Source organism: Gymnodraco acuticeps, unplaced genomic scaffold (assembly GCF_902827175.1).
Source record: "Gymnodraco acuticeps unplaced genomic scaffold, fGymAcu1.1, whole genome shotgun sequence".
Taxonomy (NCBI): Eukaryota; Metazoa; Chordata; class Actinopteri; order Perciformes; family Bathydraconidae; genus Gymnodraco; species Gymnodraco acuticeps.
The window spans coordinates 1,837,815-1,909,253 of NW_022990014.1; the positions used below are offsets into that span (position 1 = coordinate 1,837,815).

Below are 71,439 nucleotides of genomic sequence, written 5' to 3' on the forward strand. Positions count from 1 at the left end.
TGCATATCCTGAAATTAAAAGAAACTATTCTCCATGAACCCCCTGGAAATAGTCCTGAACAGCTAGCAGAAGACAGGAGAAAGAATGCTGATTGCTATGCTGAGCTAATAAGACTGAAAGATGATAAAAGCCTATCACTGATAAGACACGATGCCGCTGATGATGGCAGGAAGGCTCAAAGAATATTGAAAGAACATTATTCTGGAAAAAGTAAACCACGGATAATAAACCTCTACACGTCGTTGACCAAGCTACACATGACAAACAGCGAAAGTGTTACCGACTACCTTATACGGGCGGAGAACATTATCACGGTTTTGAGGGAAACAGGTGAGACCATGAGCGACGGACTCATAATCGCCATGATAATAGGAGGACTACCAGACACCTTTAAGCCACTGGCTGTTCATGTAACGCAGAATGAAGATAACGTTACATTCATAGACTTTAAAAGGAGACTGCATTAATACGAAGAGGCAGAACAATGTAAGATAAAAGAAACCACAGATAACGTGATGAAAACTAATGTTAGACAAGGCAGAGGCCCCGGCAGGATGTCTGCTAACAATAGAAAATAAGAAGATGCTAACGTTATATGCTACAAATGTGGAATATGAGGGCATAAGGCAAGAACATGTTACAGAAAAGTGTGGTGTGGTTACTGCAAAAATAACACACACGAAGAATCCCTGTGCAAGAAAAAAGGGGGACAAGATGGTGTCAGAAAAGTGAAAGAGGAGGAAAACAGCAAACAAGACCAATTCTTCAAGGCAAAGCACACAAAGAGTGGGAGACCTCCAGACAACGTAGAGATGAGAGGCATCATAATGCCTCACAATGCATGACCTGGCAACATATCATGACCAGAAATTGCAAGTCGATGTGGCAATCCTTGATTTCTCAAAGGCTTTTGACACGGTTCCACATAAGCGCCTGTTGCTAAAGCTGGCCCACATGGGTATAACCAGCCCAATACTTGATTGGACCACAACCTTTCTTATGCAAAGGAGCCAACAAGTAGTCGTAGAAGGGGTGAAATCAAGTACAGTTCACGTTGACTCTGGTGTCCCACAAGGCACTGTGCTGGGTCCATTGCTTTTCTTATGCTACATGAATGACCTGCCGTCACATGTAGCATCTACAGTGCGGTTATTCGCGGATGACTGCCTGCTCTACAGGCCTATTAAAAATGGAAGTGACCAAGAAGACCTACAGGGTGACCTGACTAGACTTCAGGAATGGGCTAACACTTGGGGAATGTGCTTTAATACTAGTAAGTGCTACATCCTACGAACAAGCAGATCAACAAACCCGCACATTAAAAACTATACTCTATGTGGCCAGGTGTTAAAAGAGGTGACCCACCAGCCTTATCTTGGGGGTAGAAATCCATAACAACCTGAAATTTGGCCAACACATTGGGCCAAATTGTAACACAGGCAAACCGTTCGCTCGCTTCCTACGCTGGAACCTGCGACGCTGTCCCCAGAAACTGAAGGAGACAGCTTTTGTGGCCCTAGTACGTTCTAAACTAGAGTACGCCAGCTCGGTCTGGGACCCCTACACTGATAAAGACAGTGATGCCCTGAAATCAGTACAAAGAAGAGGTGCAAGATTCATTTTTGGAGATTATGAATTAGACAGCAGTGTCACAGAAATGCTCAATTGGAATTGAGTGAAAGGCGGCGATTGGCTCGTTTGGTTCTCTTCTTCAAGATTGTCCATAACATCTCAGCCATTGATGCATCAATGTACCTAGAGCCAGTTAGAAGAAGTGCAACCCGCAAAGCCAACTCTTTGAACTTCGAGCGAATTTTCGCAACTAGTGACACTCTTAAATACTCCTTCTTTCCGAGAACAATCAGAGAGTGGAACTTGCTACCAGAAGAAGCTGTCATCGCAGAAACCGTGGAGTGCTTCCGGCAAATTTTAAGAGACATTTAGCGGGGATCATCCATCCCCCACTGAGCGTGATACCTCTGGGTTCTGCTCAGTATTAATCCAGATCCAGATCATGGTGTACGCTGGAGCAACATCCCACATCGTGAACGATATTGAAAAGTTTGACAGCTTTGACGACTCATTCCTTTCAGGGACACATTCAGTGGAGTTAGCTGACGGGACCAAATGCAGCGGAATAGCACAACGCAGAGGAACAGCGATCGTGCATCTGCTAGACGACACTGGACGACAGCACAGAGCACAGCTACGGGATGCACTGTACATACCTTTATACCCACATGACATATTCTCTGTGGCAAGAGCTACAAATGGAGGAGCGACAATCACCTTCAAGAAAGGAGAAAGCCACATGGTTACCAAGGACAGTAGCAGGTTTGACATCCACGAGAGTGGACATTTGTATTACTTGCCAACTGTTAAAGAAAATGTCGAAAAATGTAAAGGGTGTCATGATATGCAAACTTGGCATGACATTTTGGGTCATTGCAACTATGAAAATGTACAGAAATTACAAAGTGTAGTGACAGGGATGGAGATAAAAGGAACAGCAGTTAAGCCTGCAGTTATGCGAAGTGTGCACACAGGGAAAATTCACACAGACTAGAAATAGGGAGCCAGACAGAAAGGCTGAGAAACCCTTAGAGCTAGTACATACTGATTTAACTGGTCCCATGTCAACACTGAGCAGATATGCACAGTCGTTTACATATGACTATTCAGGCACCGTGATGGTATATTTTCTGAAGACAAAAAAGTGATACAGTGCAAGCCACAGAAAGGTTCTTGGCAGACATAGCACCTTATGGAGAAGTCAAGTGTATTCATTCAGACAACGGCACTGAGTTTACAAGCCAAGACTTTCAGGCACTCTTAACTAAAAATAGGATTAGACATGAAACGTCTGCACCCTATTCACCACACCAAAATGGTACAGCAGAGAGAAGCTGGCGAACTCTCTATGATATGAGCAGATGCCTACTGATAGAGAGTGGGTTACCAGACAAGCTATGGAACTACGCTATGCAGACTGCAGCTTTTGTAAGAAACAGGTGCTACAGCAGGCGCACAAAGAAAACGCCATACGAGTTGTTCACAGGCAAAGAACCAAATGTATCCAAACTGCAACAATTTGGTACAACGTGTTTTGCTTACAAACAAGAAAAAGGGAAGCTAGACTCTAGATGTGAGCAAGGGGTTTTCATTGGCTATGATAAAAACAGCCCAGCTTATCTGGTGTATTACCCAGAAACAGAGAAGGTGCAAAAGCACAGTTTGGTGAAATTCACAACCAAAAGAGCAAAAGAAAAGGAAACACAAACATCTGAATCACACATAGTCATGAGGATGCACACTCCAGGGCCGTAGGCAATGATATAAATGTGGAAAATGTATCAAGTCATGGTATTCAGATTTGTATGCCTGAGACTTTACTTGAAGAGACTGAATGTACACAGCCGAGTAAAGCCACAGAGACTGTAACCAAAAGGTATCCACAGAGAAACAAAAGGAGACCAACTCATCTACAGGATTTTGAGACTGAGGATGCAGAGGACAAAGCACACACATGCATGAACTTTTGCTACAGAGCAGTCTGTGATTTCCCTCAAACCTACAATGATGCCATAGTGTCAGAAAAGTCAAGGCAGTGGAAGAATGCCATGGACGAGGAGATGCGATCTCTGGAGGAGAACGAGACCTTCCACCTCACCCAGTTGCCACCAGGTAAAAAGGCAGTGGGGGGAAGATGGGTCTATGCACTCAAAAGTGACATTGATGGATCAGATAAATACAAGGCAAGATTTGTAGCAAAAGGCTACAGTCAAAACCAGGAACAGACTACAAAGAGACATTTTCCTCCCACAGCTGATATGACAAGTGTAAGAGTACTCATGCAGAAAGCAGCACAAGAGGGACTCATTTACACCAGATGGACATTAAGACAGCCTATTTGCATGCACCCATTGATTTGAAATCTATATGGAGCAACCGGAAGGCTATGAAGAAAAGTCAATAACCGGGGAAAACCTAGTTTGTAAGTTGCAAAAGTCTCTCTATGGCCTTAAGCAATCAGGTAGAAACTTGAATGCTATGTTACAACACATGTCTGAGTGAGAACGGTTTCATACAGAATACAGCTGATCATTGTGTGTATACAAGAGAGAAACATGATGAAAAGGCAATCATGATTGTATGGGTTGACGATCTGATCATAGCAGCAAGCAACACAAATGTACTGGAAGGTGTAAAGATTATGCTTTCTGACAGGTTTAAAAATGAAGGACCTGGAAAGTTGAAACATTTTCCTGGGAATTGATTTTTACCAAACAGAAGGTGAAGTTAAAAATGTCTCAAAAGAAATATATAGGCAAAATCCTAGAGAGGTTTGAAATGCAGGATTGCAAGGCCAGGGGGACCCCATGTGAGCAAAACTATAGGTTACTTACGTAACCCCAGTTCTCAGAGTAACATGAAGTGAGATGTCTCACTATGGGATGCGCCTCATCGCGGAGCAAACAGAAGCATCAATCTCATTACGCCAATCCTGATTGGCTGGAGATCTTGACGTCAGCGTCAGGGAAATCACCCCCTATAAGTAGCTTGCGCCACAACGCATGCGCCATTCAAAATAAGCACCTCTTCTCGCTTCACCATAGCAAGGAGGGCCGTCTGGTGAGACATCTCACTTCATGTTACTCTGAGAACTGGGGTTACGTAAGTAACCTATAGTTCTCATTCATAACACTCCGTTCGATGTCTCACTATGGGAAATTGTAGCTCCCGTATTGCCAGACGAGCTTATCTCGAAAATCACCAAACCAACCAGAACTTAACAGGTAGAGCTCTGACTCAACCAGGTGCCCAGCACTGCTTGAGTCACACTGGGAGCAGAACGTCCAACCTGTTAGGAGGCAGACAAAAGTGAGCGGCGAGGACCAGCTCGCCGCTGCACCAATGTCTTTGATGGGAGACATCCTGGACAGAGTCCAGAATGCAGCCAGACTCTGAGTCGAAAGAGCTCGCGGACCCGAGGGTGCCTGCGAACTCTGACTCGTATGAGCCCCAAAGCAATTGCTTCCACAGACCAGTGGGAGAGCCGTTGCTTAGTAACAGGCTTGCCCTTATAAGGGTTAGCCCAGGACACAAGGGGTTGGTCATTATGACAAAGCACCCTTGATCTGTCCCTGTACGTGCGTAAAGCACGGGCTGGACACGGCAAATCCGGCCGCTGTTCCCCGGAGGAATACAGTGGCGGGGAGGATGCCTTAATGTCAAATGTGATACCCGAACCCGACCGCCTTAAGATAAAGGCAGGGTCAGGCTTCAAACCACACTCTGTTTGCCCTGGGGCAAACTGAGTGCATGAAAAACTGTACAGATAGTGCATGAGTGCCGCTGGCTCGCTTGGCAGCTGCCAGGGTCAGCGTCATGTCACACTGTATTTGTACCACTCACGGGCCAGGCCCATAGAGCCAAGCGCTCTGGGTGTGGGTGAAAGATCGCCCCCCCCGCTTGGGACAGTATGTCCCCTGCGTAGTGGGAGCTGCCATGGCTGCCCGCACAGCAGCTGATATATCTCCGCTAGCCAGTACATAGCTGGCCAGTGCGGAGCTATCAGGATAAGTGTGTGGCGTTGCTCTCTCACTCTGGCCAGAGTTGGGGGGTATCAGAGCCAGGGGTGGGAACGCGTACAGAAGGCCCGGGGGCCAATTGTGCGCGAGTGCATCCACGGCCTAACGGTGCATTTAGATCGCCCATCGAAAAGAACAGCTGACACTGAGCGTTGTCTTTCGATGCGAACAGATCCACCGCGGCTCTGCCGTAACGCACCCCACGGCTGGCTCACAATCCTTGGATTAGAGTCCAGTCTGCATAAAGTGGTATAAACCTCTGGACAGTAGATCTGCCCCGAGGTTCCTCACTCCCGGTACGTGCGTTGCTCTCAGAGAGAGGAGACGCCTACCGCTCCATAGGATAAGTTTGCGCGCCAGTGTGTGTAACTGGAAGAGAACGCAAACCCCCTTGGCGGTTATATACGATATTGTGGTCGTATTGTCTGTCCTCACCGAGACGTGATGTCCCCTGAGGAAAGGCAGAAAGCGTTTTTAGGGTGAGAAAACACCGCTAAAAGCTCCAGGTATTTATGGTGCGCCCGCTGGAGGTCTCTGCTCCAGAGACCCCCTCACCGGGCGACCTTCATAAATACCTCCCCAACCTGTCAGACATGCGTCCGTGGTGACCACTTCGTGAAAGGACAGCACCCATAGGCACACCTCGTACTAGAAAAGTCGGGTGCAGCCAGTGGCGGCAGTGCCATTACGCATTTCACAGTAACCATCACTCTTTAGTTTTAGTTTAGGGCGGCCACCCAGCGCTGAAACTCCCTCATGTGTAAGCGTCCCAGTCGTACGACCAGGATGGCTGACGCCATGAGCCCCAGCAATCGCAGGCATGATCTGAAGAGAACATGTTTGCGCAGCCGGAAAAGAGCGAGACAAGCTCTGAAAGCTTTCACTCTATCCGCTGACAAGCCGAGCTGAAAAGGGCACCGAGTTCAGGTGTAAACCCAGGAAGAGTATAGTCTGCGCGGGGCACAACATGCTCTTCTCTGTGTTTATTATGAAACCCAGGTTGAGCAGGTGCTTTACGAGGACATTTGTCTGCGTAACAGCCTCCTGCTCCGACTGTGCGAGAAGCAGCCAGTCGTCCAGGTAGAACCAGGCGAATACCCTGTTGTCTTAACGGGGCTGTCGCGGCTTCCGTACATCGTACAAACACCCTTGACTGAGAGACAGACCGAAGGGGGAGTACTCTGTATTCATAACAGATCCCCTGAAATGCGAATCTCAGATATTTCCTGTGTGGGTAATATACTGGGATGTGAAAATACGCATCTTTCAGGTCGACTGATGTGGAACCAGTCGTCTTGGTCGCACGAGCCGCAGCAGAGATGTGTGAGTGAGCATTCTGCACTTATATCTTCTTAGATATTTGTTCAGAGCCCTCAATCAAGTATTGGCCGAATTCCGTTCCCTCCCCGTTGGGAACGAGGAAGTACTTGGAATAGAAGCTGCCCCTGACTCTGCTCGGCGGGTACAATAGATATAGCCCCTCTTTCTAGGAGAGAGAGAATCTCTTTCTCCAGAATATGGGCTGACTCTCCTCGGGCCTACGAATGCAGAATGCCCGAGAAGCGAGGGGGGGTGGACAGCGAATTGGAGTCTGTAGCCCTGTGTTACTGTCTTGAAAACCCAAGCAGATGATGTGAGCATCTTCCACTGCATGCTCCTTAGAGCCAGTGGAGATGTCACATCTCTTCCCTTCTGAGTCCTCTATTTGTTGTGTTATGGGGCCCTCTAGTGTCTGAACACAGTGGTGCCCCCTTTCGACAATCCCCACCGACACTGCGCATGCGCATGACGGTGGTGCCTTCACAACCCCCAGCCGGCACTGCGCATGCGCGTGGCGGTGGTGCTTTAAAACCCCAGCCGGCACTGCGCATGCACGTGACGGTGGTGCCTTCACAGACCCGCCTGTAATCCGCCTTTTGAGAGATGCCGAAGCTGCTCTCAGAAGGGGAACAGGTTGACGGGCTGTTATTGGTTTTATTGTTTTTCTTATCATTTTTTTGAGCTGCGCCCTCGGCCTGAAGCCTGGATGCGTCAGCGGCAAATGTTTAATGACAAGAAGGAACAAACAGATTTGTGACATGTGTTTTTGCGGACTTGAGGATGGTGTTGAGGCATCTCTCGAGGCGGCGGGAACACATTTAGAGCTGGGGAACCGTGGACTTCCAGCTCTGTCACGGAGGGGAGAAGGAGGGGCTGTCACGCCGCTCGCTTCTTCTTCCTCGCCTGCTGGCCGAAATTCTGGGTTGGCTGCGCCTGAGCTGCAGCCGGAACCGGAGATTTCCGGGGCCAGCTCGCCCTCGTCTCCAGCCTGGGCTGGGGACTCGGGGCGGGCTGCGACCTCTGCGTTCTCGGTGTTTTTAAACCGAGCAGGGTTCAAGGCAGCTTGGGCGAAGGACCTCTGCTGCGAAGGCAGCGGCTGGACCCTTCGAGGGAGGCAGAGGTGGAGTGCCTCGTCCTCCCTCTTTTTCGACTCACACCTCTTTTGCATGGAAGCAAGAGCGGAGCCGAAAATTCCCTCGGGAACGATGGGCATATCCAGCACATCCTCCTTTTCCGGTCTGGGAGGTTGGCGAGGTTGAGCCAACTCGCTCTTTCCTGCACCACCATGATCCCCATTGCCTTACCTGTGGCCTGGACGGCGCAGCGTTGGACACGGAGACAGATGTCTGTGACCGCTGCCATCTCGTCCAGAGTGGCTGCCCCCGGGTTACCCGACAGGTCCTCGCAAGAGCTCCGCTTGGTAAGCGGTTAGCAGCGAGGCCACATTCAGGGCCCTGGCGGACAACGCTGCGGCTTTGTAGGACCGTTCAGTCATGTGTCGACTGAAATCGGTCCGACTTTGCCGGCAGCGTGGGGTTCCTGCTTGGTGACGGGCCCATCCTCGGTAGGAGGTGGGCTGCTACCAGCGGTTCCATGGGCGGTATGCGGAGCAGGCCGAGCTTCTCCATTCCGTCACAGTCTAGGGAGGAGGCACCCTGGATTGGACCTTGTTGCTGAAGGGCCGGTCTCTCCACGAGACCGACACCTCATCCAACACTCTCCGGGAAGACCGGAAGGAGTTGCCTCTTTGTCCGCGCTGCTTGGGGAAAATGTTTCCCTCGTAGCGGGACCTGGAGGTCTCCTTGGCCATTTCAGGCCATGGGATGTCGAGTCTGGCCGCAGCGCGTTTGCACACGGCCTGCAGGTCCATACTCAGACAGGGCGAAGCTGGTGTGCTATCGTCTGGGAGAGCAGCCCTCGCTCCAGGCTTTGCAGCCTGAGCCGATGACATGAAGATGTCCTCTTTATGTTTATCCGACTCGGACAGGAGGAACACCGAGGCGTCCTCTTCGTCCTCGTCGTAGTGAAGCTCGAGGACATCCTCCGCGGGTGAGACCATGGTGAGGTCTAACCGGGAGCCCCAGCTCGGTAAAGCGTGGGGTCCCGTTCCCGCGTGTCTTGCCGCCACCGGGTCCCGGCCTGCCAGGGCGCGGGAATCCGGTTCTGCGGCCATCTCAGATACTGAGTCCCAGACCGACATGGAGAGGGGTTCACTCTCTGTGGCAGATGTCCCCGCGTCTTGACTGCCGGCCGGCAGGTCAGAGGACATAGGGGGTTCCTGCTCCGACAGGCTAGCTTGGCGTGCTAGCCGTCGGCGGAGGCTCTTTACGGGTGAAGCGGACACAATGTCCGCACGAGCCGGGGTTGTCGATAGCGCCTCGGGCGTGTTCCAGCCCGAGGCAGGACGAGCAGACCTGGTGTGTGTCTGTGCCCGAGATCTTCAACCCGCAGCCGCAGAGTCGAGCCAACCGAGTCCCTGAACTCCTCTGGTGTGAGGGAGAGGGGCGTCCATCTTGTTCGCCTCGTGGCGTGGAGAGGACCCGCTCTCAACAGGTAGGTTTGGGAGAAAAAGAGGTAACCACCCTGTCCTTAATCCGGAGAAAGGACGGTGTGGGTCTTTTATTCCCGGAGAATACTGACTGGTGTGGCAGTATGCTCCTTTTAATCCTTTCCTCCTCCGTGGGGAAGAGAAAAGAAAAGACTTCCTCGCTACCGTGGTGTCGGTAGTGAGGGAGCAAGCTAACGCTAGCTTGAAAAAAGTCAGACCTAGCTTACTTTCCGGGGAAAGAGAGCGGCGAGGTCGATTTCAACAATAACTAGTGTTAGTAATTACCGTCTTCCTGCGAAGCAGAAGGAGTAGCCGGCAAGCGCCCGTCGACCGAAATGGATATTTGGGTTCAGTCTGTGGACCGTGAAGCTTGTCCGGCTACCATAGAGATGTGCTCTGAAGCGAGACGAGGTGTTTGAATGGCGCATGCGTTGTGGCGCAAGCTACTTATAGGGGGTGATTTCCCTGACGCTGACGTCAAGATCTCCAGCCAATCAGGATTGGCGTAATGAGATTGATGCTTCTGTTTGCTCCGCGATGAGGCTCATCCCATAGTGAGACATCGAACGGAGTGTTATGAATGAGAACTTGAACAAACAGATGATTCTGAGAAATTGACAGACCCAACTAAATACAGAGAGGCAGTGGGAAGTTTAATTTACTTGTCCACATGTACTAGACCCGATATAGGTTTTGTGGTCAGTAAACTATCTCAGCACTTGGCTGAACCAACAGAGGAACAATTGGGAACACTAAGTAACATATGTGTTCAGTTATCTAAAAGGCACAACAGAACAGGAGTTATGCTTTAAGAGAAATGACAGAGAGGCACTAGGTCTAAAAGTGTACTGTGATGCTGACTGGGCATCAAATGCAACAGACAGGCGTAGCACATCAGGATATTGTGTCAGTCTAAGTCAGGGGTCTGCAACCTTTTTGACCAAAAGAGCCATTTTGCTCCTTTTTCCAAAACATTTTTTTGTCTGGAGCCGCAAAACATATTTCATAGTTTTTTTATTGTTATATCAGACAAAAACTACAGTTTTTTTGCATTTATTAGGCTATTTATTACATGATATAAAACTGTTAACCTCTAATAAGAAACAAAGAACTCTTATAAGGAGAATTAAAAAATAATACACAGGCCTACTTTAAAATAAATTAAACACAGCACTTGGGGAGTCCTCTGCACATTTGAAGGAAAAAAAAATATTATTAAAATGGGCCCACTTTGAAATAAATAAAACATATAGCTGCACCCTAAACAGAGTTAAAGGTAGGGTAGGTAAGAATGGAGAAACCAGCTCGAGTGCGCTAGAATTTGAAAATACACAACCGGAAAAAATATGCCTCTTCCTTCAGACTTTCTGACACATGACCAATGAGGGCACGAGATAAGTTTGTGCACAGATGGAAGGCTGACAGGCAGGTAGGCCATCAAGTTATTTTAGCCGGGCCGGCTCAGATGATTGGTCGTGCTTTTTACAGCGCTACGGCTTCCAGAGATACATTTTTGTATGTATTTATTGTCAAAGCATTTAATATATTCATTGCTATCGGGACGTTAAGAGCATTCCATGGAATATAACAAAAAGTGTTTTCTGAAATAAATGACATACCTCATTAAATTATGACTGAAGATCGTCAGCTGTCTTCCTCTCCCTTGTTGTTCCTCGATAGTAAAGGCTGCACCACCGTTGACAACTTCTCTCTACATATCAAACATACCGGTAAACCGGCATCGTTTGCTGTGAAAGCATATAACTCTGTCCACACAGAATTAAATCCTGTGTTACTCCGGTTCTTTTCTTTGATTTATCCATAGTTCGCTCATGGAGCCGGGGGTCAGGTTATTCGCCTCCAAGAAAAGGCGATCGCGCGGGACCGTAGCAGGATGTGACGCATATTTTAGTTTACCTAATTAAAACCGTTTTGTTTTTATTTATATGTCACAGTATCACCTCAAAATACAAGATACGAAACATTTTCAACCATGCAACAAAATATAAATAGTCCTACAAATACTTTTATTTTATTTCCTTCTTATTTTTGTCTAAGGTCAAGGGAGCCAGAGCAAGGGCTTAAAGGGCCGCGGGTTGCCGACCCCTGGTCTAAGTAAAGGAAGCTCTCTGATCTCATGGAAAACAAAGAAACAACCAACAGTGGCATTATCCACCTGTGAGGCAGAATACATGTCTTTAGCATCAGCTATGCAAGAATGTATCTATTTAGATCAGCTACTCAAAGGTATAGACACATACCAGTATGCACAAACAAAGGTGTACGAGGACAACCAAAGTACTATAGCCCTTGCCAAAAACCCAGTAAACAGGCAAAGGAGCAAACACATTGATATTAAGTACCATTTCATTAGGGAAACTGTAAATAACGGAAAGTTAACTTTGGAGTACTGCCCTACTGAGTTAATGATTGCTGATGTCATGACCAAGCCAGCTACAAAGCTACAACTAAAGAGGTTTGCTCAAGACATGTTTGGCACTTAAAAGTGCACGAGTGTATTCACATTGTTAAGGCAAAAGAGAAGCCTTATTATATTGTTGTTTTGTTTTCATGTAACCAATAGAGTTAAGGTTGAGTGGGAGTGTTAAGTATTACTTTGTAATAGCCCCCTTACTCCATGTTTAATGGTACGTCCCATTGTGCACCCTTACTCCATGTTTAATGGTACGTCCCATGTGACGTCATAAGCAAGCGCGGAGCGCTATATGTCTCATTGTTGTTTACGCAGCACTGCTGCTGGTTCATGTCCCTGAATAAATGGATGAGAGAAGAACAATGACTGTGCATACTTTATTAGTTTAACACAATGTATTTCTATTGGTAGTATGTTTCGCCTGTAGCACGTCTTTTTGTCCGTTCGGGTCTTGGAAGACCGGAAGCTGTGTGGTTCATAAAAACATGTTCTTACTCAATATCAAGCCACGATTATTGTTTTTATTTTAAATCGTATAATGTTGGACTTTTTTTGTCGTCTGTGAGGAAAAGAAATGGGGCTCAGAGCCTCAGAATACTGAAATCTGTATTTTTTAAATATTTTTTTCCTTATAATTTGTTATTCTTTTCTAAATAACACTGTTATTTACTCACCAATAACACACAATTATCCTTGTTTTTATTTGTTTAATTCCATAATCTCGGGCTTTTTTGGCGTCCGTCAGGAACTGAATTTCAAAATAAAAATAACCGGAAACAGACGTAGCATCATTGGATACACAGCATGGCCACTGAACTGATTACCCAAGATCCTCAGCTATGGTTTAAGCTCGCTGATTGGATGTTTTAGCCGCAATGCATGTAGGGATATGTTGTTAATGCGATATGAACATTTTAAAGAAAATAATACTTTATTCCGAGTGTTCTTACTTTTCTCTTTGAAAGTCATCACATAACGGCATTGTAATACACGGTTCGGCTGCATTACATATTACAGAACCCCACAGCTTCCGGTCTTCCAAGACCCGAACGGACACAAATACGTGCTGCAGGCACGAAACATACTACCAATAGAAATACATTGCTTTTAAAATCGTTCTGTGTGACACGAAAAAAAGGGGAAAATCGTGTTGGTGAACACGAATCAATAGATTAAATGTCGTGACTATAACACGAAATGCCGTGAGACTGGGTTGCAATGGCAGCTACTAGAAAAAGTAGCATATTGCTAACCGAGCCAACACATATTAGCTCTACAGGTAGCCTATGGACACAAACCATGCATGAGCAGCACAGGTTAAAGCAGAGAAGCCCCACTCAAACAAGTTACATTATCATAACGAGGTAATGTTACCATAAAGGAGTATCCTGCTGTTTACTACTATCAAAATATAGGCTACCAGCCATTAGATAGCAAAAGCATATATGCCTATAGGTTTTAAATTGAAGCTGGAGTTCGTAAAGTATATGCAAAGCTTTACGAACGTCATCACAAATATATACACAGTAAGTAAAATATGTAATGTATCAGCTACAATTGCATTCACTCTTAACTTACAGAGAGGTTTCTTACTTGAGATATTAAACATATTCTTCCTATATAAATGTAACAATTCATGCTGTGTGTGACATCAAAATAACTCAAAATGATCATGTTGTAGTTTGGGCAGAAGCACATTTGAAGTTCATTATATTAATGTGAATCAAGGACATAAAAAGATCGAAGTTAAAGAAAAAGGAATATAGTATAACATACAGTTAAATACATGTGTAATAGGCCAAATTATTTAACAGTAAAGTAAGATGTAAAGGGTGTTAATAGGCGTAATGCATGTACATTATTTGTGTAAAACAGGGACAGTAAAAGAGAAACAATAACAGTAAAAAGGGGTAAGGCAGAGAGAATCATAAATCAAAGATATCAGGCAGGCAGGACAGATACTGGAACGCTAGGACAGGTGCAAACTAGACAAACTGGCAGGGAATGATTGGATATGGTCCTGTGTATACGCTGAAGGGCTAATTATAAGGATGGGAAACAGGTGAGTACTTGGCGGGGGTAAGAATCGAGATGGTAATACCAGGAAAGGGTTTACTGCAAGGCAGGAGGGAGATGCTAGTTTGAAAATAACAGAGCAGACAACAAAATAAAAACCATGAGCTATAGTAGCTAGTAGTGTAGTTGTCACAATGTATCTTAAAATATAGAAAGAAAACCCTATCAAGTAGTTTATTTTCAGAAAGACAGATAAAAGAAATGCTCAACGGGGATTTCATTAAGTCACAGGAGCTTGTGGAACAGTGGCTAGCCTGGAGGTGAGTCAGGACTTTGGCTCAATATTAAACAGCAGGAATGAAGTTAGTCTGTACCAGGCTACTTTATAAATAAATTATATTTTACAATTGGTCTTTGACCCTGAGCTGCACAATTTCGGGCCACACAAGTGGTTGCTGGAAGTCGCACAGTAGTTCTCAAAATGCATTATTCATACATCCACAATGGAGCACTCCTAAAAAAACAAATATCCCTTGACTTTGAAAACTGCATTACATTTGTCTGGTAGTAATGTCAAAGGAGCTGATCAAGAAACGGTTGTGGTTTTACCAATTGTTGCGGGACGCTTAGATAAACAATGCATGGAGCACTGTGTGAGTAATGCTACAAAGTACAATGTTTCATTTATGAGCTGCAAAACACAATAGTAAAGAGAGCCACATTTCATTAAATTTTAATTAAGACAAATGATCTGAGAGGGCACAACATCTCTTAGGTGGTGCTCACACATCACGTGACAACCACATGGACACAACCACTGAAATGGAAGAGGAAACACTGAGAGGAGGCAGTGCTGGAGACCTGCTAATAACAATACATTTGTGAGAGCACATATATACATCTCAACTAAAACAGCAAAACATGGGTGGGTGGTAATAGTTTAGTGCTAGGAAACATCCCTCTGACAGGCCGTGTGATTATGATGGGATGACTGTTTTGAGAAAAGGTTAGCAACATGTCATTATACTGTACTATGAAACCTGATGTACTTATATGATTCTGTTTTCTTCAAGTTTGTATCTTCTTGGTCGAATGCACTTATTGTAAGTCACTTTGGATAAAGCGTCAGCTAAATTAAATGTAATGTAATTAATGAGATTTTACAGTGCCACAATAAAAGGCATCCCAAGTAGATGTTCCCAGTTTTGCAGTGATACTGTAGTCTTTATATTAATCATTGAGACATGAATAACATGAATGTGCTGTAACTGGGACAAGCCTGTGATGCAATGCATGTTTATGCAGGTGCAATTTCTGCTCAGGGACATTTTACCCACTTTTTGAGCCGGCAAAATCCAGCTGAAACCAAAACCTGATCTGAATCTTTTTAAATCAGTGTTGTCAATGTCACAGCTTAAAGACAGGTCTTAACTAAGTGTGCAGAAGCCAGGAGTAGATATACTTTAAACTCCCAGGTAAGTGAACCACTGCTTTCTGACTTCTTATACAACATTGGGGAAAACCTGCATCAGCAAAAATCTAAATGCAAAAAACACGAGTTTCATTACGGTCTCTAACTTAAGAGTCTGGTCTCCCACCTAGGGCGTACAATTCCAACACTATAGCAGAGGGCGTCAGCATATTGATACTATCCAAAGCTTATTTTAACACAAACCATCATTTTTTCTAATCCTCACCATGTTGTTGCCTAAACCTAACCGAGTGGTTTGGTTCCCTTTATTTAACCACAGCATTACATCATGTGTTGCAACGTTACCAACGGACAAACCAGGTGCTACTATCCAAAGTATAAAGTAGGACAAAAAAGGATGAGATAAAGCTGCAACAGCAGATGGCTAGCAACCAGCTGCCGAATGTGAGACCAAAAACAGAGGAAACCAAAAACAGAGATAAAGTAGTGGTAAATATTAGACCTTTACTTATCATGTGACCAGAGACGCAACCTCACATGAATGATAAAGTTGCCTTGGTTGGGATAGATGTGTAAAATAAGCAACTTGCTAACTACTTGATTTTATTAAAAGACAAAACTGATAGGTATAAGGTCTAGTGGATTGATAAGCACTAGTTTTTTCACCTGTGAACTACTACCAGACCACAACATACACCGATGCATTGGTTGTCCAAAAGAAAAGCATACATAGACTTAACCAAATAACTTCAGGGATGAGGGTTATCAACCAGTGTTGCTCCTTGATATCTGATTCTGAATACATGGAGCGCAAGACACTTATGCTCAATGAGACAACATATTATGTGGGGTTGCTCTATGCACAGATTCACATTGAAGAAACAACTCCGTACATGAGACACATTTATAGAAAATTCCATTCTTCCAATCCTCGAAGTCTAATGTCAGCACTTCCCAAGTAGAAAATCGTGTCATTTATTTTCCTGTCAGTCAGACCTGACTAAGGTGCTGTCAGTCACCATAAGCAAAAGAGCCATGAACACACTGCTCTGCTACCTATACCATTAGGATCGGAAACACTCACATTTTCAAGAGTTACTGCCCCCGGTTTGTCAGCAACACATTTTTCATGAGCAAGCTTTTTGGATATATTCCAGGTCCCAACTTTCTGTTTAGGACAAGAAGTCGGAGGATGTAGCTCCATGTGGGATCCTTATAATTTGTACAAGACATGAAAGATGTAAGAGCTTGAAGAATGTACAGCTATAAGTAAAGCAACTTTGTACTGAATCACTTTAGAATTGTTTTAGTTTAACATAATTTCTATCTGTTTTTTTCAAAGAAACAGCAAATGTAATATCAGCAATATACTTGGAGGAGATATTTATGTTATGTATGCAGTCATTAGAGGCACTGTAGACCAGAAAGAGATTTATGGACTTGTGTGCAGTCCTGTGCTCCCTGGTCATACTAAGGCGAGCTCCTTACAGTGCTTTTCCCCTGGGCTAGCGAGACTATTGGTCGAAGTTCAGATATAACTTCATTTTCTATGTGGATGAAATGCACCTTAAGGGCAGAGGCAGCGGGTGGAGGAGGGGACGGGCCTGTGCAGAAACTGTGTTTCCAGCTCCACACAGATGCTCGGTGAGAGTCAGAGGCTAGGGCATAAAAGAAATCCATTGTGGCTGTGGAGCCTGACTGCTGACAGAAATTAAATTGTGTCCACGGACTTTTCATATAACAACCCAAGGTCTATGTCAATAGTGCCAGAGCCTCAGTACCATTACTGAACAAGCAAAAAAAGGCTTTTTATTTGTACTAAATGTCAACCTTTCAGTTTCCTTTTATCTCTATCTCTCATGGGCAATTTCTAATAAAGCTAAAAACGTCACTATTTCTACTTTGAAACATTATTTCCGGACAATATACATAACAACCTAAGAATATCATGTAGTGCATGTGTTTTGGTTTTTCTTTGTACACACATGGAGGGAACACATAAGGAATCTTCACACCAATGCTTTATGATCAAACCCTTTCTTTTAAATAATATAATGAAATACGATTGAATGAAAATCGAGTATCGATTCCTGGGGGAAATGTGCTTCAGCGTTTTAATTAAATGATTCCACATCACTGTTAACATTGTGTCCCACTGTAGCTGTTTAGGAAGATATACATCTCCACACACTGCACAGGGAAATCTTGATTAACAAGACAAGACAACAGATTCCCAGCTCAGACTTAGTCTCTATTGAATCTTTGGAGACTGATACAGTGCTCAAAAGAATATCAGATTGACAGATTGATACATGAGGATGCCGTACGTGTTGATAGTAGCAATCTGTATGAAACACAGGCCAGAGCAGCGAGGAGAAATAACTTTTTTTTGATGCATGGATCCCACTGTTGAGCCTAGTTCACGGAGAGTTCAGTTGAGCAACAGGCTGTGTCTTTCCTTTTGAATGGATTCACTCTTCACTATCTCTCTGGCAGGCCAAGGGTAATGGATGAGGTGCAAGGTTCCAACAAAAAGCACATCTGCATCCACACGATAGTCTCACAAAGGAGAGCCTGGTTTCTTTGAACGAGGTCCCTCTTGGAGTTTCCCCACACATGGTCCTCATAAACAGTTAAGTCCACCAGTAACCCAAATGTTACTCTTTGGAGATAGACTGTTCAAAACGTATGCAACTACAGCTTAAACAAACAGTACCAATTATCATTATATTGCAACCACCCACATGCATTATATGACATAATGCAGCCTGGTCTCCTAAAGGTTAAATTCCCATGAAAATAATGCATTGTGAATTTTGTTTTGAATAATTTTGTTCTATCATTTTAATAACATAACATACATATGCTAAGCAAAACAACGATGTCTAAACCTTACCAAGTCTTTTTGTTGGACTTTTGCTTTGTTTGTTAACCATGTTTGTTATCTGTTTGGAAGAGAAGTAGGGCCTCGTGTGGATTTTTTATTGGATATGAGATCTCAGAATTCTGAGAAAAAAAGGATTTTCTGACCTTTTCAGAATTCTGACATTAATCTCAGACTATGGATTTTAATCTCAGAACTCAGAAATAAATTCGCTTTTGATCTCAAAGAAACGTTCACATGTGGCCATAATCCTCTTCCATAAAACTGCAACCGTATTGCTTGAGAAAATATAATTTCCCTTGAAAAATAATTGAGTGTGCCTATTAGTTGGAACGTAATTTTGTAGGAGCCAGGGTTGCACTACGATAATATCTGACCAAGAATATTCTAGTAATAGTGTGGCCATTGGTGTAAAATGGTACAAACGATGTGTTTTCTTTTTGCCTTTGGTCCATTATTGAGCACATGCCATTGCTCAGGGTAGACAGTATTGTGTAATTGACTGGCTGGCCCTAAGGCAACTGGAGATGTTAGGCATCTCTCTGGTCACACCTCAGTGCCTCACAGTTGGCAAGGCTGGACTTGCAACAAATCACACTCCACTGACAGCCACGCTCGTCTTTTGCTGCTCGCATCCTGTGGAACTGCAGCAACAGCAACAAAAGGGCCTGAAAGCCAAGGGCAGCACATTTAAATATTACTCAGCAGCAAAGATTTAACCCAACTCTATCTGCAACTAAGGACTAACTAGTTTCCAATCAGAGAACTGTGAGCACATGGTGGGATCGTTTACCCTGAGTGTAACCTTAGAAATGGCTGGGAAACCTCTGCTCTAGCAAATGGGAAGGTCTGGCGGGGGAAATGTATTGTCTCGGCAATCCAGAGAGAGAACAGATGGGGACCCGCTCCTGTTGTTGGGCCAACAGGACACTTGAACAGGCAGATTGCACATTTACATTTACTCCTCATGACTGGAGACATTACGAGCCAGCGCTTTATGTAGCGTAGTATGCTTCAATGCTCCCAACATATATAGTCTGGGGAAGCAGATACACATAGCCGTGAATGCATGAATGTAAAGGTTTTCAATGCAGACATTAAACCGTTCAGGATTGGAATGGTTGTCTAAGAAATGTGTGTTATATATTAATCATTACTTGCAAACTCATCTATATAAAATCTGTTTTATTAAAAGAGGCAGGGCAGACAGAAGCACGAACTATTGCCGCCGTTGTTCCTGCATGGGAACACAAATGTATTCAGATTATGCCTGGTGGTCAGAGTGCATCCCAAAATTCTCCAGTTTGATTTCATCCCATCTATCATTATTCTCTTTGGCAAACACAATGCCATTGGTTCCCAGAAGAATGATAGGGCAGCACTGCAGAAGACAAACAATTTACTGGCACTTTGCCTCACTGAACAGCACTGTCAGCCTGCCAGGAACAATCCATTTTAAACAATACGTGTTTTAGTCACCAAGCCGCACATTTCTTGGACACAATAACTTAGTATTCATAAGACCATTGAAGTCAAGCCTACTACTTAAAATAATAGAAGCTATTCAAACACTGTAAATGTGTAATGTTATCATACAGCTTCTATTGTATGTGTAATGCATGTAGATAAACAAATATTACATATAAAATGAGCAGACAGGATGTGCAGGAATCATCCAGCTACCTCTATTCGATGTATTGTGCTCTTTAAACTACCTCACCTTTAAAGAGGGAGAGCCGATAAGATTCTTCTTGGCAGGCTTTTCTGCATCGACTCCCTCTCCTAGCAGAGTGTAAATTAAGAGGGGAGCTAGTGCAGTGTGCCGGAGCAGGAATGTGGGCCTGAGGCGGAGCACAGACGAGCGGCGGGATGCTCCAGGGGGGCCGCGGGCCACATTATGCTGCAGCAGGACCAGAGAGCTCAGAGTCTGACAGCCCCGCGCCCTCGGCGGACACACCAGGACCAGTGCCACCGTATTCTCAGGACATTTACATTATTCAAAGATAAATGCATTGTCAATTTTGTGTCTCCCAACACTAGATATGTGTGCCGCTTCACTCCTCCCGCAGCCAAAGGTGGGCTCACCTCCACCCGCTGCAAGACACACTACAAATGAAATCAAATGTCTTTCTCAATGGTGCAGAATTACTTAACCCTGAACGCTGCCACGGAGCTCCTGGGTTTTAGATTGTGATGCAGAGGGCTGTAGGTAAGGAGAACAATAGGGGTAGGATATGTGTCTTTGCATTTAGGTATTTTGAAATGAATGATTCACATTGAGGCAAAGCATTCTGAGATTTAACATTTACAATGAGGATGGATAGGGGGGTAGCACCAAGAGGAAAACTCTCCCTGTATGTTTCTTTCAAAATGGAACAATTTGCCTTGTCAAAGAAAGAAATGAGATTACCAGAAATGTCATTTGTGAAGTAAAATGCTGAATTGGAGACTGCACTTAAAGAAAAAACTGACCCATCTTGGTCAGTATTGAGTCTTTTAGTTATACTCAGAATATAAGTAGGTATACACTCCTTTAAATAAATAACCTTATATGCTATACTACGAGCTGTGTTGGTAAGACTGATTTTGAAGAGGATTTGTGTTACAAGGTTACCATTTAAGATTTAAGAACATCCTTTCTCGCACTTAATATTTGAAATCTCTTGTGTGCTCAACCCAAAACAAAGCCAAATTGCTCACTTTTGATAATGATACCTCGAGCGATATTCTGTATTTTTGTTATTTTCAAGATATTCCATGAAAAGACAAAAACCAACAACTAATTGAACCAACTAATTAGTTGCCCCCTTATGTCTGATCTATATTATTCCTCTGTTGTTGTCCGAAAACTATTAAAAACACATCAGCAACACACCACTGCACTGGGTGACACGCTCGCTCGCTCTATTGCCATGCAGTTGAATTCAGTCACACTTACAATACCTTATAATACCTCTGTAAATACTTGCTGTAAAGAGCAAATGTGTATTAATCCGCTGCTGAAAATAGTCCAAACAATGTGCTGTAACCTTAGAAATGGCTGGGAAACCTCTGCTCTAGCAAATGGGAAGGTCTGTTTACTCCTGGTTGAATAACATTTCCTAAAATACACAGTACCAGCTGTTTAAGGAAAGCCTTTTATGAAAATGAACTACAAGTGTGTCATTGGTATTTAATGATGAACATATTCAGTAGGAACACATCGACTGAGGCTTATTGCCAAAACCAGGGAAAGTACATGTTAGAGAGACATACAAACATTGTTGTTGTTTTTTTATTGGAATTGAGAATAAGGAAAATATCACCCGCCACATCCTTTAGATGAGCATTTCTATTGATTTTCATGCCACATACTCAAGCCATTTTTGATATTTACGATATATGTCTTCTCTACAGTGAGTTTTCCTTTAGGATATTATTTCTGCTGCCCACAGTGTACACCATCCAGTGAAGATCCTGCGTGTCAGACTGATAGAGATCTACCTCACATCCTCAGCAAAGGTAAGACCTCCAACTAAGCAGCGTCCAGTTTCCGTCCACTGTGAGGGAAAAGTTACATAGTTAAACATTTCATGAATGAATAGTGAACTTTAATTCAGAAACTTATGAATATACTTATTCATTCAACAATCCATCTCTCATATCTAAAAGTCACAGACTATTTTACTGAAATAATGTGTCTGGGATTACAAATGAAACCCACACAGGATCATTCTTTATCCAGCAGACAGATTAAATTCCAAACCCTGTTACTGTAATAGGCACACTTGTAGCTTGCCATGAATTAGAGCTCTAATTATATTAGGTACTATTTTAAACAAAATAACACATTTCTTATGATCCATAGGTGTAATTTATAGCAAAGCCAGGTTCATTTTCCTGGGCAATCAATTTTGTGGTGTAGCAGAAGACTAATATAATTATGTAAAGCGCTGAGAGCTGAGTATCGCAGTCAGCACAGAAGGGCTTTTGGAAGATAAATGAAGATGCAATTTATTCACTCATAATTTCATACAGAAAATGCCGTGAAAGAAATCCATATGAGCATCAGCAAAGGGTAGAGGCACTAATACTTTTTGATATAGACTACCAGAGCATTGTAGTCAAGACTGGGGTAATGTATGAGTTACTTCAGGTTTCCTCACATCAGTGAGCTATCTCTCACACGAGGAAGGAGGAGGAGAAGAGCCTTTTGGCCAAGCCCTCTAAATCATACCCAGAGGAGTGAGTCATTTATTATAGTTACAATTATATCAATATCACTAACACATAAGAGCTGCGATAAATCCACGCACATCAGTTTCTGTGACAACATACGTGATCAATGTAGGGAGGATCCTCAGCTACAGTTATTCTCTGCAGTGTTTTGTGAATTGGTGTTTAAAAACTTAACGTATTAAAGTATAGGATTCAGATTTTTAGATTTCAATAAATTCTCATCTTGCTTTGTGGTCCCTCCTTATATTTGCAAACGTACCCATAAGCCTGCTGTTAAGGCAAAACAAAGGACCACCTACTACACCTCACTGGAAATCCACTTCTGTCAGCTGCAGGGGAGTTGGAGCTGGCAGGGTAAAGATTCATTCTTAAGCTTATCGTTGCTTTAGTTGTGGATCTTTTTGTAGAAATGTCTCCTATTGTTATAGTCAACATGTGTTTGAGTGTATAAAGTGAACCTCCCTGGTGGCACCTTGTATGGCAGCCTCTGTGTGCCAATGGGTGAATGCTGACTTGTATGCGGGGTCAGAGAAACTGGAAAATTGCATGCCTATTTACCAGATCATGCACAATAAACAGCAACCCTCAGGCATGTGTTACTTAGATAGAGTCAAGTATTTAACAAACTATTTATTTAATGTGCATTTTACTTTGCTATGTGAATGTGGACAGCCTTTTTCCATATTATGTGCTCTTTAATAATTTACCAACAAAAGGACAGATGTAGCCCTGTATTCGATTTCTGTAAAAAATGCAGTGTTGCTTTAGTTGTGGATCTTTTTTTTGTAAAAACGGCTCCCAATGTTATAGTCAACATTATTTGAGTGTTTAAAGTGAAAGTGGTTTGAATAGGTGAATGCTGACTTGTATATGTAATGATGGGTCATAGAGACTGGAAAAGAGTATGACCAGATAATGCAGAATGAACAGCAACACTATTAGTCAGTTGTTCTCCCATGTGGAGTCCAGTATTTAATAAACAAATTATCTAATGACCATTTGACTTTACTATATGCGTGTGGACAGCCTTTTGCCATATGACATGTCCTCTTTAATAACCAACCGAAGGACAGTTGTAGCCCATTGCACACAAATATTAAGTATGCATGGATGAGATGTAGCCCTTCTGTAGATTTCCTTTCGGAAGGAAAAATGCTGTGTATAGGGTTTATAAGTTGGCAAACATCACAGATGCTGCTCATTCACCTGCACACAGTGTTCTGAATCCTTAATGACAGCAGGGGCCAGAGGACAGGAAGGGCTTGTGACAACGGTGTCCTCTAACATTCACATCTTCTGTCAGTATTTACAGATGGTCAGCGTGTGTGATACAGATCAGCTCTCCTTCCTCCTTGTGTCTGATATGGAAAAATGACTGAACATCAACACAAAACCATGGAATAAATAGGATACTGTGTGTCAGTGTAATGGACTGAAATATAATTGTGGGTATTTATATAATCCCTTTAATGTGCACTGTGATTGCACCTTCTTAAGAATTAAACAAGAAGCTCTTTTTGCTGTCATGTCTCTTGAATTAATAGTTTGGATGAGTTAATGACAATCAGATACAAAAACACACAATTTCAAGGCTTATTAAGTCCTTTATTTAAACAAAGAATAAAGTATATCAGGTAGCAATACATTTGATTTTATTAATATATATACATTAACATTTCAATGAGTCACTGGTAGTTTAATCTATCAACTTGCAATGGCATAATAACAGTGAGAAATGTCATTCATATTAACATTGACATCCTGTTATCTATAAAAACATGTAGGAATGGAATTAAACACTAAATTGAGTTTACATTAAAATGGTTTTGTTGTTCAGACTGGAAGAGACATAACATATGCAAATTGAATCAAAGTAAATAAGTAAACGTGCACATGTTCCACAGAAATGTAAACTAACTTTATCATCATCTTACAAAGGTGGCAAATTAATTAATAGCAAACTTCCCTCAAACTGAACCAACTTCAAGTATTTAAGGTAGTTGTGAATTGGCTGTTGCATTACATTTAAATCACCAACTATAAGAAATCCTGCACTTAACAGTACTTCAGTTTCAGAGATAGCAGCACGATAACACACAAACTATTTCGCCATGAAATAAATGATTTTTAATGGATGTTGTTATAAAACCGAGGCATTCTTGCGACACACTTTCCTCTCACATCCTCTGCTCCACGCTTATATCTGAAATAGTCCTCGTAGTTTTTGTCAGATTTTGTTGAGTTGAATATCCTTCCTCCGTTCACTTCCATCACCTGCTTTGTTGTGAAATGCAGTCTTGATCCGATGATAATCCACAATAACCTCGTTTGACAGGACGCGTTAAATAAAAGTAAAAAAACAGACATTTTCTACCTCATCTTAATTTCTTCTGCGACGCTTTGCACAAACTCCTGCTGCTGTCTCCCGAGCCAGTGCGTGTAGAAACATAAGAGCCCTTGGGATGGAGATGAATGCTCTCACAGAGGAACCATCGCGATATGTTCTGTGCACACCAACTTTCTCCGCAGTCTGATGAAAGAATTGTCTTGTGTTGTTGCAGTGGAAATATATTTATATTCATCCTGCAGCCTATAAATTAATATAAACAGCAGCTGTGACGGCACCTCTTTTACTTCAAACACTTTGAATGAAAAGATTGGCTCGCTGTTAGCTCTTTATCAATAATCATACATAAATTACAAAAGATACCTGAAAAAAACGTTTTAATTGAATAACCGTCTGCCTCTGTCCTGTGTATAAAAGAGCCAATGGCGGTTAACACCTCTCTTTCATTAATAGTTCGCCTACAGTAGGCTACTCTCCCACATGTTAATATTACTCTGCAGGCTGAGTGGGCGTGGCCTGCTCTGCTTTTATCCAATCAGGATCAAGCTCACTGCTGCACTGCCTGCTCCAACAAAGCTGCTGGTGCTTTACTTATTTATTATGGCTATGATTAACTTGTTATTAAATTGCAAATACATTTTTTTAGCATTACCTCAAACAGGTTTACAAAATGACATCCCCTGCAATGCCAGACAGAATTATTTTTACTCGCAGAAAGTCATTTATAGTAGCAAAATACTTAAAGTTCCACAACCGCTTATTAAAGTAGAGTTTTTTTCAAAGCAGCTATAATCAAAGTAACTATGCTGCTGCTGCTATTTCGAAAAGTGGTAAAACATATTTTTGGAAGTCACATTGTTGAATTTTGTCGGAACTAAAGACCAATCAGAGGGTCAGGATAACTCCATTTAATTCATTTGCTGCTCCAGCCCGAGATTTAATTGTCCACAAAAACCTGTATTTTCATCATCATGTGGAAGAGTGTTATAGCTTTAAAAAAATTAATGAATTATTTATTTACATATCCAATATGTGAATCTAGTTCTTCTTAAAGCAATGTTTGATTCAATATTAAATGTATTTTCAATTGTTTTTTATGTTTATATTGCATCACAACAAATATCTTTATTATGTGTAATTAATATTGACATTGTTTTGGGAAAACGATGACACTTTTCCAAGTGCTATTTTATAAATACCATTTGGGGTCTCAGTGAATGACTCGGTGCAGGAGCTGCAGGGGGGGGGGTAGATGAAAGAAGAAAGAGCTCACCCAGGGTTAAAATGGCCGCCATCCTCTGAATACTGAGATGATTTGTGGCCTATTAGAAGCTCACAGCCAAAATCCAGGAATAAATTCATTATAAAATGAGATGAAATCAACTTTAAAGCTTTATATTGTTTAGGGGTTTATGATTATTCTTGAGTGACGAGACACATTAAGGAATAACTTTTAGCGTGGCTGTGTTGATAAAGTCACTGATTTTTATTGTATTTGCCTTGACGCGCTCTTAAATCTGAGGTTGTATCATCTCAGAAAATGTGAACACAGTAGATTTTTTTTTAAAGCTCCCCCACCATTAAAGATTGAGGCTGCTCGGTTTGAAATGTGTTACTTGGATCTGGAATGCAAATGCTTTGTTCAGGAGGAGGAGGGATCAGCGAGGAGTCTGAAAGCGACGAGTTTTTGATTAATGAGCTTTGAAATGGCTCTCCAGGAGCAATAAAGGATGAACTGCTCCCTCCCTCTTTCTTTCTCTCTCTCTCACACGCACACGCAAAGGGATAAATACACGCACATCCATCGTTGCATCATTTCCAATGTCAAATCTTGTTTTTTTTCTACTTTTGTTTTTATTCTCACAAATCTGATCTGCCATACCCATCATTGAATAGACACACTTCCACTCCTTCAATTTTTGAAATATTAGTTTTTACCAATCAATTAGACAGCAGTGATTATGCTTTGCTCTATAGGAAAATGCAGCTTATTCCCTTGTCCCAGCAGATATGAAGGTAATCATGTGGCCGAGTCTAAAAAATGATAAGTGACATGTGAAAGATGCAATAAGCCCATAGACTCCCTTCTCTCACAACAATGGAACATCAATAATATGCAGAGCCTTCGCTGAAATGCACTTTGCATTGGAGGCATAGAGCCGTCTGATGAGTTTTAGATATCCTGGTGTCTAATTATTGATCTGCTCTCCCTGTTTGGACTATACAGTAGAGCAGTGCAGTCAATACGCCTCCTCTGTTACCTGACAGTTTCACTGGGAGGAATTAAAATAATCAGAAACAAGTGGCGACCAATGCTGCTGGGATTTTTCTTTTTCAACAAAATGCAATCAAAAATACAAGTTTGAGCACTTTATTTACAAAATGTTAAACACAATAAAATATAACATTTCAATATCATTAAGGTTTCATAAATGTATGGATATCCAACTGAATGGAATAACAATGTAAGACAAATAAAAAATAGTAATGACTACACAAAATGACATGCTGGTGTGTATAATATTCATATTCGATAGTCTACGTTTTGCTTTTGTTTTGACACAAGATTAACCATGGACATGTAGTGGTGTTTATACACTATCAGATGTCCCATTTATCCCAGATTTACAATTAGAAATGCTCTTTTTCAACAATACTGCGAGTCATAGCATTTTTCAAACCCTGTTTTACCAACACTTTTAAGTGCACTGATCTGTCCAATCTTATAAAAAACTCCACACTTATAAATACTCGCATATAAACGATAAATAATGTGCAATACAAAAGTAATTAAATAATAAATAGGCTATATGCTAGTACAAAAGATTATGCAAAATGATACAAAATAAATAAATAGGATGCCCGAGAGGAGAGTGATATCCTACAAAACAGACGAAATATTCCCTAAAAGTCCTTCTCTCTAAAGATGAGCTTCTACTTTCGTGATCTACAAGACTTACCTTCAAGTAACACCATGAAATATTCAGTCAAAAATTGCGCATTGCACTTTAGAAAAAGAAAAAAAAGGAACAACTGACAACCTGCCTCTGCGCATCAGATATTCAACAGAAAAGGACAAAGCTGTTATTATTTAAAAAATAATCACACAATAGCATTAATAGTAATATCAATAATACTGTAATAATACACACGACTCGCTTGGAGTGTAGTTATTAGACTAGTGAGGTAATAAAAAGAGCGCAACATAATTTTGGCACGCACACACGCACGTACACACACACGCACGCACGCAAACACACACACACACACACACACACACACACACACACACACACACACACACACACACATAAACCACATATTACAAATGCGTGAGTTTAGGCGCTTCCTGAATCCTTCCCTGAGATGCTTGGAGAGAGGTGAGGTCTGTGTATGTGGGATGGGGATCACAGGGTCCATGGTGGTGGTTTCCTGGGATCTGAGCGGCACAGCTGTAGTCCACACTGGTGGACGAGGGGTGGGGAAGATGGCCGAGGTTGAACATGGGGCCCGAGGCTGGCATGGAATCAACAAAATTCCCCCCCACGTAAACGGGGCTGCCCTGCAAATTGGCGTTGGCAAAGCCGCCGTTACTCTGCATGGCGTGGTGCTCGTACTCGGAGCCCGGGTACCTCTTCTGTTGCGGGATGCAGCCACCCAGAGGTGCCGTGTACGCCGCCAAACCGTACATGTTTTGCTGGGGTTTGGCGAAGGACGGGGGCGAGGGCGCGTCATAGCTGAGGCTGTTCACGTTTTGGAGCTGACCAGAGTATCCAATGTGATTCGGGCCACTCATCGGTGGGCTCCTGTCCGGGGAGTGTCCCAGGGGAGAGTGTGCGAGCCCTTTAGACTTCTGGTCCTTTTTGTATTTCATCCTCCTGTTTTGAAACCAGATCTTTATTTGACGCTCGGTGAGATTCAACAGATTCGCCATCTCCACTCTCCGTGGGCGACACAGGTAGCGGTTAAAGTGAAACTCCTTCTCCAGCTCCACAAGTTGTGCGCTAGTGTAAGCAGTTCTGACCCGCTTGGAGGCCGGTCCCGGTGGGCTCTTCTCATCACTCATCTCTCCAGCTGTAGAGAAAGCACAGCATCATGTTAGCCTTTTTACAGACATGTTATTATAATATAAACTGTAGCAGATATTATTTATTATTACAATAAACAGGATTGTATTCCAGTATTTCATTTAATATTCTGGTTTTAGCTCATCTTATTCTATTTTACATGTTTATAGTTTACTTCTTACACATGTTGCACATTTGTCCCTTGCATCATTCTCTTGCCCTATTTTATACAGATTTTGTTTTTTTTACACAATTTATATTGTTGTTTGTCTTATATTCATGTTGGATTGCGTTGAAGGAGCCTGGGACATGTATTGTACATATGACAATAAAACCTTTGAATCTTTGAAAAGGCCCAAACCCACCCGCACCATTCCCTTAATGTATAAACAAACACGCACCATCCTGATCTATACCTGCGCCGGAGCAGCTGCTGCCCTTCTGTTTTGAGTTCTGCCGGGTCTCCTTCATCCAGGGGAAGATCTGCTTAGTGAGGGTCGGTGTGGCAATGCTGGAAGCGCTGCTGGGTGGGGATTTCTTCTTCGGGGGTGCAGAGCTGTTGGGGCTGGGAGAGGATGCAGACAGTGGGGGTGCCTGCTGCTCCACGATGCTGGTGGCCTGGCTGCTGCTGCTGCTGCTGCTCTGGCTGCCGCTCTGCCGCATGCAGTCTGCGTTCAGGTCACTATCTTTGATGGTCGGGGGCCGGACAGCAGAGGTCTGGATGGGACACACCGAGGCCTGGTAGTCATTCTCAATGTTAGACGCAGGGTAGGACTGGTGGGCAGGACCGTAGTTGTAGGAGTCTGGTTTGGGGAAGGTGTACCCTCCAAACAGTCCAGAGTTATCGTAGTATGTTGCTTTCTGCATTTTGGTGTGGATTCAAAGCCAAAAAGCCAATGCAACTTTATCCAATGGCATGGATGTTGTTGTTTATTCACGTGATTGGTGTTTCCCACCGTTGCTCCAGTCTGTGACCTACAAAGACAAATGTGTCAGAGTCATGGGGGCAAACATGAATAAGGCCTGCAGTCATTAGAGCTGCAACCGCCTTTACATTACTCCAATGACCGCTGAAATACATGGTTTACATTCACATTAAAGCAGGAGAATCACTCTGCTTATACCAATGTTAATGCTGCTATAGGCTAATAAAGAAACCAACTGTCTCTCCAGTGTCTCTAACACTGTGGCACTCTGACTGATTTGTGGCACAAAACAGTTAAAGTTTAACTTGTGCTTAAAGGACCCTCTGGGAGGCTTTAGTGGTCCCTCAGAAATAAGCTGAATCAGCATTTGACACACATGCACACAATACCCTTTTCACTAATCACAACGCCTGACAAAGCCAGTCATGCATTGTTCCCTGCAGCAGAAATATAGCCCACCAGGGCCGCGCACATGCGTTTGGATCACATGTTTACGCACAGATACTAATGTCCTCCACTGTTAGTTATTAATGGCAAAGGAATGTAATTAATTTTAGATGTAAAATGTAGGTGATATCGGTGTGTAAGTAAGAAAGGGAGGGAGGGATAAAGAGAGATAGATTGAAAGAAAGAGAGGTGGGTGAGGGTGGGAGTTAAATATGATATTAGTCTTTACACAGGACTGAAATCATATATTTTGCATTCTGACTAGCTGTTTGGATTTCAAATCTATGTCCCATTCATGCTAAATGTACCTTCAATTTAAATTAAATAATAACAATTCAGAGGAAATTTGTCAAATACTCTGGATATTGTTGCAACCACATTTGTTTTCAGAATATCCTTTGAACTAGAAGCTGAAACACATATCAAAGGGCCCTACTGTATGTTGGTGGCTTGAGGAGTGCAGCCTACGCCGTGCATAACAATTGCACCTGTCAGTGTGGACCGCGGACAAAATTTATGACCGCAAATGTTATGGTCGTAAACGGCCTCAGAGAGGACTGAAAAGCAAAACAGTCCTCAAGACTCGCTGCCCTCTGAAGTGTAAAACTAAGCGTAGGAGGAAGGCAAGGGAAAGAATTTCATACTCGGCGACTTCTCCCATGTAGAGGCTCGGTTTATAAGCGAAGCCTCCAGTCTTCAGCCAAACACCGAGGAGAAACACTGGAGAGATTTGAGCGTTAAAAAAGGCTGAGAATTTTACACATCGGTTAAAAAGCGAGAGAAATTCTTACGGATTTTACGTTTTTTAATTACCATTTTTATTTTATTTATTAAAATGTAAACATAAACAATGTATTTTTTTTTTCTTAAAATAATGTTGGCTTTATTCATGCGGCGATGCAATTGGACATATTGGAATGGGACCTGGCCTGCGCTAATACCTAATACTGGTACAGGCGAAGTTAAAGTCATCCCTCATGTCTGTGTTGGTGATTTAAGCCTCCTGTGAAACACTGTGAGCGTTAATATGTAGCCTAATAACAAATCACCCTTTCACCTTGTTAGCAGTTGTTCTGTGCTGTCCACTCCCTTCATTAAAGAAATGTTACTCACCGAAATCTGTGCAATTCTCTTTTATATCCCTCACGCATTCATCACTGCCCCCTCCTCGACCTGGAAGAGAAATAAAACATAGTTTCCTACATTAGATTTATTTTAAAACACATTCATTATTCGAGCAATACACCCAGTTTATACAAAAAATAAATATTAACATCATGAAGCCCAATCTTCTTCGCCACTTTAAGAAAATAGAATTAAAATAGTAATTGTATTTTTTATGAAATCAAAAACATTTTTTAATTCAAATAATTCCTTCATAATTATGTATTTGTATATGTGTTGACCTGTTTAAATAGGCTAAATCTTAAAGCTGAATTGTCCCTGCAATAACCACCGATGGCACTTTTTTTCAAGAACCTGCTTGACAGAAAAAGGTCTTGCATGTGCACTTTTTGCACAAAGAGCAAGCCAAATATTTAGCAGTCATAAGCTTTTTTAGGTGACCTTTAGGTCATTTAGCATTTGGTCAAAGTTTAATGAACAACGAGCAGTTTGGCTTCAAGTAGCCTCAACTCTCAACTAAATTCAAAGCAGATTTTCAGAGGTGACTGAAACAGACGAGAAGATGAATCACCGAAGGCATGAAAGTATAAATTAAACATCAGGACATTTCAGAGAATAGTTTTTTGTCTGTGAGTTTGAAACCATCGCTGGTTCCCTGCTTGGGTTTTTTGAGGATTAATTGTTTTAAATATGATCATGGAGATTTAAGATTCATTCGTTGTGGATTATCTGTTAAACTGGTCGATAGTCTGCGCCTGAAGTGCTTTTGGAGCACACTGGGTACTAGTAGCAGACATGGTCCTCTTTTCACACAGCAGTGTTTTTCGCCTACGCGCTGTTACGGTAAGTTTGGTTCACACAATGGGCCGGAGTCAATGTGGAGTGTTATTATCCCAGCTTGTCTTTTCTCCTGCTAGCTCTTTGAAATGCTGGCCATATTCAAGTTAAACAGCACTTTATGATTTATTGGAAATGTTTCTTACATGCACGAAATAACTGCAGTTGATCAGTGAAATAATATTGTCTCTCTCGCAGTTGTTTGTAGAAAAATACGAGGTGTGTTTTTCTTGGAGAAAGCAAAATGCTAGCACCAGTTGCAGCAGAAAGTTTTGATTTAAGACTGCTTTTCCTGATTTTGGTAGAAATTAAGCAGCTTTTCTGAAAATAAGCATAATCACAAGTGTATGCAAAGGCATCGGCACATAAATTAAGCACATAAATAAAACATACATTCATAGAAACGTTAATAATCTGTTTTCAGATAGGCTAAATGTAATATTCAACTTAAATATATAATAAATAACCCACTTTTATTTTCGCGATCAGGCCTGACTTTTATTGCCGAAACCAAATAAATAAAAAGAAAATTCGCATGAATTGCAATTAACCAAATACAAGTGAGCTAAAAACGCATTCAAAATAGTAGGAAAATTAAGTATTTGCCTTGATCCTCGTCCACTATCCAGCCCGGTAATCCTTCAAAACATCCGATATGAATTCATGTATAATATAACGTTGCAGGTTAACAAAGCCATATAGTTGAAACCACATAAATCACGGCAAACGCCAGTGTGACGATAAGACAACAAATTAATGTGATTTACGATCCAAGAGTCAAAAAGAAAAAGTTCCTCTCCTACTTCTTCCCTCCGAGACGGTTTCCATCCAAACGTGAAATCAGCTGAAAAGCAGATCAATCTGTCGATAATATTTGAACGCACTTTCTCAAAAAAATAATAATGATAGGCTATAGGCTTCATGGGGAGGTATAGCTGTATCCGTACGGTCGCCAGTGAGAGCCACATTAACAAGCATCACCTCCATGAGTGGAATAAATCAAATATATTTCCTCGCATTATATTAACCCGTGGTTAAAGGTTGCTTTCTGCCATGCGATTGCTTACCTGCGAATCAATTCATCATAAAACAACTTCCCTCTCAGTCTCAGTTGCTTTCCACGCAGTCTCTAGAATAAATCCTTCACCCTTTGTCTGTAGACAATGCTGTCCTAAACCTGATCTTGCTGTTTTTCAGACATTTCCATATACCAATGGAGACAGTATTCCCGAAAGATTGGAAGGACTCGCATTCAACTACCAATAAAAAGCGAACAAGGTATCCTTATTCCAGAAGAAAAAAATCCCTGGCAATCAATCACCCATTGAAATATACAGGAAATATTCAGAAACGATAGGCCTGTATACACATTTGGAGCTAACGTTAGGATTTTGGGGTGTTTCGGAAGCTTTGTGATGACAAATAAAGGCGCTGCCTTAAGATACAAGCATATTTGTTCACGTGATTGTTCTCTTCTACAACCGAGCCTTACCTCACCAATCCATTTTGATAAAGGGTGGCGTTTATTTCCTCATCTGAACTGTGTGAAAATGTTCCACTGCCTATTTCTTTTCATCTGCTGCTGAATTACAACTCGCCTGCACTTCAGTATTTAAACACAAGCATTATATCACAAGCTATTGTTAAGGATAATAAATATTTGTACATTTTCCTGCTACATCAGTGCAGTGGTTTCAGCATATGAAGAGCATTGTGTTGGCTTAGGTTATTATAAAGAAATGGTGTGCATTTTATGAGATTCAGCTGCTTTTATATTTTAACCCTTTTTTCAGTTTTTTTCCCCACATTTCTCCTTTAAAACAATCACAATTACACGTTTAAACCTGGCCGTAAATGCACCAGTTACGTATTTTGGATACTATTTTTAAATAGTATCATTATACTTCCTATTGATATCCTATTTAGTCGCCCAATAATTGCATCGATGTGGGAGATGCATTTTCTAAAATGATTTATGAAATACACGACATCTGTTTGTTTTTTTCTCCTTCCAGCTGGGATTGCATTGTATTCAAATAAACCACAGTATAATCTTTTGTTTGTTGTGTCTGTCCTCACACTGCTCAAACACACGAGATCCATGTATTCTCTTGCATTGTTTGCAATATTATCCCTATCAATAAATAAAATAAAAAGCCCGATTTGATAAGCAATAAATAAATATGTTGGTAAAAGAGCAGAAAGGACAGCAGCAGGAGGATTTGGAGCCGCAGAGCGTCGGCTGATCAGCGGTGTGTTATCTCTGCTGAGAAGAAGGACCAGAAGAACAAGAAGAGATGCAGGACCGGTAGCGTCGCAGCATATGTTCAGAGGGCAATAAAAGTGAAAGATTTACAGTTTTCGCCCGGCCCCCAACAGCCTAAAACCCTTTCAGGAATTACTGCGAATGATTTACAAGGAGGCAGACCTGTCAGCCTGCCCAAACTTCCAAGACTTCTTAGAAATCACAATCAAAACAGCCCATACTAACAATAAAAATACTGAAGAAATACACCACAATTCTATAATAAGGACATATAAATTGTAAATAACCTATTATTTATCTTGTTGAGAACTATGACTATAAAGCAAGATGTATTATACTTAGCAATTTATGATTCTAATGCTTTTTTTATATCTATTTAATTTCTTCTTTTTTGCACTTAATTGTTAAAAGTCTGAATTAGAGTCTTTATAAAGAGTCAGTGGGCCCTGTGGAGGGGCCACATTGAGCTGATGGGTCCGATAGAGCATTTATTTAGAGCGAGAAGCCATAAATACATGTCACTGCCCTTTAGTTTTTACCATTTCTCCTATCAATCCTTCCCCAGACAAATGCGTAAACAGCACACATCCTACCATATCTAATAAATGGGATAAAAAGAAGACGTGCACACAGTGACTAACACAGTTTACACAATCCTGCTCAGCGCACACATCAAAAGGCTGCAATTTATCAAAAATCACGACATTTGATATCGTCATTTACCAGCTCGGGCAACATGAAAAATGCTGAAATATTTACCTACCCAAGCATCCATCGGTCCGGATGTGTCGCTAAAGTGCGAGGCTATACGGTGGAGCCGGGTATCGGATATTATTTTTCTTGGGGGATCTCTTCAGTTTTCAAGTCTGATAGAGTCCTTGCGATTAATGACGACGCCGTGTTTCTAGGGGGACGTGCTGCATTAATTATTTAGACAATCACGTGGTCGAGGAAAAGAGAGCGGAGTGGTATAGTCTCTGGATTATATCTCTGAATGCAGACAGCACACTTTAATATATTTTAGGGGGGTTGTCTGGCTCCGAGAGACTTTGCGAAAAAACAGCTGGAAATCAAATATGGCCGGATGGAGAGCAACGACGTTGTATTCCTGCACTGGGTGCAGTGTCATTGAAAATGGCACTGCCTTTGGCTCCCATTTATTGCTGCTCAGACATGTAGGTCAGTGTGGCTATACACTGTACGGTGTACTGCTCTGACCTGATAACTGCTAGGAACAGTGTTGTGATAGGTTTAATTCATATTAATAACTGGAGTTCAGCAAGTCGTGATTAATTATAAATGGCTTTAAAATATAAAATAGATCAAAAGTTATCTTAAAGAACTATAATGTATAGTAGGTATAGGTTAGTTGTCCAATTGTTCCTATACCACCCTCTCCCCTCCCCCACTCCTCTCACCCCCCTCCTCTCTCTCGCTCATCCTTTCTTCAGCATCTATGTGCAGATCATTTATGGCAGGATGGTGGATCGGTGGCATCACTTTGTCTCAGCTTCTCTCTGAATCTATATGACACACGCATGCATTTTACACAAACATATAAGTGCACGCCTGTAGGCCCTCGCGCACTCAGCGGGATCAGACAGTGGTCACTGGGGATGGAAACATGCTGAGTGACTGTAGATTGTCTTTCCACATGTCCGTTTATGGCCACTATTGTTTGTATCAGCACTGATGCTGCAGTGGGGGGGGGGGGGGGGGTCGAGGGTCAGGGCAGATGTGGGTCATATTCAATAAAGGGATAGCTCTTAAAGCACGAGGGGGTCTAATAACACATATATAATGGTTGATAAAGTGTGTATGACTACATGTTATAAACTGTTTCTGGTAATTGTGGCGTAATCTGATTTAGTAACAGGAGCATCGACTCGGAAAAAGTTTGTAACTGTCAGTTTGAATGCAGGCTGTTTGATAATAAAGACTAATGTAACTAACAACTGTTTTGCAATAAAGACTCGTGTTTTCTGAGACACTTAAACGCAGCTTTCATTGAATAAAAGCACCTCTAAAAGCTCCATAGAGCTGATGAGGACTCGCTCGTCTCGATAAGAGCTTATGAGCGAACAATAAGACACAACATCGTTCTTAAACACGTTTCTTCAAAGATATTCTACAATATGGTAGACTCATAATGTATTTTTTGTTACTTAATTTCATGTCTTACATGAGAACAGTGTATTTGCCCATGCAGCGAACATTTGGTGCATTGTGGTGTTTTTTTAAAAGGGGGCTTCAGGTCCATATGGCCCCACACGCTTGTTCACTGAGAAACAACTCGTTTCCCACCAAAAGGATCCCTTTTTTTTTTTTAAATGGTGCAAACCGAATGACAGGAAATAATTATTTTAAATCGAATATAAAATGTCCATGAGAAATAAGATACATTTAAATACCTCAGTGGGCACGGGGAAATACCAATTTTCTTCTCGAGTGGAGAAAATACAAATAAAAAGATCGCAACAAAATGCTTCTGCAATCAATTAAATACATAATCAGTAGAAATCTTTATTTTTTCGAATATACTTCTCGCATTTCAATGCACAATACAAGGTAAAAAGCATGTACAAAAATAAAACCAAAAATATTGCATATTGACATGAGGAGACAAATGCACAAATCAGAAGCTTCTGGGGATGATATATAAATAGGCCTACTGTCAAAACACTTGTAAAAACTATGGAATTTACGCCCTGAATATTTTAAACTCTTTTTTTAAGTTTGGAAAAAAGCCTCCAAAGCAAAGCTCGGAGCGCCTGGGAGAGCTGCTCGTCCGGCGGGTCAGAGGTGTTGGGGTCAGTCCTGCGGCTGAAATGTGGCCCCTGGATGAACCTGTCTCTGCTGCTTTTGTCGACCTGCGGTTGAAATACCTTTTCAAGCCTCTCATCGGGAAGACTTCACAGAGAAAGACCTCTTCTTACTGGGATGAGCTTCTGGGCTTTTTTTGTCCGAAAGACAATGACGGTATCAAACAAGAAATATCTGTCTTTGAAAACGTGACGTGAAAGCCCCCCTCGGTTAGCTCTGTGTAAATGAAAAACTAGAAGATTCCCACATTAACTAAAGACTACAAACTCTGCGTAAAGCCATGCTAATAATTCACAAGAGTTCAAACATATTTTAGATCAATTGAAATTTAACGAATACTTTTAATTAAAATTGTATGTGTGCTATACGAAAATGTACACGTTTTTTAAAATAAATAATGACGTAAAAAATAATATCAAGAAGAAACGAACAATTATATTCCTAAATATTCTGGATTTGATTGTTTCAGATGAGAAACATCCAATATCAATTTGATGCCATGCAGGAACAAATGATCTTTTATAGTAGGACTCTCAAATGGTGCGAGAGCCTCTGAAAATGTACACTGTTTACAAAGATGTCAAGAGAGATTTATAAGGGCACTCAGAATAGTTTGCACACAGGAATGTCTTGCGTTTAGGAATAATATTTAGGCTAAGAAAAATTCAACGTTTTATTTTACAAAATAAGTTAAAACAAATAAGAGTCACAAAGAAACGTGAACTGAGATTCAACGGGGTTTTTGCAACTTACGAAAGTAGGTTGTGTTTGGCGTGCTCTATGCAAATAATACCTCCTTCAAGTAGATATAGGCTATTTTTATATATTGTGCGTTTAATGTGAGGTTTGAATAGGAACAAAATAGAAATAACCTTTGTGTGTGCGTGTAATTTCAACCAAAGGCTTCCCTGTTCTGAAATAAGAGATTTCGATCTGTAAAACCAGCGTGAATCCACGTGAGAAGAGCTGGAAGACTTTGTTTAAATCCATGAAATCAGCCGAGATCCCTCATTAAATGTCCTCAGTTGGGTGACGTCCACAAAAAAAAACGAAAGAAAGAAAAGTTTGTTTCGGTGTTTTTTGTGTTTCTTTGAGGAAATTAAAACAAGACAGAGCTTTTCAAACCTCTCACTTATAAAGACTGATTGATTTTCTGACTCTTGAGTCAACACTGCTGGGGTCTTTTTTGTTAAATAAAAAAATGTCTAAAAACATCATTAGTCCATGCAAAAGTCAGATGCAACCTGTCTTTTTTATGTACAGTTTGTGTCTAAAAAGGACTTTCCTCCTTTCTTATAATGATGTGATATCAGTCTGGTTGTCCTTTTGGAGGTTTTGCAGATGGCTGGATGTTGGGGCAGATCTGCCCTTGGTGTTGGGTAGTTTGTGGTCTTTCTTCCATTTCATCCTCCTGTTTTGAAACCAAATTTTGATTTGCCTTTCGGAGAGACAAAGAGTGTGGGCAATCTCAATCCGTCGCCGCCTCGTCAGATACCTGTTAAAATGAAACTCCTTTTCTAGCTCCAAAACCTGCTGCCGGGTGTAAGCTGTCCTGGACCGTTTGGTATCGGGTCCTGTGTAATCCGGGTTCACTAGAAGAAATAAAAACAAACAAGAAAACAAGTCACCAAATGTGGCTAATGCAGCATGCTGCAATAAACAATACAACAGGAGGAGTTCCTCTCTACCCGAGGCGCTCACATTTTAGGAACATTAACGAGGAATCGAGAGCAGGAAGCGAGAGCAGGAAATAAAGAGTGATTTTTAACTGAATTTAAACAGATTAGCTGCCGGTTTTAGCACCATTTACAGCCGGTCAATACGTGTTTTCAGTAGCTTTCAGGCGCTCACCTAGCGGCCTATTTCCTGAGCTATAAAAATTTATGACTTGTGTAATTGGCGAGGCCTTTCAAAGACTCCCATAAATATTATACTGAATGATTTAGAAGAAGAAGAAGAAGAAGAAGAAGAAGAAGAAGAAGAAGAAGAAGAAGAAGAAGAAGAAGAAGAAGAAGAAGAAGAAGAAGAAGAAGAAGAAGAAGAAGAAGAAGAAGAAGAAGAAGAAGAAGAAGAAGAAGAAGAAGAAGAAGAAGAAGAAGAAGAAGAAGAAGAAGAAGAAGAAGAAGAAGAAGAAGAAGAAGTCGTCTTACCAGTATTTACGTGGACTTTCTTCATCCAGGGATAAACTACTGCAGGCTGCTTGGACTGTATCCCATTTTGGCTCTTTGTGTTTTGCTCCTGTCCAACTGTCCGGGGTCCGGACACTTGCACCGGGGTCCCCTCCTCAGTCTGTGCGCTAAAAGTGCTGGGTCTGTCCTGACCCCGTGGCAGCACAGTGGAGTCCTGCACAGTGGAGTCCTTCCCAGTGCTGCAGAAGGGCTGCTCCGGGTAGTTTGGCCGTGGGTAGATCCCTGGATGCTGAAAGACTGTGTCCTGCGCTGGACTGTAGAAGTCCGAGCCCTGCTCAGGTATATAGTTATTTTGTGAATATTCCTCGCAGGGAGGAAATTGGGGATCCACATACTTAGAGTTCACCATAAACGAACTCATGGCCATTAATATCTGAAGGTAGAAAATACTAATTTTTCTCGAGTTGTCTTTTTTTCCTCCCTCCATAAAGCCCTCCTACTTGGTGTCAACTGAATAAAGTTAGCGAACCATGTGACCAGATCGGCCAATAGAGGTGATGCTGGTTCACGAACGGGTAAACATACAACTAAAAGCAATTGTATCTGACAACAAAATGATACCCAGGTGGAGGAAAATATATATATATATATATATATATATATATATATATATTACACTGAAATATCTGCTTGCACATTTGGATAATAAAATACGTGCTTGAAAAAAAAAGAGAGAAACATAATTCCAACGTTACATCAATTTATATATTATAAAGAGATTGGATCCATGCATGAGGTGGTTTTATCAAAGTAGATGTACAAATGTATCAGTTTGTAAAGTGTAACTTGAAGGCATGGTGTTCAACAGAGAAACCAACAAAAGATACAAAAAGCCCCTCGGCATGAAAGCAGCGAATAATGACTGAGGACAATTGATGGACACTGTCTTTGTCAAGAAGGGGTCATCCAAAAGTTACACGAATCTCATCACTTCATCTGCTCCCATCCCTTTGAAAAAAGCTCAGGAGCCTATTGGCCAGCAGCAGCAGCCTCTGGGAATCAATAATGTAGACACAGACCCTCAGGAGGAAGAAGCTGCAGCTGGAGTGTGCTGAGGCTTTCTTTAAGAACATCCATTTGGTGTTTTATTACAACACACTGAGCTATATAGAAATAATTCCTAATTAAATTTATTTTCAGGTGAAAACGCGTCAGATTTCCTTGAAGCCTATAGAGTTTCAATTTGAGCCCCCGAGAGCTTCTTGTGAAGTATCTGGTGTTGTCAGATGTACTCATTCATAAACAGCAGGTCAGGCACCAAACGCCTGATAATAAGATGGCAACAAGTCATTTGATCGAAGTTTTTTCATCGACCATATACTCCCCTAGAATCGAATCTGTGATTGTGGTTTTATCACACAAATTCGGTTCTACAGGGTATATATAGACGACGGCAAGCAAGCGGCACTGCACACCTGCAATTTAGCCTGTAAAGTACAATGTGGCTCAAAGAAACTATATATATCGTAAATAGGCGTCCATTGAGAAAGGACAATATGAACAAGTCATATTTTTGCTAGTAATTTTAGAGTGTCTTATTCTACTTATAGTCTTAATATGTAAAAATCTCAGTTTGAAGCATAATTTATTCTTTGTTTGATTTCCTTTGAATGTATTTATCTAGAAAGCTCAGTCAAAAGCCATGTCAGTGGTTGCCTCTTAAAAAAAAGAAAATGTAACTGAAAAAGATGTAGGACTAGGCTACTTTTACCAATTGTCAATTTAAGGCAGCAAATGACAAGCAAAAGACACTGCACTAAAAAAGATCTGGCAGTATCTCAGGTCAAAGCAGGTTTCCTGCAGTGGGTCTTTTCCCCTCCAAGTTCATTATCAGAAAAAAATTATATTCTTCAAATTATAAAAATATCTTTATACTTTAACGAGCTGTAACCTTTCAAAACCTCATACTGGTGAAATAACGCACTAAAGCTGTAAACTCATCACCAGATAAGCGTTGGATGCTCACTGCCTTATATAGGGCAGCTTATCATCACTGCTCCAAAAGATGAAGCTAGGGGCCACGGAGGTCAAACTAAATCATTTACAAAGTTATCAAAAAGTTCAATTATTTCTGTCCTGGTGACAGCTCAAAGGGTGCAAAAGTTTACCAATTCCCCGCCAGCCATTAACCAAACCGCCATGGCGGCTGCTGCTTCAGAGACATCCTTACAAAGGAATTGAAGCTGGGAATAGAGAAGAGAGGCTTGTTACTTTAACAAAATCACCAAAATCAAGTAAATATTATTGTCCAAACATAGAAATGTAATATTATATTATAATACTATAATGAGCCATCAAAAACAGTCCAACATTTGTATGGCACCGGTATTACGCGTTGAATTGGTCCGATTTAAAAAAATATATATATATATTGTTAAACATGCGTTTGAAAGCTAATTTGGCCAAATGCTTCTCTGTGTTAATATGTCAGACCTGAAAAAGCTTGTAATAAAGATTGAGCCTGATATTTAGCCGTATGTTTTACCTTTAGTAAGAAGATTGTAATTTAGCCTACTGTTCACTGGATGATAGCCTACTTTAGGTTTAGTTTTAGGCTACGTTTTTGGCTAAACTTAAAATGTCAGTTTTAGTTTAGTCTACAAGTTGAACTATGCAGGCCTTCTAAATGTAAGAATACAATAGAATTAGCTTAATGAATTGACGTTTATGTCTATATGGTTTACATGTTTCCTATTATTAAAATATATAATAGAAGCTTTAATGTTTTCTTTCCACGTGTACATTTAAATGTCAACAAGAACATTACATGTTCGTTTCCACCAAGGGATAAATCATCAAATCTGAATAAAATTCGTTCCTGCACTTCACATTTCAATACGAGTGAGACAGCCTGACCTGTCTTTCACCTTCCCCTGCTAGCCCTTCAGACGGGTCAAAGCCGAGGAGCACAACAAAAGAAAGATAAAGTCAGCTATTCCCGGCAGCTTGTGTTAAAAACAGGGCTAACTACTTCAGCTCGTGTCATTTTATCAGTACAATTAAAAGCTTTTATATAAAAAAACTCCAAATTGTGAGTTTAAGAGCCACAGAAAAAAGACGAGGCCTATTTGATCTTATTTACGGGCAATGTAAGGGAGCGTTTTGTACTGATAATGATAGAAAATAAAGCTTAAATTCACTATTAACTTTGTATTTTGTATTATTTAACAATTTGTAAGTAGCATGTAGCAATTTATCAAGATATAACGGCCTTATGAATAAATACATTAGGCCTATAGTGAATAAAGCAGCAGCCACATAATGTGCAAACGAGAATACAGATTGGGTAAACTCAATGCTGTTTTAGTTAATACATGTTAGTGGTTAAAGCTAATAATACTAGAACGAATTGTGAATTATTAACTATACAAAAAAGGCACATTCACATGTATCATTGAATTATGCCTTTAACACATTACGTGTAATTCTTCAGGGATTTACAAAAACTCTGCAGACAACAGGTTGATTTATCCGCCTCCAAGCGAATAAGAACACCCAATGCTAACAAGCAACTACATCATGTAGCAGAGAATCAGACCAACAACATGAGGAACACCATCAGAAAAAGCATCGATTGATTCTTAAGAGGTTTAAACCCAAAACCCAGCTCAGTAATAGGATTAAACACGATTTCCTGCAGCCTCGTCCAACTATCTCTGCTCGTCTTCAGCGCGCACTGTTGCGGCTTTTAGAAGCAGGAAACAGTGCAGCCCGAGCACTGTGCGTGTGACATCACTGCACGCCCATACCACGAGCATAATGATAAAACACAGCTTACCACAGAGACCGCCACCCAAGCCACACCGAGGAGCAAACGCATCCATGCTGGAGGAAAAGTCAGCTCATGGCACAAGCTCCCTGCCAATTCCAGCTATTCCAACCCATCTGGACGCTCTTAATACACAATGAGAATTATATTTTGGCTTGTCAAGTCCCGGGCCATAAAACAAACTTTAATGGCATCACGTGTTTCCTCACAGCCACTCACAACACCGCGCAGGCTCATAAATAATCCTCAAAGTTGCACTTACTCAATAACGGCGATTACACTGATGTGCACTGAGGAAAAGTCGTAGAAAGGGAGGAAGCTGGAAGGATAACTGCCATGATAGACATGGGAACAGAGGAGCAGTGGGATAAAAACATTAAAAAGCCAAACTCTTTTTAAAAATAAATTGGCTTTGTTTTTATTTAAAGGCATATTACTTAGCAATGATTGAAAAGTAAGCAAAGTCATAACTGGGCCTCTGACCATTGATATAATAATCTTATGGTGATCCCCAGTTATTTTCTCTCCTTATTGGACAGAACTGATTACACCATTTGTCTGAAGCCTGTTGACCTCCAAAGTGTTGACAAAACAGCAAACATGCATCAATGATTTGTCCTCAAATAAATGTTTCTCCCCAGTGAACCTGACACAATAAGACTGATGTCATTCCTTCTTCCGGACCAATCCCAGAGTGCAGAGCAGCTTCGCTCCTCCTCCTCCTCCCCTTCCTGTCAAACAGCAGAGGAGCTGATGATGCTGAGGTTTGGATGGGTGCCACTGTGGGCAGGTATGATAAATGGAGGGGCATCAAATAAGAGACCTGTCACTTTTTACATGCATGTCCTCATAAAAAGTTATTTCCCTGGAGATAATTTGAGCGTAAAACCTCAGTATGACCTCCTGGGTGTTTTAGTGGAGGCTGCACTCACATGTCTCCTGTTGTTAGTTGGTTCTGTGTCTCCTGTGGTTTAATGACTTACATGCAGTGTAATGCTATGAATTAAGTCCTTTGTTATCAGCTTTCTTAAAGATAATTTCCTTCAACATCTTCATCATCATGAGGGAGATGTCATGCACAACTCACTATATCTGTGGGAAGGTTGCTGTCCATAAAGTTGGCTTTAAAAGCACCCACTGTACTCTCTAATGAATGAATACAACTGTTTGCCTTTTTATGCAATGCACCCTTTGGATTTGTAGAGCTCTGGTGATAACATAAACAATCCAACACAAGCCAATTGAGCATCAGAACAGCTCATCTCATATATGTAAACAAACATATATTTCCATGGCAAAAAATAGTGACTATGTTAACACAAACCACTTTCAAAAGTGAACCAGATCACATGACCACGTCTCTCAGCCAATCAGCGTGCTCATGCTCCTGCTAGTAAATAACTGCTGAAGGCTGCAGGGAGGCTGACCGTTGGGCAACAGCGCCTTCTGCTGGCATTTTAACGACCTCCCTCCTTTTCCACTGCAAAAAATGTCCATCTCTGCTAACAAGTAATTTCACTTCATCATTTGTTTGATAAAGATAGAACGATAGAGATGAGCAATAGGAAATGTCACTTCAAATGCAAATGAGTATGTCACTGTTCAAACATCATTTTAATTAGGTGAAGGTCTCTTTAAGTATGTGGGCTGATGAAACCTGATTTAATAATTAATTATCATAGTTATCTAAAAGAAAATTGCATTTGAAGTTTGAAAGATTATCCCATCCTTTTGTAAAGGTGTGTTCTTTTTTTTTAATGTATATGTAGATATGTAAACTTAATCTAAAAAGTGCCATGGGAATATTGGCATGCTTTTTTATGTTATAAATAATCCTTAAGCAGATACAACTAAATAAACGTGGTTGCTCGTGATGATGGTGATATCATAGATACATTAAGTTATTAGATAACGAAAATAATGAAATACTTCAAATAAGAGCTATTGTATCTTTTAGCTATCCTATAACTTGATATTTGTTTACAAAGATCTCACTTTGTCACATAATATTGTAAAAGAGTATAATAATGGACTTGATTGAGTCTCTGGGGGGATTTAATAAGCTTATTATTCATGAAAGCTGATATCTGTTTAAATGTTTTTCTTTTCTGGGCCTGCGGTCAGATATTGTTCTAAATAATTACATAAAGCAAACACAGAAATTATGTAAACTGTACACATTGTCGAATTAGAAAGACACAGAGTGAACCCTGTCCAGTTTCCTCAGGCTTCTACTTGTGCCTCTGTCCCAGGGTCCATTTTGCCGCATTGCAGTAGGCTGTAAATACTTTCGCAGCTGCCTGTCAGGCCACAGTGAAATACTGTCTTTGTTCAATTGGCCCCATCTCCAGGCAGCTGAAAACGGCTAGTAAAACCCAACTTCTACTGCCAGGCTTGCATATGTGGAATATAGCAAAGCACAGTAGTTTAGCAAATAAACAGCTTGTTAAAGTATACTTGGGTTCATCAGATAAATGCAGATGTGTCTGGTAGCTACAGAAAATCAAACTGATATAACTTTAGATAAAAAAACTCAGTAAAATAAAAAGACTTGGTGACTTAAGACTTAACTGCTTCACACTGAAAACGAAATGGAGAATGTTTGGTTCAACACATGACGCAGTTTTCTAATTCATTAGGGAATCACTGCACTTGGTGTGCATCAAATGAAACTGCTCAACACCACCCCGATTTACTTAAACAAATAGCTATTCTCTGCTAAATGTTTTTAACTAGAAGGAGCCACAATCAAAACATTTACAAGAATAATGTTCCATTAGATTACTTAAAATATGAATCTCTAATTCGTGTGGAATAATAGGAATAAAGGCACATTTCCTAATGAACATTACCCACATTTTCTTCGTTAAGAGTATACAACTATTTACTTGCCACATGGGAAACCACCAAATTACATGAGAGTCATTACCCCGCTTCTAATTTACATGACTAATACAAACAGGAAGCTGTCAAACACATGCAGACACCCGGGCGTTATTAAAGCTCATGATCACACAGAAAGCTTACCTATAGAAGGGATGTAATCCATGTTTACTCTTGGAGGTTTACCTTTGCACTGCATTTCGATAAAGCAGTGAAGAGCCAGTGCTGCTGTGTGTATGAGGAGGTTAGACGAGTAGAAAGTTGAAACCCTCCTTTTGTCATCCAGGAGAATGACCTGCGCAGTGCTTCAGATAAGTGCTGATCAGACGTTTATTAAACGAATGCAATTTTTGAGAAAGCAAACCGTGGTGTATCGGTTTGAACGCCATAGACGCAGAATGCAGTGGGAAAAAACCGCCTGGGAAATCAGGAAAAGAGCCATGAAGACGTTTGCCTCTCACACATGACCAGTGGCATCCAATGACAGGCGATGGAGGCACATAAAAAGGTCTATTACCAAGTTGTAAATTGTCCTCTCACAAAAAGGAATTTCGACTGCTGCAGCTCTCTCCATCTTTGCGCATAATAACAGAAGCCCCTCCGCGTCCTCTTGAGACAAACAAGAGGGGTGTTCCCCCTGTTTTTGTTTTTATTACTCAACCGTAAAAAGTTGCAGTTTAAAGGGCAAAAGGGCAGTTTAGCTCCATCAGAATGTGAATTCGTTACAACAACAAAAACGTTAAACCATTAATATGTAAAATGTATCCTTTTTCCGAAGATATAGCAAAAAACATTATGACGTAATATTTGAGTTTAACTTTAAATAAGAAACACAATTATTTTTGCAAGGTTTTTGCGTAAAATTGAAGCTTTTGTGCATCAACAAATGGATGTTTTTCTTTCTTTTTAAGCGGCCTGTGCACAATTTGTTAACATTTGATGTGATAAACCATATATTAGGCCCAATTTTAACTAATGCTGATAAGTTAATAAACATAATAGAATATATCCTCAAATAATCTTTAACTATGACTTTGTGACACTGGCCTACTTTGATATTTAATCGCACATTGTTCTAGACGACAACATGTGTTTTCAATTGAGTGTCTGCACATCGTCCACATTTACGCGCTCTAACAGGCCTGCTGTTATTCATAAATATGGAGTAAAAAAAACGGAGGAATAAATTATTACAAATGACCAATTCTTACGCTTTTGACCTCCAAGATTTAAAAAGCTAAAATTAACAAACTACTGTCACGTCCATGTGCATGATTCTGCAGCTAAAACAAAGAAGGAATTTATTTCATTTCATGCTGGCTCATCTGGCCAGAGTCAGCACTGTGCGATGTATAGTCAGGCTATGGCCCAGTCTCTGGTTTCCATGTCTTATAGTGTGTGTGTGTGTGTGTGTGTGTGTGTGTGTGTGTGTGTGTGTGTGTGTGTGTGTGTGTGTGTGTGTGTGTGTGTGTGTGTGTGTGTGTGTGTGTGTGTGTGTGTGTGTGTGTGTGTGTGTGTGTGTGTGTGTGTGTGTGTTTGTGTGTGTGATGTGTGTGATGTGGAAGATCAGGGTCATTCTAATGGAGGAAATACAAAATCTTGGATTATGCTCGCTTTAGTCTCGGTGCAGTGAGGACTATTTGTCTGTTGGTTGTTGTTAGCTACATGATGTTGCCATGTTGTATCAGAGGTCACTAATTGTAAGCGAGTGATTATGTCGCACTGGATGAATGGTATTAGCGTCAGTGTGTAATACGGTGGTGGACCATTGCACACTAAATTAATGATGGAGAGCCAAAGACTAATCTTGCAAACATTAGCCACATTGCCATTTCCTCTCAAAAACGGTGTCTGCTACAGGCCCGTACAAATATAAAGATGGTTAAAAGCAGCACAACTGAAAGAAAGAAACCCCACTACAACACTGACCCAAAGTTATTTGATATTGGGAATGAAAAAAAGAGAAAGACATGGGGTCGCTGGGTTGAGGTAAGCTACACACACAGCTGCAACATTGTTACACACCAGGACTAATAAAGATGTTGCAGCAACCAGCACCTCTCAGTCTGCTGGGGGTTTCCTCCGTCTGCTAGCTTATTGTACGGGTGTTAAAAAATCATATCCTAAGGCTTGTTTTCAGTAAATCATTTAAATACAAACAATGTTATCCGAAAAGTGAGTTTAAATCAGCTAAGAAATTTGACACCTGCTTAAAAAAGAGAAGTGCCAAACAGGAAATACATGTTATGGTAATGTGACATTATCAGTCTAAGATCAAGTGATACGTTTTATTTTCAACACAGAAGTCCAATTGTTCTTTCTGTGCAGCCCAATTCTTCGGGAAATCAAGTGAAAAATGTAGAGAGCGTTATAGTTTTTGTTTTGACATTGTGGTTGCTCGGATAATTGCAATGCACCATGTTACACCACACATGGATTTACAACTTGGAACAGTAGTAGCCATGGAAGTAACCTAAAGATAACACAACTGGCAACACTTGTGTTATTATTGCTAAGCAGAGCACTGCTGATGTATCAGTGTTAATGGCAGATTCTCCCTTCGTTATTAAATAGCGGCAGATGGATCATCCACACCCAAGCATTCCACAATAATGCAACATTGTTGCGTTGACGTTCCATACCGTGTTCCACTCGAAACACAGTGCAGAAGGAGCGGTTGTTTAGAACGTGATACGTCTCAATTCACTCTATAGTTAGAACAACTGCTTGTCAAATTCTTCAAATGCATTACAGTTAGTGGAGTTCGCGGTTAATAAAATAGTGGAATATATCCAAGTGCATTAACTTAAGTACTGTGCTAACATATAGTCTATATACACATGTTAGGCACTTGTATACTTTCACTTTATTTAATTGTGCTTCAGAGAGAAATATTGTGCTGCATATTCAATCACATTCATCAGTTTCGCCAATAAAATAAAAATAGGATGGATTATCATCTGGTTTTAAAAGTTCATTTTGTTTTGAAAAAATAAACTAAAAAGGAAGTTACCTTGCACATAGTTGTAATAATAGCCAAAACAATAAAATATAAAATAAAAAGCATTTTTTTGCATTTTGAATATGTATTTATTTTTTACTTTTGATGCTTTAAGTAGCCTATATTTTGATTATATTACATTGTAAATAGATGTTCAATGCAGTTTTGGGCATGGATTTAGCCTGGTTAACTTTTTCTCGTATTTTTCCTTGGATGTATGTGGCTTTCAGAGTCATACAGACTATTTCTGTGTTCAGGAAGAGCCCGGATATTAGCCCGAGTGTGTTCCCAATCAGTCACAGACAGCTCATTTTCACAGCTCTTATTTTCAAACAGCTTCCGGAAATGACACTGGACAGTGTGAATATGGACCACAGCACGCGGTGTGACATGACTAATGACAATAGTGAACCTGGAGAGGAAGTGACACGTGACTGTCTGTACAGTGGACATATTGACAGAAATCCCCCCATCACAGAAACGAATATATAGTAATGATGTGCATAAACAGCGTGTAATCATTAAGTCACTTTTTTAGATCGAGGAGATGAACATCGTTATTCGGGGTTCAAGTTTTCAGACGTGACACTCCAAATCACAAAAAATCAATTCAAGATTTCCTGTAATTGCTGCCATATTTTCTATCCATCCTGTTGCTCTCTAAAAGCTGCCATTGACTGTCAGTGTTTGATTATTCGAACAACTGGAAACCTCATGACAATCATCACATTGTATGGCGAAGACTGAAGTAATGTTCTCTTTAGCTCCGCAGACAGAGCTGCACATCCACACTGCAGACTGAATGTAACACAGCAGCAATAGTCAGAATAGTAGCCCATCAGTTTTAGGTTACAGACGTAAAAGCAATGTAGCCTACTGGCTAAAATTATAATGATAACAATGTGTTAATAGTATATAATAGTGTGTTATTTGGGTAGGATTTCCCTTGTTGCGAACAAATATATAGCCGTGGGCTATTTTTTCCAAGGCCAAATATAACATAACACCTTTGTGCTAACTACCGGATTTTGTTTATGTCAGTAATTAAACAAAAAACTAAAGTATGAAAGTAACATTTGAGCATTTGGGGGGGGGGGGGGGGGGGGGGGAATAAATCACAAGGCAAAGTGTCGCTGCTGTGTTTAGTATAGAGACTATTCATAACATATGAGTCCATCATTCATATTTTCATTAGCCTCCCTCACATGAACAACAAAATACTTATTTGTTTCATCGCAATTTAAAATACTGATAGGGGAGTTTATATGGCCTTTAATTAGGAATGCATTTATAAAGCTATTCCTAATTATTCCTGTTATTTTCTTCTAAATACGAGAATGTATTGAGTCTGCTTCATGTATCAATTAAAATCGGCTGTTCCTTTGTGCAAATGTAAACTATGGCCGGGGTTTGAAAATTATAACAACATAACTGCAATAAACTATTCGACATGGATTAAAAGTTTTACACATTTGTAACAGTTAAATAGATGTGCTGTTCTAGTTTCTTATCTAATAACAGATTTGTATTTAAGACAAGATTAAGGTAAATGGTGTTGTTATTGTAAAACTGCTCACTAGGTATTACCCTTTAGATGTTCACAAACTAAAGTTCTCCAGTTTTATAAAGAATACTCAGAGATAAAGCCATATAGTATGTGTGTCTCCTTTCAAATATTTCATATAATTAATAATGCATGTTGCATGGTGTGGCCCATGTGTTGCCTGCATGTTCCAGCATTGAATGAGTTCCTGTATCTGAGACTAAAAGACCAATATCGCCCTCTAGCGACCACATTACTTTCCCAATGTAGCCTAATGCTCTGCAGAGGTAAACAAATTGTATAGTCCTTCCAAATGCAGAGTTCTTGCATTGGTTTGACTACTGCAGATCCAAATTGTATCATTCATTTATTAATACAAATTAAGTCATTATCCAAAATTATGATATCGTTTCAGTTTCCTTTAGTGCAGACAGTGTGAGTTAAAATAAGGACACATCTCTGGTTTTACATTTCAATAATACAATAAACCCACAATAAGGCTTAACTCCATCTGACATCAGTCAATGTGAAGGTTTTTTTTCCCCATCGGTGGGAAGTGCAGTTGGTGAATAAACGTGACCATTACGGTGGGGGTGATTTCCTCTAAAACAATTCATCGACCAGACACCCCGTGGAAAAGTGTCTACATTCTGTTTGTCAGCAACAGACGCAAACGCCCGAGATAAAGAAGATTTCAAAGGAGAATGTAATTACTGGCCAGGACCATAAAGTCATTTAGGCCAGACGTCTAGCCATTTCTATAGCTTTATTGGACCACGTTTCTTCCTGCTTTAAAGTAATTATTCGTACAAGTTGGACAATAAATTGGAAATCCGCCGCAACACCTCTCCCAATCGTAAACACTTTTGTTCTTTTAAGTTTCAATTCCACTGTGTGGAAAATGAAGTGAAATCCAACAAAGTAGCCTAAAGACAGATTTGAATGGGATATAAGAGTAGCCTACGTGTATTTGCCGATTTGTTAGCTGCAAATAAGAAAATTGTCAAATCTGTCAAACACTAACTATTTCGTTAAATTGTGTGTTTCATGCTCAAAGGATGCAGCTGTAATTCATGCTGCATAGTCTTACTGAAAGCAAGGCTTCAGCGGATATGTTTGACCTTTAATTTCCAATCTATAATAAGCCGATGGTAAAATCGTGCTGAAAAATATGTAAAATGCATTTAAGGAAAACAGGTGATGCATTGATGTTGAAGAGTAAAATGACTAATTGATTTGTGTAAAATAAAAAACGCACGTCTATATTTTCTTTCTCACATAATTTATGGGCCACAATTTAAAAACAAAAGCCCTTGTGAAAATGTATCAATGCACGTTTTACTGATGAGATATATCCGTGTGTGTGTGTGTGTGTGTGTGTGTGTGTGTGTGTGTGTGTGTGTGTGTGTGTGTGTATGTGTGTGTGTGTGTGTGTGGGTTTGTGTGTGTACAGACCAGAAACAGCAGTCAAAGCAGTTCAACTGTGAAAATGTTTTATATACAACTCCAAATTCTTAACAAAAGCAATAGGCTATACATAGTTTCCTAAATCTTACAAACTGCTTGCGGTTGTGTGTAAAACAGAAAATATCACAAGAAACGATGAAGGGTACTCTGAATCTCACCAAAACTCTCCTGCACATGAGATTGTTTTGTATATTTGGCCAACACCTTAGGACACGAACACGCAATATTACACTACACCTAGAGGATCTACAAATGAAATGGCTACCGGGGATCCTAACCAAAATGAATATAATTGTTCAGATGGCTTCCTTGGTACAAATGTGTCAAATGGCTGTGATTTTAGAGCAGATCCTTGCCGTTCCTCTCTCTGTTCATCTTCTTCATTTTCATCCTCCTGTTCTGGAACCAGATCTTCACTTGTCTCTCGGTTAAAGTCAGAATGCGGGCCACTTCAAAGCGTCGGTCTCTTGTCAAATACATGTTGAACAGGAACTCTTTCTCCAGCTCTAAAGTCTGATATTTTGTATACGGGCATCGCTTCTTTCTCGTGGAGCGTGCGTGAATCCAGTTTACTGAAGGGTTGCCTGAAAAACAGATATAAATGAAGTAAGGACACATGTTATGAGGATGTTTTTATTTATTTAAAAGTGTATTAAATTGTCCTTAAATTATGATTCTGGGACCCATAAGCTCACTGGTGTGTTTGCAGGAAAGCAAAAGCAAAATGAGAAATCGTTGAATGTGATAGATAATGCGTAAAGATGAGTGTTCCCATTACATGTTTTCTTGTTTTTACCAGAATACCAAAATAACATAATAGAGAAAACAACATATATTTATACTTATATATCCCTAACGTCTATAGCTCATGAACAATCTAAAATAAAGGAGCAATGTTGCTGTTTAGGGCGTCCTATGACATGACAAACTTTAGGATCCCCTGCAATAACCCGAGCAGGGCGGGTTTTCTCCCTTTCGGAGCCGAGGTATAGTACGAGACACTTTTATAGGTTAGTAAAACCTCCAGTTGTACACACCCAGCTCATACAGTTCTTATGGTTGTAAATCAGGATTAGCTTTTTGGTTGACTTACTTTGGTCAAGTTGCTGTTGTTTCTCTTCTTTGGGCTCGCTGTGGCTCGAAAGCTCACTTCCACTTTGCTCTTTGGTCGCTTTTTCTGGACACTCCGATACTCCACACGCGAAATCCCCGCCGACCGGCCGAGCCTCTGCCTCTAAAGAGTCGCTCTCCGTAGCTTTCGGTGGTAAGACCTCCGGCTTTGTCCCGTACGGTCGACTGCTGGGGTGAAATCCGCTGAACGAAACGTGGTTGGAGATGGGGTCCATCCAGGAGCGGACGCCGACATATCTACCGTCCGAAGCGGGCAGATGGGACTGGTGGTGGTGGTGATGGTGTACGTACGGATGATAAATCCCCTGCGGGTGAACCGAGGACCAAGACGACGAAAAAACCGCGGACTTTGGCGCAAAATTGCATGAGGAGAAGTCTGCGTTGTCCCCGGCACCTGGCGGCCTCGGGGTCACGGTGTGCGGAGCTTGAAGAAAACGAGCACCGTACACATCCTCCGGTTCCTGCCCCATGATAGCGTCCACATAGCAGTTACTGAGAGTGCCACTGGAAGACATTTTTTGATCTCTTCCTACTCATATAATAAGGGTTGCACTGTTACGGGAAGCTTCCCTCTATGAACAATCATAGTATTTTTTGCTGGCCTGCATCTACAGGGATTGGTTACATGGATCACGTGGTCATATTTACCAATACAGCGAGTAAATCAATCCTGCCTTGCTCTCTTTTTTTTCCTCGTCAGGTTTAATTTAGCTTTTCATTTCACAAATGATAAAAAAGGCCCCATCATATATGACTGGAGGGAGAGTGCAATCGCTCAAATGAATTCAAATGATTATGTTTTCTATTTTTTTCATTTTCGGGTGGTGCAACAATGCAAGCAGGTCAGAAAAATGAATAAGACCCATTCCCCCCCACAGTCAAACACCCCGTGTCTTAATGTTATAGGAAACTCTTCTAATATCGTCCTGATACCCTCAATGCTAGTAAAATTCTTTATAGACTTACGGAGTCCTCGTAAAATAGATGTAATAACATGCTGTAAAATAACTTCGCCATTTCCGCTCACAATGCAGTGAATCCTTTGTTAATAATAGTCTAGAAAACCTATTTTCAGGGTAGTTTTAATTTTTAAAAGCTAAGCCGGAAACGCTAGTTGTGAAAAGTTGTATTCATTCAAAGGAGGGCAATAATGTCTTTATGCATCAATAAATGTTTTATGAGGTGCGTGTGATTATACATGCCGTCAATAAAAAAAGAAAAGACTAGGAGAAGCTTAGTCCATCTGTATGTTGCTATATGGAAGGTGTAATTCAACTCTAATATACATATAGTTATTTTTGAGCATAAATACACATTTTCGCTTGTTTTGAAACATTCTAAGTTTACCTTCAGTCCAGAAAACTACGCACATTAATAGCCAAGTATAGGACAAATCTGCAGACTGCAATTCAGAGTGACCGTTTAATCTCAGATCATCTGAACATATAAAGTTATTCCTCACCATGAGAATAATAATAGCTACGTGGCTACGGAGGCCTGTGTCGCTCGGATGGAAGGAAATGCTGAGGCTGTGAATTTGTGCTTGAACATAACTTAGTCCGCCTGATAGTTTCATATAGACTGTTAGTTTAGCAACAAACAGGCCTGCTGGAAATTAAAACACAATTTGTATTTCATATCACAGCCTCCGACTATATTTGTCCATGTTGCTGCACTCTTCGTACGCAAAAGCCGAGACATTTCGATATGTTTTTTTATTTATTTTTAATACGTTTGATTTAACAAAGATCAGTCTTACATTTTCTCTTTAAGGAGATTAAATAAGAATTTGCTAAATCCTGTGCAAAACACATGCATTTAAATGCTAGCCCACTAACTAAACCTTGTTTAGTTTAAAAACCAAACAATGTTTAGTTAGTACTACTAGCATTTCAATACGCTACAAGCTCAAGATGTAGGCTATACAATTGAGATATAATTTAGTGAAATTAGAGTTTAATTGTACACATATAGACAGCATTTACGCACAGAAGTATACTGCGCATTAGGAACATTTTAGAACACCATTTATTTTCGTGCTACAAAGTGTAAAAGGCTCCTTTAGAACATCTATTTTATTTTCCTCCTCTTCATAACCGTTTTAAGCAAACTAATGTCTGCGTCAATGCAAATACCGCAGATTCTGGCGGTGGCATAGCAGTCACTAATAAGATGATGTCAGATGAGATACTTTGGTATAGCACAAACAAAAACAAAACAAGATTATTTGACAATTTATTGCAAGATACATTCCACAAACATGCAACAATTTCACAGATTAACATTGTATTCCGCCATAGAAACATTTCACTGTTGAGCAAATGGCTTGCATTTACTGCAAAACAAATGTTGCACTATACAAGACAATAAAATGTGCTTTCATGACTGGAAAGGAGGAAATATTTTACAAACAGCTCGTCATCGCGATACATTAAATGTCCAGGTCTACTGGCTACAAAGAAGAAATCTACTTCAATAATTTAAGACTTAGAAGTGTAACCCTGTGATAAAATAAAGCAAATACACGACACCACAGAAAGTACTCAAATTGGCTAAGGGCCTATATTCACAGTTTCGTTGAAATTGAGGATAAACGTCCAATGCAACTAAAGCATCAAACTGAATATGAGAGAACATGACACACAGCTAACCACAGTTACTTGCAGGCTCACGAAAAGGTGAGATTTGAGGTCAGTTCACGGATGCGGTTTTCTCTGTTCATTTTCTTCAGCTTCATCCTGCGGTTCTGAAACCAGATCTTGACCTGCCTGTCGGTCAGGTTGACGCCCCTGCTGATCTCTAGGCGGCGCTCTCGGGTCAGATACATGTTGAAGAGAAACTCCTTCTCCAACTCCAAGGTCTGGTGCTTTGTGTAGGGACATCTTTTCTTTCTTCCACTTTTTGCAGTCAACCAGTTGCTTGTTGGAGGGGCACTCTTGCAATCTGTAGAGATTGAAAACTAGTTAGTGGTTTATTTTGAACAAAGTCTCACCTGCTCATTTTGATTTGACCTCTGGGAAATAACACACAATATACATGTTTTCCCAGAAAAAGAGAATCAAATCAAATTTCTTTCCAATTGAAATGGAAATTAAATTATCACTTTTGATTGTGATCAAACCACACTGACCTCATCTTTATAAAGCTTTAAACATGTGCAGACCATCTGTTTAATTACATTAATGCTTCAAATGCATTAACACTTTATATCATTGTTACAATCATCCATTTTAAAGATAATATCTAACAGTGTTATGGTTATCTTCTAACTAAAGTCACAGACTCATCTATCTAGAATTACACAGATGCAAATGCACCAATTGTAGTTTCCACGAGTAAAGACATTTTGCAATAATGCAAACATTTAAACTATTCTTAGATTCTTTTTTTTACTTTTAAATCAGTGCAACATGCAGAACATAAAGCAATACAATGGGAAAACGTTTTTTTTAAGTGCACATTATAATTTCAATAGGAGGAAAGACTGACACACAGTCTGCATGCTGCATGGTAAAACCATTCTCTGTTGCCCATTACTGCAACCTGAGAAAGACTCTCATTAAACATTACGACTTTAGGGTTGTTTGTGTTTTATACTTGGTTTTATGATGCTGAAGCCTTCACTGCAGCGCCACAAGATAAAAGCTTTACTGTAGCCAACCCACCTTTCCCTTCTTTTAGCAGCTCAGGGCTGGACACTGGGGCTTCCATGGAGCAGTTTTTCTCCCCGGAGCTGGACCTTGGATCCGGGCTGTCTGCGGGGACCGGGGTCCTTGAGGTCTCGGGGTTTTGCGGTACACCCTCACTTTTCTTTTTCTCCTCTGCAAAATTTGAAGGCGCCGAGGAGGACTGCGGTTTCGGGGTGACCCGGCTGAGCTGCACCAGTGTTGGGTTTGGACTCGGCGGCTCATGGCAGTAGTTTTCCGGATGTTTCCCATTCGCATAACTTTGGCTCAGTCTGAAATAGCCCGGCACCGGGATCTCGGGACCATCGACAGGACAAGACTGGGAAATAACGTTGGAATATGCAGGGACCTCTGTCGAGCTGACTTTTTGCTCTCTCTTTTCCGAGTACATGCAGCAGTTACTCTCTTCCTTTATGCTCTGTGAAAATGTGCAGTTTGACATCTGAGTGGACGGCTCTAATCTGCAGGGTCTGTTCGGATCAGTCCAGTTATCTATTTGAGGTATGTACGAGTGGACATTCATGCCCATATTGTGGTGGTTGACTTCCCCTCTTTTGCCGAAAGACGGCAGGAGTCCACAGGTTTGCATTCCGTAAGTTCCCATTTCTGAGCCAGACGGCATGTACATGTTGCTGCTGGAGTAAAAGCTGTCCGACCTGCAAGCACCTAATAAAGAGTCCACTAGAAAGGTGTTTGCCGCAGGAGAGCTACTGGGAAAGGACATTTTGGGGGGTTAAGTTCTTAAGAGGAGAGAGATGTCCTTTGTAAGATGACATATCTAGGAAAAACAATCTCCGTGTAAGTCAGGATGCCTCCCGACCACATGACAAGCCCACCAATGAGATTTGAAAATGGCCTTGAGACGCAGCCTCCTCTCCCTGCACACACGCTCTGCTGCAGATCAGACATGGTCAACAGCGACCCCTACTACACGTACTTGAAATTGGTTTGCAGACTTAACAGTGGCAGTTCAACCAAAACTGAAACAATCACATCTTTTAAAAATGCAATTTGCGATCAGAAAATAGTCCACTTTCATGTAAATGTTTCGTGTGCAATATATATATGAAATGTTTTCAATGAGATAAATACTTGAAAAGGATATATGCTTCTTTGTGGTAGAGCCAGAGGGAAATGAATGCATGTGTACGTGTAAAATGCTGCCTATATGTCGCATAGAAGAGTTTTTAAAAAATAAATAATATAACCATTTCTAATTGAATGCCTTCTTTATTCAAACCATACACACCAACAACACAGTCCACATTAACCGTGTATGAAAAACACATGTTTTACTGTCTGAATTATAATAATAATAGATACAAAAATAAAGATTGCAATTTGATAATAACACTGTTTGCTCTGTCATTCCTTCATTCTTTCAGGCTTTGGGGTTGTTCACACATTCACTTTCCTGATTAATTTATCTGATTAACATGACTATTCGATTTAATGACAAAGACCATTGCATTTATTGCAGCAAATCAGCAGAAATTAAGGTACAATGATATGCCATTCCCTTATTAGAATTAATTAACTAAAATAGCTCTTTTTGCATCATCATATCTTTGCAATGCGGTACCTTTCCTAAATTCCCCTTAAAACGAATAGAAAACTGTCCTTTGTTGTTTACACAGATATTTAGCTAAATGTCTGTGTTTGCATTTTTTTTTTTACAGGTATTTCCGATGTTGAAAATAAAACCTGGTGGTGCAGTCTGGGGATTATTTAGCTCAGGGGTCCATTGTGTGTGTCTTAAAGCAAGGCACATTTGTGCAAGACAAACATAGTGTCTGGTAAACTAAAGGAAAAAATAAAACCACTTGGTACTCGAAAATATCCACCGACCGAGAATCTGAAGTCAGGCCAAAATTATTGCAACGATCCTATACAGGTCTGTATAAAACATAGTAAATATGAAATAATTATATCTTTGGTAATTATGCAACAAGTTTCTAATCATACAACTTTTTTTGAAAGGCTATTTATATCCATAAATCCATATATGCAACTCATCTCGAAATCACAGGATTGACAAACAAAAAAGGCTCGTTAACCCAAATTTAATCACAGAGGGTAAAAAATACATTTTTTTGTAATACCACGTTGGTTATTTTACAGGAAGAAGAAATAACATTTCACTGAGACATCTGACAACACAGACACCATTTCTGTTCTAACAATGAAAATTGATGAAAGATAATATTGAGCTATTTTGCATATCATGAAACGCATTGAAATAAAAATAAACTTCAATAGGGGAGTATATTCTTCAGGTATAATCAACAATTAATACACACAATGTACACAAGTACCGTAAAACTGGAAAAACTAATTTGACGTCGTGTCATATATAGGCTAATAATAATAATAATAATAATAATAATAATAATACTGTTTTAAAGCAAATACAAGGAGATTTGCTTATTTTACAAACACAAAGCACAAGGGCATAGCCATTAACAAACATGGGCCTTAGGGTGCTCAAAAAAGGGAAAGCGATATTGTTGCAGAATCAGACAAAACTTCTGTCTGTTTTTTGATAAACTGTTTCTCTTAACATTTGAAATGCAAAAAGCTAGAGGCATATAAACGATCGTATAATGACAAAGCTGCAACTTTTAAATAAATTCAAAGCACGTCAATAATTCCCTACAATCCGGAGTCTGTAGAGATATATTTCAGGGGCCCATAAGGGTTTTCGGCCTTCAGCTAAACGTCGAAATCTGTATTTTTAAGGTTCTGATGACAAACACTATTAGTAATATATTGATTTTGTTAGTCTTTTAAAACACTTGAACGTGACTTGAAAATGTGTTGCCGCCTGGAAGACAAGGGAGCTGCTGAAGCTAAACTGTATTGAAATAAATCATGTGTATTAAGATTACCTGTGTTTGTAGTTTCTTAAGAAAAACTAGTTTGTTGGGTTTAATGGTTTGATCTAAAAAGAAAACATTTAGGTGATTTTGGACTTTTACATTTTTGTTTATATATAGTCTGTTGAAGACAATAAAAATACAAACCACTTGATGCAGTTGTTATTCAAATGAAAATGTAAGCAGAACCTGTGTTTAACGGATTATCCACCCGCTATTTATGCAAGGTAGATTTGACATTTGTCTGAAATCTGCATTTAAATCTGCAGTTTAAACTGCAAGCCTGCCCTCATGTGGTCACACCGAGCAGCGAAATGAAACACCCTACACAGTTTGTAACGTCATTTCACTGTTGGACATAAAGACAACCCAATTAAACGCTTAATGAACTCTCAGTTTTGAATAGCTTTTTGGGAAATAAAAGGTAGATGTGATGCGCACAAATAAAATAGACATTCATCTCCAAACTTTTTTTTTTTCATAAAGAACAGTGAAACAAGGGGTGTAATTGTTGCTGCCTAGAGCTTAATTGAAGATAATCACATGAATGATCAATAAAGCGACTGTTTGTGAGGGATGAATGCGTTTATTTATTGTTGTCCCCCTGACTACAAAAATAATAGAGTTATAAACTACTGAGGTAAAGCAATTTACTCAGCCTGGGGTCCCTGCAAACTGTATCTTAACAAAGATGGAAACGTTTCGCCTGCATTAATTCAAGATTGGAAAAGCGCTATTTTTGCCAAAAATGTGGAATAGTCCTCCTTTTCCAGCTTATTTGTTGACCTAAATAGTGTATAAAGTAAAAAAAAAAATTACTTATCCTTTCTTACGGCGGTCCTTGTTAGAATATCCTCCATTGTATCCCAGCTAACAACTAGCATTACAAGTGCCAAAAAGAGTAAACAGGAGCTAAATGTGGACTGGATGCGCAAAAAACACTTGAATTCTCCAAACATTTGTAGCCTGTATTGAAATTACTTAGAGAAAGGAAAGAGCATCAGATCTCTTGTGGTCTGGGGGTTGGGACTCCAAAGTCCAATAGCCCCCTATAGACATTTACAGCTGCGTTTATTATACTGTCTAGACGGTTCAAGGTTTAGTAAACAATCCAGTGAAAGCAGAGGAAATAACGGGACTATCAGCACCAAATGTACCCATTGATGAATCGTTGGGAAAAAAATCCCCTTTTGTGTTATTTTTGTTGGTTAAGTTCATGTGGCAAGTTGCGTGACTATGGTATACGATGTGTCCTGTCTAATTTATTTCACACCACAACGTGCATTGCATGCGTCTTTTAAATGAACATTATACAAATTAGCCTAATTTGATATAAATAATTTCAAAGCACACCTTGCGCTTTTCTGGAATATTTGACACGAAAATATATGAACACAAATAAATAAATGCTGAAATTGTTTGTAAAATAAAATGGCATCTTGACGAATTTCCAAATGCAAGATTTATGTAGGATACACTTTTTAAACAGGATGATGAGGGTTGAAATATGCAGGGAGGACCAGTCTTTAAGACGTGTGTGTATAGCTCCTGCCATGTGTGTGTGTGTGTGTGTGTGTGTGTGTGTGTGTGTGTGTGTGTGTGTGTGTGTGTGTGTGTGTGTGTGTGTGTGTGTGTGTGTGTGTGTGTGTGTGTGTGTGTGTGTGTGTGTGTGTGTGTGTGTGTGTGTGTGTGTGTGTGTGTGTGTGTGTGTGTGTGTGTGTGTGTGTGTGTGTGTGTGTGTGTGTGTGTGTGTGTGTGTGTGTGTGTGTGTGTGTGTGTGTCAGGTATCAGAATAAGGGATTCCCAGTAAAATACTGTAGGCGGTCGCGATTGAGCTTTTTCTCTTTCATTCTTCTGTTCTGAAACCAAATCTTCACCTGCCGATCGGACAGGTTTAACATCCTGGACAGCTGGAGCCGCTTCTCTTTGTTAATGTACACGTTGAAGAAAAACTCTCGTTCAAGTTCTCGGAGCTGGTATTTGGTGTAAGGACACCTCTTCTTTCTGGACTTGGTTGATGAACCTGCACAAGAAAAAATAAAACGTATAGAACATTTTTAATATCATATACTAAAATTCAGACTATAGCCTAATGCATATAACAGGTTGACGGATACATTTATTTATTTAATTACATATGTCTGCTCAAAGGCCCTCTCTGCAACACACGCACACAATGAGACAAACAACGGATTTTGCATTATAATATAACTGTTACTGCACTGATGTTTATGCATGGCGTTCACTGAAAGTGTTATACCAGCACGACATTGCCTATAACACGATGAAATAAACTTTAATACAACGATTTTATTGGATTCCCTATCAATACAAATCACATCTAGCAACACAGTCCGGTTATAAGACACAGGGCAATCTTTAAAGTATGGTTAACTTAACGGTTTCCCATTGTAAATACCTTTACAACCGTAAACTAAATCTTATAGGGATATAAAACCTTGTGCATGCTTATAAAGAGTCACATAACTATGCACGGTCACGGAGGAGGACACAGTGCAGTCCAGACGCTCTATTGTCTAACTTGTACACCTTATGTCCCAGACAAAGAGAAAAACACTTACTCTGTTGGTTGTGCTTGTCGCCGCAGTTGGAGGATGAGTCCTCGTCAGCGCTTTGCTCAGCTTTGTCCTGCTCCAGTTTGGTTAGATCCTGATTGTTATTCGCAGCATCTTCAGCAGCAGCAGCAGCAGCAGCAGCAGAGTCTGTCTTTTGTCCAGGCAGCTCCGCGTTGGGCTTGTCCGTTTTAGCAGTTTCCAAAAACTGGTCGAAGACCTGGGGGAGAACCCCGGTACGGCCGACACCGTTGAAGAAATTACACGGCGAGCTGGTGCCCCCGTGGTGGCCGTACAAGGAGTCGTTTTTTGAAAATCACATCCGCCCTGCTGCCCGAGGACTGGATCAAGTCCCGGTGCATTATCTCGTCTGTCGAGTAGTAAGACGCGTAATTGCCCCTGTAGTGCCATTTGCTCGGATGGTCCAGTCCATAATCCCTGAAAGCGACTTCTCGGACAGGTTGGATTTGGGCTATGTTGGAAGAATAAGGGAAATTTATCTGACACGAAGTAGTCTGCGGTAAAAAGGAGGAGACTGATGTAAAATCGGGCGACGAAACATAATAAGTACAGCTCGGTAAATACATATTTGACGCACAGCTGCGATCATCGTATTCCGTCATATCTCTTCTTCCCCCCTTTCCTCTTTGCAACAGAGGAGAGGAATTGGCAGCTTGACTGTGTTAAACTTTGTTCATCTACAGCACCACAGGCGCCTGGTTAGACCCCGCCAGGGAGAAGAAATCGGAAACGCAGGCAGGCCTGCAATACATCTTGATCGATTCTTGAGGTAATTGTGTCATGTGATCCGGCCAAGAAATTACCATACATCAATATCAGTCATTAAAAACTGTCCGGAGAAACTCATGTGAGCGCATGCGAGAGCCTCCATTGGCTCCCTGGCTGCAGAGGAAACTCCTCTCCAGCCTTCTTGCCCTATAGCTCACGGAAAAAGAAATGTGTGAACCACCACTGGAATACTTAATTGAAAGCTTTACAGCATCGTCGTCATTCTTTAATGACAGTCGCATGCGTTCAATCGGCAATAGATTTCAGCAATTTGGAATAGGCACCGCTGTTTGTTGCAACAGTTAGGTTGGAAACATTGAAATGGACCCCCCTCCCCCTATTTAAATCAAAGCTTGAGGAAAATAGTAGGCTACTAAGCCTACCGTGCATGCCCTTCGTTGCAAAATCAAGTATGATTCACAAGCGACTGATTAAGTCTGTTTTATGCAAATACATTGTAGGGTTCATCGAGTATAATCACGGTGTACCATGACGGTTAGAATACATTTAAATACACAACATGAGACTCACAAATACGTGTAAACACATCTCTGGGCCTGCAGCAGGGTGCAAAAAGGCTCAGGCGCCACAAAAGAAATAACAAGACCACAAAATGATTATTGCAACGTGTTGTAGTACTGACACATTCTAGTATAAATTACAGCCTACTGCACAGCATGTTGAGCCCATGTGTGCCTAAACTCTGAATTATCTATGTGTAAATATAAATGTAAAAAAATGTCTTGCTTGCTTGTTAATTTGTTTCACCTCAATAATAAATGAAGATTAGCGCTCGTGAAAAAAAGGCAAATAAAACAGCTCGATGCTTTTACAAAATGCAGGGATGTTGAATGTGGATGCCACAAAAACATAAGCTATAAGTCAACCGTATAAGCATGAATCACTAAGCACATTAAGCATGGCCAAGTCCACAACAACTGCCTTTGACCGTCTGTGGTCTAGGTGATGTCCACAGAGTATTCAGAGACAAGTCTCTGCACCCAGATCCTTTTATTACACGAAGGCAGCCATGTCAGCAGAGTTTAGGGCCCTCTTCTCGGCGGAGAAAACGGAGTTAAAACACTGGTGAAAGGATACACATATCTACCAGGCTGCAGCAATAGTCAGGGTATCCTCTGTGAGTATGATCTTTATTTTTCATACTGTATTGTATCACTCGTAAGGCAGAAAAAACGTTTAAATAAGTCCTTGTCCAGTGTTTGCAGGCCTGATGCTTGACATTGAGCACAACAAAATAATATAACTTGTCGACCTATATGTGGAACTGCAGCTAAAATCTGAATGGGAGCATTGTATTCAGAGGACAAGCAGATTCTTCAATGCTTAAAGCCTGAAGGTCACACGCAATGTGAAAGTAGCTTAAAGGCGGCTGGGTTTATTGTTATTGGGGGTAAAATCGGCTCTGTGGTCGCCTTTCCAACCTTTATCGCACTTCACGTGAAAACCCCTCAGGCAGTTTACAACACGCAAAATGAAGTTAACATTCAAGTCTTAAAATAGAGGGAAAATGTGACATTTCTGAAATAATCCGACGCACAGTTTAAACACAACTAAAACAAATCTCATCGCAGCAGCACTCAGCATTGGAGTGTTTACATTTTTGTATTAAAGTGTTAACTTATTATTTAGGCGTTAACTTTTTTAACCCCCAAAGTGAATGCGACCTGTTGATTATCACTTAAGTGACTGTTTCTTTTAGGTTGTGTTTTTAAAAAAAAATGTGTTATCTCCTTTTGTGCTAAAGACTTTTTTTGTAATTATTACAATAATTATTTGTATCGTTATCTCTCCTCGATCATTTGTGCACTGTTGTTCTAAAATATTGGGAAATGTTTTAGGTTCTGAGCATAACGAGCAATCATAAATGTGGTTAGCAAAACAAATTATTCACAGATTCTCTTCAAAAATTAACATTTTAAATGACAGATGTTACAAATAAGAGTTTTAAGAGAGCAAACATCACTGCAACTTTAATGGTCGAACTGCTTGGCCCGTTTGTGCGTAACAGCAACAACAACTAACTAATAATCTATGCACCTTATTTTTGTTATGAAGCACCAAAACCTTTATATACATATATTTTTTTCAAACCCAGTCAAAACACTAAACCTTAATAATATAAAACAGTCCTGGCAGAATAACTGCATTCACGTATCAAACTAAAAGTGAAGTCGTTTTTATTCAAACAAGCAAAACTATTTTTAAAAGAAAAAAGGCCAACTCACATGACTGAATAACCAAGCCATGTCTCTGTTTTACCCTAAAAAGGCTACAACACATTTACCCAATATAAATGAGAAGCTACTTCTTAATGTCGTTATTTACTTGAAATGATTTCAGAATCAGAAACAGGTTTATTGCCAAGTTCACATACGAGCCTTGGTGTAAGTGATGCAAACCTAGTTAAAGAAGATACAGTGTAAAAAAAACGACCAAAGAAATCAAACTAGTATTAACAACGATTAAAAAGAAAACCTATTATAAAGTTACTGCAGTAAACACTGAATTAACGCACAAAACAAGACATGTGTACCTGTGTAGGTGTTTTGCCAATATTGTGGAAAAAGGCACAGCCTAAACAGCTAAATAATTTAGGCTACTAACTTGACCTTAACTTTGTTTGGGCTCCCTCATATCTTAAGCGATGATGCTGTCTGCGTTTGGCAGTAAAGCAATAAAACAAATACTGAAGAGAAATGCTGCATTTTGAATGCATAGAAAACTCAGTACAGCCTTTCAAAATATACTGAGCAATAAACACTAATAGTCAGTGAAGCTTGTGGGAACGATTTTAAACTGAGAAAAATACACAAACCTCGAGTTGGGACAACAAAACCGAACCATACGACTATAAGAGTGTAGATTCAGTGCGAATTACCATAGTTAAATAATATTAAGATTGCGCAAATATAAATGACAGTTGGTCACAATAATTCCACAAAAATAAAATACAAAAGTGGTGGTAAAGAGACAGACAGTTGTTGATTGAATAACCATCTTTTCGCGTTTCTTTAGCAAATTAAATGTGACTCTGCCTCTCGTGAACCTTTATTATGACTGCAGTGGTGTGTTCATGTTGCAGTGATGCGGTGATGATGACGTGACAATGATGTAATGGGAGGGCCCATTCATAGATTCACTCTCATGTAACGTTTCACGTACACATGCCTCGGTAATGGTGGTTAGCAGTGCTTTGATAGGGTCAGTTAAGCCTCTCCTTTAATAAACAACCTGACCACTGGTGGCTTCAGAACCGTCAATTCTCAAAGTATTAGAAAAAACAAGAACAGTATTGGTAAATATAAACAATGACCCAGCTGGATATGCCCATACCACACACACACACACACACACACACACACACACACACACACACACACACACACACACACACACACACACACGTGTGTGTGTGTGTGTGTGTGTGTGTGTGTGTCAGAGTTCCCGTTAGCCGGTAATTACCGGACGACGACCGGTAAAATATGCTGAAGACCGGCAAATCTAAATCTCTCCGGTCAAAGTGTCCGTTCAAAAATAATTTCCGCTTAGCGCAATACCACATCAGTTGCGCAACTTGCGCCATTTATGTGACAGACAAGAGAATGTGACAGACAAGAATAGTCCATTCTAATGTCTAACACGTAATGTGGAGAAAGAGATGTCCTGTAGGCTATGGGTTGATTGTGCGTTGATCTGTTGGTAATGCCTCGGGGTTCCGGTGGGCATGTAAACAAATACATAATGCTGCGCTATACTTTGCGGCCTCACCCGGTTGCATAGCAACGCTTATTGTTTAGGTGTCTTTTAATAAGCAGGTAGTCCTATCATTAGCTAGAACTAGCTGGATCTGATCGATATGGACATAAATGCGAGTGAAGTCTAATCTGATGGGAGAGAGAGATCAGCTGCTGCTGACGAGTCGACACGCAGCTCTGCATGATCACCTGCAGGGATGAGCTGAACAAAACACACACTTCAGGTTAGAATATCACACGTAGCTATTTTAATTACCTCTCAAACTACCTAAACTAGTTATAGATATGTTTAGTTTTACAGTCGGATCACTCATTACTGATCCGCGAGCTGCATGATACTGACGGGCTGTCAGGAGAGGGAGAGCGCTCCGTTTATTATTCACGTGTTATTGTAAGTTACTGTTCACTTTTGAATAATGTAGCCTATCTACTATAATTAGTTTGTTTAATATCGAATCATATCAATTTGTTTTAAAGCACAATAAATAACAAAGAAGACCTTTGACCAGCACTTTTCTCATTTTGTCCAGAAGATTTAAACTTTAACGGATATGTTGACCGGCGAAAAAATATTCTAACGGGAACTCTGGTGTGTGTGTGTGTGTGTGTGTGTGTGTGTGTGTGTGTGTGTGTGTGTGTGTGTGTGTGTGTGTGTGTGTGTGTACACGCGTGTTGCGTGTATGTTGCGTGCGTGTATAGGCTATGCTACGTGGCTAAGAAAGCTAAACATATGCTCACAAAAGAAGATGTGACTAATAATGAAGACAACTGCAACATAAGTTAGATACAACAATAATGCAATTTGCAATTTGATTTACAATTAAAAGCAAAGGAGACAGAAAATATATATTTTTTGGCTGTGAAACATTTTATTAAATATTATACAACCTTTGAAGCTACTTGATAGACACATTTACTACTAAATGCAGTGGAACGTTTAATTTAAAGTAAGTGGGGTATTGCTTCCTGGATATATGTATGAGTATATTAACAAAGACTTTGCTCGCATGCATAGCATGGTCGATTCATAAAGTGAGGAGAATTTACTTTATTTTAAGTAAAGGGTAACAAAATCCCTCCATCACTGCAGGTAGCGAAAAAACACTGAGGTTTCCAGTAAAGTAAATCCTATCGAGCTCTCTTTAAAACCTTTCAAATTGGGTAGGAGTGCAGGGCATGGATTCAGAATATAAACATGAAGCACATACACTCGCAATTAAAAATAACACCTCAAAAGTAGAATTATTCACATGATGCACACACTCTTGTCTTTAGGTTTCAAAATGATCTTTATTTACAAATGTGTTCATCTGCAGATCACGTATCCGTGCGTAAAAGATGGATGGTGCAATGCGTATTCCTTCAAAAACATTATTTCAGAGATAGTTTTCAATATGTTCAATCCGAAATTATAGATAATATTTAAAGAAATATTATTTAATTGCTTAGGTATTTAAAAAAAAAAATACTGATTTAGATCTATTGTCCAGTATAATATCCCTTAGCGATACAAAAACAGGTGTGACGAGAACAGAAATCACTTTTAAAAACAGTTATATAGTTAAAAAACAAAAGCATGAAAATAATCGTATCCACAAACATTTCTTTTTCAGGCTTTTGAAGTAAGCACATACTGGCACCAAATGCGGAACAATTATTGTCCTCCACAGATATTGGGTGTGGACGTGGCCCAATAGAGCAGAAATAATGTTAGTTTGATTATTTATTTAGATTTACAACAAATTGAGGAAAAAAAAGGCATGTCATTCAATAACAGCAATAAGGAAATAGACATGCAACAATAATATATTTCGCAATACCTAATGATTAATGTTTATTCCGTCCGTAAACATGAACTTGACTGTCTGCTTCCACATTGGGCCTACACCATGCAAGCCATAAAACAAAATACACAAACATATTCCTGTTTAAATAGGTAACAGTTTTTACTTTTAAGTCGCAAACAATAGGGTGTTAAGCTGTTTTATCATCTGCGGCTGCAGGCCAACAGGGCCTGTGCGCATTTGGAGAATCTCAGTATCTAAAATGCACACTTAAGTAAAACGGATAATATTTGAATCTGCAATGTATTTTCAGTTCTATTAATATTGTTACATTTTTATTGGATAAAACTACAGCCTCGTATGTGGCAGGAATATAATCATTTGTTTATACATCTATACAAGTCCATGCCACAAACCGAAGTGCGTGTGTGCTTGTGTTTTGCTGCATTATAGTACAACATATTCGGTGCGCTGCTGGTCATGATCAAGTCCAAAGGTCGTCAGTATGCGGAGAAAGAATGTTCGCGCATTATCAATCTCTTCTTCTTCATCCTCCTGTTCTGAAACCATATTTTCACCTGTTGGTCGCTGAGGTCCAGTCTTTCTGACAAGTCCTTCCGTTTCTGCCTGTTGATGAATTCATTCATCATAAATTCATTCTCAAGTTCAGCCAGCTGCAGTTTGGCGTATGGCTTTCTCTTCTTTCTGATTTTCACTTGTGACGAGCACCATGGGGCACCTGATGGAGCAGAGGTAGAAACAAGTGTTATACTTTAAATTAACACCAACGTCAGGAACAGAGTTACAGACTGGCTAGGATTGACAGTTCCCAGTGGCACTGCCTGCAGTGTTGCACAAGACTTACAACAACAAAAAACGGTTTCACAACATAACAATGGGCTCGCCTACTGTAAGCCTACATATGCAAATATGGACAATATTACAATCAACCATAGCTATGGATATTATGGGAATAATAAAATAATAATCATGCCACATAAGATACACAGGCCATAAAGTAGTCATATAATTTTAACTCATTTCAGAAACTAATATAATAATATGCTCTAATGGAAAACGAAACGTATCTTTTGACGTAACTAAGTGGTAGAAGCGATAATTAACATAACATAAGGCACAATAACCACTGCTTGTATATTCTATATTGAGATACAATTGTATAGTTAATAAAATAGTTATACAACAGGCTACTTTACCTTCTGCAAAAGACGTCCTGGAGCATGTGTGACTGGATGATGGTTGAATGGGATCCTGCTCCTGTTTGGTGCTGTTCACATTAAGTGGACCTGCTGAATCCGGATCGAGCTGGGCCGCAGAACCGTGAGACCGGCGGTCCAGCTCTGAGAACCCGCGGTCACTGCCAACATGGTCCCCCACATAAGCCTCCTCTCGCCTCCCAGACTCCTCTGTCTTGTGGTTTGTGACCTGAAAGCCCCGAGCCGTCTCCTCCAGATGCGCCTTGACGTGGCCGCTGGACGAGTTTGTATTTAAAGACAACGAGTTGGACAGAAACGGAGGACAGTAGCCTCCAAAGGCGCGGCTCGGTGGCGGTGCTGCTGGTCCAGACGTGCACGAACTTGAGGAAATCCACGGGAGCGTGCACACCTCTCTCCTATTGTAAGGAATCTGCAGCCCGGGTATGTGGGCTCCATTACCGCGCAAGTTGGAGAAATACAGCGACTCAGGAGGAGTAAAATTCAGCAGAGAACCAACATAGCCAGGATTTAAAGGATTCCGCTCACACATCTCCATAGAGCCTTACTCAAACGCTTCTTGCAAGCCTGTTAGCAACTCCTGAAGAATAAAGGGTAGGTAATTGGTGATTTGTTAATACGGCATCACGTGATATGCAAAATATGTTGTTCCGCCCCACCCTTGCTTCCAATACTGCAAAGCAAAAATACTCCATGAGCACATATTTTGGTATTGAGTGGGTGGGGGATGAAGTTCAAATCCAACCATCTGTTTAGTCTGAAATAACACAATAATATTTGTGTCAATTTCAATGGCTCTTACTTCCAAAAGTAAATGCGTGGAATCTCTGGTATCATTGAAAAATAACAAGGTGTCTGAGTGGATGGACCCATATAGAACAAGGGTAAATGATCCTGAGCCTTAAATGCACGTACCATCTCCCATATTCAATGTTATCATGCGATTAAATAAGCTCCATGAAAAAGGACATATTCCAGTGCAAATATTATAATTATACAGAGTAATTGTGAACGTCAGTGTTTTCTTGCTTTTACTGAAAAACAGTGTAGTAAAGACAAGTCGTAAAATAAAAATACCTTTCCCCATGCAAACTCAATAATGTAACAGTAAGCCTCACACAGAGGGCCATTGTATTACGTTACATTATGTTGGACATATTGTTGGGATGTGTTGCTTTCCTTGTGGTCACTCCTTTGTAAACAATGTAACCTTCATACATGTCGGCCTGCAATACTGAGATGTATGGGAAATGCATTGATAAATATCCGCATTTCAATAACTCACGTCTTCTTTTAGAGAAACTCGAATTAGTGTTAAACGTTTTTTCAGCGTTCACTACATGTTGCTTTAGTAACACTTTTCTTTTTAAATAAAATAAATGCAGTCCTCTTCGCAGTTAGGTTGATAGGGCAGTGAAAAATGATATTTTTTTCAAAATAAAAGAAGAACCATAAA

At 40.5% G+C, this 71,439-nt stretch overlaps 6 protein-coding genes and 2 long non-coding RNA genes across 11 annotated transcripts; 2 read left to right on the forward strand and 6 right to left on the reverse strand.

The window, feature by feature from the left end:
- Window positions 1-28,029: 28,029 nt before the first annotated feature.
- Window positions 28,030-33,534, reverse strand: hoxd3a (homeobox D3a). Of its 2 annotated transcripts, none has more exons than XM_034213312.1 (4): window positions 33,260-33,534; window positions 31,344-31,403; window positions 29,274-29,832; window positions 28,030-28,864 (listed from the first exon to the last, which is right to left on the reverse strand). In XM_034213312.1, exons 3-4 carry the CDS (start codon window positions 29,722-29,724, stop codon window positions 28,113-28,115), a joined length of 1,203 nt encoding a protein of 400 aa, XP_034069203.1. In that variant the 5' UTR covers window positions 29,725-29,832; window positions 31,344-31,403; window positions 33,260-33,534; the 3' UTR covers window positions 28,030-28,112. The 2 variants fall into 2 exon arrangements, with proteins under 2 accessions (XP_034069203.1, XP_034069202.1); XM_034213311.1 differs by having other exon boundaries at window positions 29,259-29,832.
- Window positions 31,803-33,642, forward strand: LOC117544354. The gene is made up of 2 exons (XR_004568684.1): window positions 31,803-32,198; window positions 33,390-33,642. It is a non-coding gene; the product is annotated as an uncharacterized LOC117544354 (long non-coding RNA).
- Window positions 33,643-36,961: 3,319 nt separating this feature from the next.
- Window positions 36,962-46,530, reverse strand: hoxd4a (homeobox D4a). 3 transcript variants are annotated; one of them, XM_034213314.1, is made up of 3 exons: window positions 46,309-46,530; window positions 39,432-39,741; window positions 36,962-38,873 (listed from the first exon to the last, which is right to left on the reverse strand). In XM_034213314.1, the coding sequence occupies exons 1-3, from the start codon at window positions 46,402-46,404 to the stop codon at window positions 38,575-38,577; spliced, it is 705 nt and encodes a 234-aa protein (XP_034069205.1). In that variant the 5' UTR covers window positions 46,405-46,530; the 3' UTR covers window positions 36,962-38,574. The 3 variants fall into 3 exon arrangements, with proteins under 3 accessions (XP_034069205.1, XP_034069206.1, XP_034069204.1); XM_034213315.1 differs by lacking the exon at window positions 46,309-46,530 and adding an exon at window positions 43,249-43,378; XM_034213313.1 differs by lacking the exon at window positions 46,309-46,530 and having other exon boundaries at window positions 39,432-41,481.
- A 5,615-nt stretch (window positions 46,531-52,145) lies between these two features.
- Window positions 52,146-53,950, reverse strand: hoxd9a (homeobox D9a). The gene is made up of 2 exons (XM_034213324.1): window positions 53,227-53,950; window positions 52,146-52,717 (listed from the first exon to the last, which is right to left on the reverse strand). Exons 1-2 carry the CDS (start codon window positions 53,777-53,779, stop codon window positions 52,473-52,475), a joined length of 798 nt encoding a protein of 265 aa, XP_034069215.1. The 5' UTR covers window positions 53,780-53,950; the 3' UTR covers window positions 52,146-52,472.
- LOC117544362 lies at window positions 53,894-58,162 on the forward strand. Its single transcript, XR_004568685.1, has 2 exons — window positions 53,894-54,106; window positions 55,996-58,162. It is a non-coding gene; the product is annotated as an uncharacterized LOC117544362 (long non-coding RNA).
- Window positions 55,487-57,724, reverse strand: hoxd10a (homeobox D10a). The gene is made up of 2 exons (XM_034213322.1): window positions 56,930-57,724; window positions 55,487-56,207 (listed from the first exon to the last, which is right to left on the reverse strand). Exons 1-2 carry the CDS (start codon window positions 57,672-57,674, stop codon window positions 55,933-55,935), a joined length of 1,020 nt encoding a protein of 339 aa, XP_034069213.1. The 5' UTR covers window positions 57,675-57,724; the 3' UTR covers window positions 55,487-55,932.
- Window positions 58,163-61,488: 3,326 nt separating the features above from the next.
- On the reverse strand, window positions 61,489-63,181 carry hoxd11a (homeobox D11a). The gene is given in 3 exon segments (XM_034213323.1): window positions 61,489-61,849; window positions 62,409-62,715; window positions 62,717-63,181. Coding segments are annotated over 3 exon segments (849 nt in total). The 5' UTR covers window positions 63,023-63,181; the 3' UTR covers window positions 61,489-61,613.
- A 5,053-nt stretch (window positions 63,182-68,234) lies between these two features.
- hoxd12a (homeobox D12a) lies at window positions 68,235-70,547 on the reverse strand. Its single transcript, XM_034213432.1, has 2 exons — window positions 69,966-70,547; window positions 68,235-69,487 (listed from the first exon to the last, which is right to left on the reverse strand). Exons 1-2 carry the CDS (start codon window positions 70,519-70,521, stop codon window positions 69,249-69,251), a joined length of 795 nt encoding a protein of 264 aa, XP_034069323.1. The 5' UTR covers window positions 70,522-70,547; the 3' UTR covers window positions 68,235-69,248.
- Between the last annotated feature and the right edge of the window lie 892 nt (window positions 70,548-71,439).

Bases quoted from the DNA above. Each gene is read 5' to 3' on its own strand.
- hoxd3a (XM_034213311.1), bottom strand. From the start codon at position 29,724: ATGCAGAAAGCAACATACTACGATAACTCTGGACTGTTTGGAGGGTAC. The intron at 28,865-29,258 runs GTGCGTGTTTGT...CTTTCTCTACAG, and splicing joins CGCAGGTATAGATCAGGATG to CTGGAGAGATGAGTGATGAG.
- hoxd4a (XM_034213313.1), bottom strand. From the start codon at position 39,897: ATGGAGGGAGGAAAAAAAGACAACTCGAGAAAAATTAGTATTTTCTAC. The intron at 38,874-39,431 runs GTAAGACGACTT...TATTTCTTCTAG, and splicing joins GAAAGTCCACGTAAATACTG to TGAACCCGGATTACACAGGA.
- hoxd9a (XM_034213324.1), bottom strand. From the start codon at position 53,779: ATGTCTTCCAGTGGCACTCTCAGTAACTGCTATGTGGACGCTATCATG. The intron at 52,718-53,226 runs GTAAGTCAACCA...TCTGTTTTTCAG, and splicing joins ACAACAGCAACTTGACCAAA to GCAACCCTTCAGTAAACTGG.
- hoxd10a (XM_034213322.1), bottom strand. From the start codon at position 57,674: ATGTCCTTTCCCAGTAGCTCTCCTGCGGCAAACACCTTTCTAGTGGAC. The intron at 56,208-56,929 runs GTGGGTTGGCTA...CAATCTCTACAG, and splicing joins GCTGCTAAAAGAAGGGAAAG to ATTGCAAGAGTGCCCCTCCA.
- hoxd12a (XM_034213432.1), bottom strand. From the start codon at position 70,521: ATGGAGATGTGTGAGCGGAATCCTTTAAATCCTGGCTATGTTGGTTCT. The intron at 69,488-69,965 runs GTAAAGTAGCCT...CTGCTCCATCAG, and splicing joins CAGGACGTCTTTTGCAGAAG to GTGCCCCATGGTGCTCGTCA.